The 64,687-nt window shown below is 37.5% G+C and overlaps 1 protein-coding gene, 1 long non-coding RNA gene and 3 other non-coding genes across 6 annotated transcripts; 2 read left to right on the top strand and 3 right to left on the bottom strand.

The window, feature by feature from the left end:
- The first annotated feature begins 53,069 nt into the window (after window positions 1-53,069).
- LOC113283739 lies at window positions 53,070-56,390 on the top strand. 2 transcript variants are annotated; one of them, XM_026533082.1, is made up of 4 exons: window positions 53,070-53,205; window positions 53,621-53,937; window positions 54,229-54,399; window positions 54,801-56,390. In XM_026533082.1, exons 2-4 carry the CDS (start codon window positions 53,908-53,910, stop codon window positions 55,035-55,037), a joined length of 438 nt encoding a protein of 145 aa, XP_026388867.1. In that variant the 5' UTR covers window positions 53,070-53,205; window positions 53,621-53,907; the 3' UTR covers window positions 55,038-56,390. The 2 variants fall into 2 exon arrangements, with proteins under 2 accessions (XP_026388867.1, XP_026388877.1); XM_026533092.1 differs by lacking the exon at window positions 53,070-53,205 and adding an exon at window positions 53,338-53,538.
- A 1,954-nt stretch (window positions 56,391-58,344) lies between these two features.
- LOC113340947 lies at window positions 58,345-58,542 on the bottom strand. Its single transcript, XR_003355695.1, has one exon. It is a non-coding gene; the product is annotated as a U2 spliceosomal RNA (small nuclear RNA).
- Window positions 58,543-60,587: 2,045 nt separating this feature from the next.
- LOC113341109 lies at window positions 60,588-60,743 on the bottom strand. Its single transcript, XR_003355785.1, has one exon. It is a non-coding gene; the product is annotated as a U4 spliceosomal RNA (small nuclear RNA).
- Window positions 60,731-62,537, top strand: LOC113327927. Its single transcript, XR_003349254.1, has 4 exons — window positions 60,731-60,884; window positions 61,096-61,304; window positions 61,467-61,733; window positions 62,035-62,537. It is a non-coding gene; the product is annotated as an uncharacterized LOC113327927 (long non-coding RNA).
- A 1,527-nt stretch (window positions 62,538-64,064) lies between these two features.
- On the bottom strand, window positions 64,065-64,262 carry LOC113340942. Its single transcript, XR_003355694.1, has one exon. It is a non-coding gene; the product is annotated as a U2 spliceosomal RNA (small nuclear RNA).
- Window positions 64,263-64,687: the final 425 nt, after the last annotated feature.

The raw sequence follows: 64,687 nt of genomic DNA, 5'->3' as shown, positions 1-64,687 counted from the left end.
CAAACCTGAACTAAAGACGAGCTTAATTCCGATCTGACCAAGATCTATTTCAGATCGTATGGAAATGTATGTTACATGATAATTGTAGTAAATATCCAAAGAAACACGCTGATAATACAACCCTGGACGAGTGTACCCAATCTATCACCGAAGCAGTGAAGGAATGGGGGATTATCTTCAAGGGATACAAATCAAGCAATATAGATGTGTTTATCCCATACATGTCTAGGATGATTAATTTCCACATTAATGTTGAGATTTGTGGAGGTGTAAGGATTGTTAAATACATATATATATCTATATAAAGGTCATGATCAGTGTCACATTAGATCCAATCTCATATTTTTGAAATCATTACAACACTAACAACTGAAAACGAATATATAATCAACTCACATATGATATCACTTATTCTACCAGAAGAACACATACATTTAAGTATGAATTCAAACAATAACTAACTTACACTAAAATACATCTAACATAAAAATTTCGTAGCTCTCAACAAATTCTAAAACATTTAGAATAACCAAATTCTTAATCCATGGAATCCAGCTAAAAGTTGGCGCACAAATCACATAGTTGAGAAAGAAAGACTTGACGAAGCTACTAGGGTTTTGATCACAGATTTGGAGAAGACAAAATTTGAATATGGGATATTAACTGGGAAAACACATAAAAGATTGATAAGCATAAAAAAGACCTTTCTATATGTCGATGACATTCTCCAGTAGAAACTTATTAGAAAGGATAGTGTAAATACTACCACTTAGGCGTAATATTGGTAATCAAAAGACAACCTAATACACTAGGTTTAGTTCTGCATTTCGACATGTCCATAATAAGAAATAACAAATTTTCTTTTCTTTTCTTTTAAACTTTAGACATTTGACTCAGTGGTTTAGATTCAAAGAACAAAATATGCAACACATAAAATTGACCAAGATTCATACTCTGAAAAAGAGAAGAGAGAGATATAGAAAATGAGTAATATGGACATGATAGGCAATAGATGAAAGTTGAGTTAGAAAAGGATAAAAAAGACCAATAAAGTTGGAGGAGGCCAAAATGTCGGCATATGACTTGAAGGACCTGGAAAACATGCTTAATTATGTATCGCAATACAAGAGGTATGTAAGTGTCATTGAAATACAATGGTAAGTTATTGGGTGATGATTGTAATGCAATAGTAAAGTTGTTGGGGTGTTGAAACCAACGACATCCATTCGAAACTCGCTAGCATCGGGGGAGGGGGTGATAAAAAATGAAAATAAAAAAAATAAAGGAAGCATATCAACAAATAGGTGCATTACAAGAGAGGTATATTTTTTTTGTATGAGATCTGTTTGTGAACTGGAGAAAAAAAGACAATACAAGAGGTACATATTCTTTGTATAATCTTTTTGTGAACCGGAGAACTTTTTGCAAGATCTAGAGCAACAAAATAACATCGACAATCGAGGAAACTTTAGACCCTTTGAGTCAGTTAAATCTAAAATTAATTGTTTATACATGAACTCGAAAATTAAAAGTTGATGGAAGATTATAAAAAAAAAACTAGAGTACTGAGCTATTGCTGTTAAATTAATTTAGACCTATTGCTGTTAAATTTATAAAAACTTTGTTCTTTAGAATAATTTCTTAAAGCAAATACCGGAATCGTTCATTTGCTCATTTCTTCGCATGTTCTGCATAGTTAGATAAAAATGCCCAGTATCATCCTCATAACTCACCTTATACTTTTATCGCCATTAACTTTTGATGGTGATGCTCACGTTTAATCAATGGTCATGGTCAAAATTATATTACAATAGAATTAACAAATAAAAAACACGGAAAGGAATAAATTTAGGTAATCGTCAATAGTGATACCTAAATAACATAAACCATATTATATTAGTAGGGATACATGGATAACAAAACATCGCAGTGATATTTTAGGATATTTTGATGAAACATACCAAGCTGAAAATCTTAAGTTAAATACCGAAATCTACATGATGTAGGACACTAATCAAAGGTTGAGCCGGGGCCGTAGGCCCCGGTGATACCTAGTATTAAATAGATAAACAATATAGTGTGGAAAAGGAAAAACACAAGACACCAAAAGTTTTGTTAATGAGGAAACCGCAATAGCAGAAAAACCCTGGGGCCCCATCCATTTGAACACCAAACTGCGTTAAGCCACTACAGACACTAGCCTACTATAAGACGTCGCATTGTAATGTAGTTGAGACTGAATCCACCGTCAAAGCGATTCAGTGACAGCCACGCTCCTTACGTCTCTTGAACCTCATAAGACTCTACACGATTGATTCCCTTAGATGACGTCCATTACATCCTAAAAGTTGCTTCAACCTAAGTGAAAGATTTTTTATACTAATATGCCTTGTTAGACCAAACATTGGTATGTCAAGGTTGGATGTCATATTTTAGTATCAAAACTCATAAGTCGCTTGATTAAATTACTAGAGTCAAGTTTTTTAGTTTAGAATAGGAAGTCTAGAAAATTTGAGACATATAAGTATTAGTCTGAAGACTTGAATAATCCTAAGAAGTATCGACATCAACGAAGACATCATTCTTCCTCTTGAGGTTAGTAATACATGACTTGACATGTTTTCATTTCTATATCGTAAAGCTTTCAAGTCGTTTCTGATTGAAAAGGTAACATACGAAGTTATATACATGAAACTATAGTATTAGATACTTGATCATCTTATTATAAGATCAAATCGTCAAGGAAGAATATATCAATAGTTGTGAATGCTTTATATTGATATATATTATATTACGAAGTATAATGCTTAATGTTTGTACCCTTAAATATTCTACACCAAAAATGGGCCAACTTAGGCCTACAAAACTCCTCCTATTAGCTAAGTATGATTTATTGGGCCTAATATACTCATCAAGTATGGTTAACTAGGCCTCACTAACACCTTACGTAGAAGCCCATGTGCATAGGTTCAAGTCAAGCAACTAAGGAGCCCTATCACCAGTGCCACGTCAGCGTGTCACGCTATCAATTCTGACCAACCGGCAACCGCCACGTCAGAAACATAATAACATGTCAGCAGGTTGCCACGTCAGCATGGCACCATGTCAGCACTTACACGTAGCCCAAAAAAATCCCAGTACGTGCCATGTCAGCAGGGTACCACGTCAACATGGCGCCACATCAGCACTGCCGTGTAACCCAAAAAATCCCAGTACATGCCACGTCAGCAGAATGCCACGTCATCCAAATATATTCCAATATGTGCCACATCAGCAGCTGGCTAGGCGTTGACGTCAGCATGACGTCACTGCCGCCGGCCACCTCAGTCCGTCCATGATCCCATGCAGCGACATCCGTCCGGCCACTTTTGTCCAGCAGCAGCTCTGATCTTGTGTGTCGCGTTGCAAATTAGCATCATAATCCCGATTCAGTGCAATGCGTAGTAACTCAGCTATGTAGCCCTGGATTTGTGCACCCCGCTCGTATAAGTTGGCGGATATTTACGCCCACCGAGTTGGTCCCAGTCGGCTCGCTGGTCTGGTCGAGTTGAGCCATTGGCTCACTGATGTTTCAGCCCATGCTGATTTGCCTTATGGATTTATGCACCCACCATGGGCTTGAGCATATCTTTCCTCTTGGGCTTGACATTTGAACACCTAATTGTTTGGGCCAATCCTTTACACCTTTTACTTTAGCTAACTTCATAACCCATGAAGAAGATTCAAGAAGTTTGCAGGACCAGTCAATGCTAGTTATGACAGGGAGGCATGCAGGGCCAGTTATTACAGGAGGTATGCAAGGGTCAGTTATGGCAGGAGGCATGCAGGGGCTAGTTATGGCTGGAGGCATGCAGGGTCCAGTTATGGCAATTGATGCCTACCACAAAATAAAACTGAAATTCGCACCATATAAATACAGGAGTTCAGAACCCCAAAAGGTATGCAATCTTCCCCTCTAAAACTCCTGTGAAAAATCTCTTGATAACTTAAGCATCATAGGGTTTTTTGCAGGTACCCCCCCCCCCTCTCCAATTACTCAATTCAATTGGAGGATAAACAACAGATCGATCTTCAGCAAAAATCACTATTAAATTCGTGTTTGGGGTAGGAGTAATTTTACCATACAAACACTTAACTTTTGAACTTCATAATTGCAACCATCAACATAATCTTTGTAACTCGTTACTAGATTATGTAGTGAACATGGATTTGATTTCATGCCTAAAAAAATTTGTTTAGTTATACGAGTCTAAGGAAGTAGACTTACGAACTTGTTTCTTTTTCTTATCCTATAAATAGAGAAGAGAAAGCAGAGAGAACTAATAAGAGAAAGAGGAACAAATCGAATTTGGGGAAAAGATAGAGAAAATATATATTTCTTATTTTGGGGTTTGGGATGAGACTGAAATAATCCCAACTTAACACAATTTTGTTAAACCTAGACATGATGATTGATATCAACCACTAACATGATTATTAGGTCAGGGAGAAGAACTGACCCAGAGGGGGGAACATGGTTTTAGATTTAGGAAGAAGAGGGGTTTTTGTTTCAGAAATATATTGGGACGATGAAGCGGGCTTGTGATTGGCTAGAAACTCTTTCTAGGGCCTGATTTACCTGGAACAAGTGATATTTGTGGCACATATCTTTATTCGGGAGGGACGGAATGATTGAAGTTGTTATTGACATACCCATCAAAAATAATTCTGACATAAATTTCTTATTTGATGACGACCAACTCATATTAGAGCTGCACATACCCACCCTTCTCACCATTTCTACCCTACCTGTCGTTGCTTTACCAGTAGCCTCATCCTACCCGTCATTTGATGGTTGTTACCTGCCGTTCAATGGGTATGGTGATGGTTGAAGCTCAAAATTAACTTATCATATCAGCTTACCCGCATAATACAATGAAAAGATTAAATAAACCTTTCATTGTTTTTTTCTTCTATCCATTTTTCGTTGTTTAAAAACATATCAGGGGTAAAATATAAACTTTCTTTTTCTCCACCTATCTATTTTCTCTTTTTTCTTATTCTCCCCAGATCGAACACACAAAAGCCAAACATATTTCTTATTCGTTATGAAATAAACCAGGAAGAAAATTCGACCCAGATGTAGCAGGAGAACCCGTTCAACTGGATTTTTTAACGAAACCATTTTATCCTGTTATGGCTCCATCTCTGTCTAAGGTTGAATTACAACATGTAAATTCAAGTTTAATTATGTTGTGAGGATTCTGTTTATTAGGGTTTTAAAAGTTGTATATGAAAATACAGGGGGTACCAAGTATAAACCCAACTTTTGTGTTCGGCAACATGTATGGACAAAACTTAATACAGTTGCAAATAGACCAACTAAATTATCCTTGACAGTATATATGCAGAGAGTTATATATCTAACATCTAATAAATCAGTATGTATACAGACACAAGGTCCGTGAACCTGATTGTCAAATAGAGTACTTAAACGATCTCAAAAATCAATATCCAAGATAAATCTAATTGTATCCAAATAATTCAATTTGAATTCTTCCAAATAATTAAACTTGTAATATATCTTTCAAGATACGAATTATACAAGAAACTAGTCTTGTAATTGATTGCAATTAGGATGACGTATGTACTTAGATTGAATATGTACAAACATGTGTAAATCCAATTATAAAGATAAACAATATAATGCGGAAATGGAAAAACACAAGACACTATAAGTTTTTTTAACGAGGAAATCGCAATATCAGAAAAACCCCGGGACCTCGTTCAGATTTGAACACCAAACTGTATTAAGTCGCTACAAACACCAACTTACTATCAGACTTTGGACTGAAATGTAGTTGGGACCGAATCCACCTTCCAAGAAATTCAGTTACATTCACATTCCTTACGTACCTTGAACCTTGTAAGGCTCTACGCAATTGATTCCCTTAGATGACGTCATTTACATCCTAAGAGTTGCTTCAACCTAAGTGAAGACTTTTGATACCAATTTTCCTCTACCAAATAAGCATATTTGATTTCCATTTAGATCAAAGATTAAGGTGAGGAAATATGTGTGCATTAGACAAAGCTAGCAAACCTCACAAATCCGGAACTTAAGACTTCAAAGAGCATCCTAGATTCTTAACCACCTCTCAAGAACAATCTTCAAAAGATCAAATAAGATCAGTTTTCAGATATCTATCTTGAGGAATCACAAAGTATGAAACGAACAAAACTTTGTGATTACTATATATCTTGCCTGGAAAGGATTACAAACACCTCGATAACAGAAAAACAAGATCGGGAGACACAAACTATCAAGGGGTGAAGATAGTCATACCTGGCTTCACGAATCTCCAAAGCGAAGTTTTTTAGTTGTAGACCTAATTATGTTTCTCATAGGAAACCTAGTCTATATAGGACGACTCTATAATCAACTAGGACACGAAGTGTCAAGGATTAAATTTCCCAGTTGAAGAGCATCTCTATTTATAGCTTTCAAGGACCAATGTTTGCTTAGAATTCAAGCTAAGATAACTTGAGAATCAAGCAAACACTTTAGGTCTTGAAAATACAATAAAATAATATACACTAGGAACCGGTTATGGAACCGTATATAATGATTTTTCGGTTTGGCAAGTATGCTAAATAACTAAAGAAATTTGATGTTCACTTAAACACCTAAGAATTTAATCATAATGCATACACATAAGTGTTTGAGTGATCAATGAAGTATTAGAAGTGTTTAAGAGAGTTCTAGTAATGTTAAACATATTAATAGATAAGTCGTTAAGCATATACTAAAACTTAAACTGAGACAGTTGATCTTAGGAGATGTCACAATTCAATATCCACAATCAATCGAGTGGTATCCAAATCAAGAGGATCCGAATTCTGACAAGTATGAAACTTGTAATTTATCTTTCAAGATACAAATTCAACAAGAGAAAGTCTCATTATTGATGATAGTTGATAAGGACTTAAACTACCTAGATTGAATAGTATTACTTGTGTTATCCTATTTCTAGTGGATAATCCGAGTCGTAATGGCATGAACATATTTTTTCTTCTGGCAAAAGACACAGACATGTTATCTCTTACCAAGAAGCCTGCCTATTATGGATTGCAAAGTGTGTTAGGCCAGAGTCGCCAGACATTTTAGATTATTTTATATCTAATAAACCCAATGAAGATTGGATCTACTAAGTTTTTGATCGTTTTTGCATATAATAAAACCTCTGATGTTGTCTTGCACACAATGATGCTATGATCCAAAATTCCAAAATCGGCACCAATACAAATGAAGAAGCACATTAACAAAATAAAATTGCCAAAATTGATTTATGCAATAACATAATTTACAATTATCCTGGTGAGGCACTCATTCAACCTATCGGTTGACATTGAGTATGCACAATTCAGGCCACAAAAAGGAATAAGTCGCTTCTCCGTATATATTAACATCAACTATTCCATACTCAAGTGATTCAAACATATGCCTAAAACGCTGGGTATTTGTTATGAAAACATCAGCAACAAGTCCTGAATAAACACAAAAAGTGCAGGCTTAGCATTACCGTCTATTGAATAAGTCTTGCAAGTGAAATACCTTTATGGATGCTGAAATATTTACGTGCACTTTCATGAATTACGTAGAAACCATGCATATTTATTTATTATTTTTAATACGACAACCAGCTTAATTAAATAACTACATCTAAATTATATAAGAGAACTACTTGCATCTTCACCGAAATTTGTGTTTGTTTCAGCTTTCAACACTACAAACATTCTTGTAAAAGGAACTAAAGGCACATCATTAAGTTATCATTGTTGGGTTCACCGACCAACATCTGTTTGCACCACGATAAATTCGGCCGCGATATTCATACATAAAATTTACGGTAGGTGTATAAAACACCTTGATATTTATCTAGTATTTATGCTTTCTTTGCTAAGTTTTCTTGTAAAATATGTATCTTGTGTTCGCTTTTGAGTGTTTAGGTACTTTGGAGTCATTAGGAACTGGAGGTGAAATCAGGGTTTTGAAATGGAAGAATGGTTTTACTGAGTTAGTGGTGTTGGTGAATGTTTGCAGTTGGAGCTACTGTTGCTGCAATGGCTTGATACTGAGAATGAAGGAAATGTGGTTTGATGGCAATTGCTATGAGATAATGGATGTGTAGATGAAATGGGTTTAAATGAATCTTGGTTGCTGTTGGATTAGAAGCTGGGTTATCTTGAATCTGGTTTTTATCTCAATTCAGGGAAGACAAGGAATTGTTATTCATGATGATGCAGAACTGAAGATGTTGGTGGTGCTGATGATTGTGATAGTTAAGTTGCAGTTCAAGCATAGATGTATGTATAGGTTTACATGGAAGCTGATATGGAATTATTATTATGGTTGATTCTGCTGGTGGTTCGAATTGGAGGAGAATGGGTCAAGTTATGAGCTCAATTGCATCTGAAATATGAGGCTGCTTTGGTCGAATTTGTGTTGGTGGATTTTTTTGCAGTCGAGTTTAGAGCTGAACTGGGTTCGATTTGAGCTGATATTTCAGCTGTAAAATGTTGCTGCTATACAACTGAATGATGGTGTAGATGGGGCAAAACGATTTGCTGGTTTTCACGGGATTGAGGAGACGACCGTACGTAGGAGACTCCTTGAACCGAGCGAAATGTTCAACCTCACACAGATGCACTGTAAGAAGGGAGTGCTTTGAATTCGAGAGATCAATCTGTAGTACTCCGGACTAAACCAAGACAATGGCCGTTCCAGAGTAAATTCGGTCACAAGAGAGGATGGGTTGATCTGTAAGAGGGAAGCTGAGAAATGTGTGGAATCAATGGTAATCAAAGATTGTGGGTGTGTTGTGTATTCTGAATAAGATAAGTTCTGAATGATTGAAGTTGCTCAGTTGAAAGTAATTGCTCAATTGATGAGGTGTTGATCTCGTGTTGTTTGTGAGACGTGAGATTCTTGTTTTGTCTTCAATCATGATTCAGAGACTTATTTATATTGCTGGAATTGTAGACAGATACCATGAAGTGTGACAGTTGATGGAATCAAAGAGTGGGGAAATGGAAATCGTGTTTGAAACCAGTTGCTCATCGTGCATAGACTGGGTTGATTTTCCATCCACTACTTTGTTAACTCCTTCAACTGATTGCACGACTTGCTCAAATTCCATCGTGTGTATGAACACACGTGTCGTAGACCGCCAGACCAAAACCCTAGTTAATATCCCCCATGTGTATTGACGTCTCGTGGTTAATTAGTCAGTTGTTGACTTTATGACTTTATGGGACGATGAGTCCATGTATTTGCTGAGTTTAACATGATTTTGCAAAATGTTCTGAAACTCATGAATTGAACGTGTCTGTTGAGATAGAGGTATAATTCTCACGTTGATAGTTGAGGCGAGCAAGTATTGCTCATTCGATGAATTGTTGAATATTGATAGTTGAACCAATATTCCTTGATTTGAGCAAATATTGCTTATCTGAGCAAGTGTTGCTCGTTTGATGAATTATTGGTAGCGTGACCAAAATAAAACATTAATTAGAATATTGGTAGTTGAACAGAGCATAATTAATAAGAATACTGATCATGAGATCGTCGTAAAGTTATTAGTGTTCGAATCTGGAATTATGATCTTTGGACTCAGAAACCCTAATTTGATCAATTGACGACCAATTGATGGTTTATTTCAAAATCAACCATGGAATGAAAGAGGGATCGGATACATGAGACCATGGATCGACCATGTAGCGCACATATGCTGATGTGAGTAAACACCAAGGTATCTTGAAGAGTTGGTGATTTGTTGATGAAAGAATGATTAAATGCTGATTTAATCATTTATTCGAAAAATTCTCGTCTGAGCCTTATGTGATAAAACCTAATTAATTATGAAAGGGTGAGGGCTCGATCAAGGGGTCATGAAAGCGTCCCTGGATGGTCACGGGATCGACTGACGATCATTCTGTGAAATTCCAAAATTATTTGGAAGAGTTTTGGACCTAATACGTGCAATTGCGCAAATTAGGTCAAATCATGAAAATACGTGGGCCCGGCTCATTGAGAGCCACAGAGCTAACCCTAGTCGGTCAAGGTAACATGCTCACGTTGTCAACACGTCCGTATATCAGTCTTGAGAATCTTGATATTTTCTGGCGGGCGTTTGAGAAACCATTTGAGAAAATATGACAAAATCAGGGTTTTGCTGAAACTGAGGAAACTTCATGAGATGAAGGAAAATAATTATAAAATGAAGGAATATGAGGCGTGGGACCGCTGAAGCCAAGGCATGGCCGGCCGGCCAGTGACCACGGTCCCATGGTCCCTTTTCCTAATTTTATAATATTTTTCATGATTTTATGAAAATATCATGAAATCAAGGAGTTTGTTGAAATTAAGGAGTTTCCTTAAAGTGAAAGAATTTCCATGGGATTAAGGAAGCAAATAATATTAAAAATAATAAAATAAGGGCGTGTGGGACCGGCTGAGGCATGGACGGCCGGCTGGGGCCCGGTCCCGTGCGTTTCCTTATTTTTATGTATTTTTTGTGTATTATTTCCATGATTTGAAGGAATTTTCATAATTTGCGAGAAATACCATAAAATCAAGGAATTTCATGGGATCAAGGAAACCTAAAATAATAATGATAAAATAAAGGGGCTTGTGGGACCGGCTGAGGCATGGCCGGCCGGTTGGGGCTCGATCCCACGAGTTTCCCTAATTTTATATTATATTTTCATGGTTTTGTGAAAATACCATGAGATTAAGGAGTTTTCGTGAGATTAGGGAAATAATAATAAAATAATGAGGAACCATGAGGTGTGGGGCGGGCCGGGATCAAGGCATGGCCGGTTGGCCAATAATCACGGCCTCACGATGTTTTTCCCAATTTTATATTATTTCCTTGGTGCGAAGGAAACACCATGAAACTGAGGAGTTTCCTCAAAACGAAGGATATTTGTTCAAATGAAAGGATTTTCATAAGATCAAGGAAAATAACAAAAAATATGATAAAATATGAAACTGGCGTGGGATTGGCCACGGCACGGCCGGCCGGCCGGTGAGCCCAATCTCTCAGCACCTTGATCAATATTTAATTATTTATTATTTTCCTTCGTATTTTGCATAGGTTCATTGTTCCGTCGTATTTTGAAATACTCGTTCATGCGGTGATTGTTAGTGCATCATCGTTGAGTACACTTACACCATTTGAGTCGGGGCTTACTCGGAGGTAGCTCAGACGCTCGTGCGTTGAATATTTATTACTAACCCATGGAATTCTGCTGGGAAGAACCATAGATTGAAGTAACGAAATATTGCGAAAATATTTTAATATTTTCGGAAATTCAGTAGATGAATCCAAGAATTTAGGAATAATTAACTTATGGCTCTATACTAGCAGAGAAAGCTGTCTAGGAGCATTCATTATTCTGACATGAGCTTGCTGGAGCTTCATATCCTTTATATCGTCAGGGAAACTTGTTGTTTGTATCCTGAAGAAGTTATCGCTCTATACTAGCAGAGCAAGCTGTCTAAGAGCCGTAATTCTCGTGATTCTATATAGAAATAATTACTGAGTGTTCAGTATTCATGAGATATGCCGTTGTCCAGCCGGGAAACTATATATCTGCATGTACTCTGAGAGACAGTATTCTCAGTCAGAGGATTCGATGAGAGACGTGTGTCTCAATACTCACATCTGATTGCTGGATCAGGAGTTCGTATAATTATATGTTTACGATTTTAGCCTTTGTCTAAAATCCACCATCTACATTAAGTCCCCTACTTAGTGAGGAAAACCGTGTTCCTCGGTCAGCATTGAATGGTGATTTTCCGGGTACAGACGAGAAATAAGTAATTGAACTTAGTCATAAGATAAGGCATTACCGGATTTCGACCGAATGAGTGAACCATGGTTTGAGCGAAAACCCCGGTGGCATAATAGAGCGTCATCCAGTGAGCATAAATTAGTGTAGAACCGCTGATTCGATGGTGGAACCTTGGTCGATTTAGGATTCACGGGTTCGGGCCCAAGAAAGGTAATCCGTGGACGTTCGTTCGTTAGTTTAAGAAACAAACAAAATAGACCTGAGTCTAATGATAAAATTTTGTCTATGAGCGCTTTCACGAAAAACAAAATTTTACTTTTTTAAATATGTGAGATTTCATAAAGTGGAATAAACTCTCATTTCAAAGGTGAATGCTCGTACGAGAGAAAAGTTTTTTTTTTTTAATAGACATGCGTCTGTTAGTAATAAAATTTTGTTTATGAGATTTCATGAAATTTTTTATCTTCGAGCTTTTAGAAATCTTTGAAAATATGCTCTCGCTTCAAAGATAGATGCTCGTGCGAGGGAGCAAAATATATAGACATCTTTTCAAACTTACGTGAGTTTCACGTTAAATATTTATATATTTTGTAAAATCAAGTTTTGATTTTGAACAACTGTTGAAAGTAGACAATTATATATGGTGAAATAATGTCTGTATGTGAGTTTTCACAATTGTAAAATGGGCGTCTGTCCAATTTTTGAAAAACCAGTGGATGTTAAAATTCACATGGGTTGTTCACGGTTTGATGAAAATCAAGTCATGGTTTTGAATAATGAATTTTCTCGTCTTTGCAGGTTTGAAGGAATGAGCAAGTTTTCGAAATTTTGACGTTATAATCACTACAACTAGTGAAATTGTAAATAGGAAAGAGTTGGATTGTTACCGTTTCATCGCGTGCTTGTTGTTGGTATATCCATGACTCCATGTATTTCGCCTCAGATAGTGGTAACTTCTGGTTACAACCAACCTTCTGGATCTTCCGGCGAACGCTCCAGAAATATCAAGTCAAACATGAAGACTTTTGCAGATGTTCATCCTGGGATGAATCAACCTTTCAGAGACGCTGGAAAGCTGGTACTTTGTATGTCTCTCGATCATCTGTGAGTCATCCCTTATCAGCAGAAGCAACACCGACTTCAGCAAATGAGACTATCGGCTGATGATGAAGTCAGGATTTGCGTTGATGGTGTAGATCCTGATTCAGATGTGGATGAACGAAGAACTTCGCCATACTTCGTCATCAGAAAATTCAGAAGTTGGTCTTTCAGTAAAAACGTTGTAGAATCTTCATCTGATGTTAGATTTTCGCGGTCTGCATATGTATCTTTGTGCCCAGAAAATTTCCCAGCTTTAACATAGAAGATCTTCGAGTTTTGAACATGTTTAGGGCCTGAAAAAGGCGAGACGGTAAACTTCCAGGAGAGTTTCAGAAAATTTTCAGATTGTATGTTGTCCAATGTTTCGGCCACGTCTCCTTGCTCGTTTATTCAATTTCTTTGAATTTTGGATATGTTGTAGAGGACATTCGTACGAAAAGAATAGTATATGACCCATCCCTAGATTCTTCACCAATTTCTCCCAGCTCGTAGGTTTGTACAGGACAGTGTAAAATCATCTCAGAGGAGCTTGCTGTAAAACACTCATGTTGTGTTTTTAGACCATTCACTTGTGTCTTGAACGGTTGGTGAAGGATTTTAATGTCATTGATTCGTTTTAAATCAGGACCCCTTGATTGATACATGAGCATGGTGCTTGCAGCGCCATCTTGCAAGCGCCATCTTGCTTCTGTCAGTCGTAGAAACATCACTTCTGAAACCATGGTCACGTGACCATAGCTGAGGTTCCTCTCGAGAGGGGATGATGTAATGACCATGGTTTCATGTCCCGGTGGTAGCATTACTTTTATTATGAATGATTAGCACATGAGATTCCGGTGCCACGAGTCTTGGATTATGAAACTGGTCGTCATGATCAGTGGTCCGTCTGTCCCCAGTATTTTGTTAGATCTCTCCTTTTCGTCTTCTCTTCTTCTGGCAAGACTTGGATAGAGGACCCAGGTAGAAAAATTGATATAAATACCTAGGTGGTCGAAGTTGGAGGTACTTTGATGAAGTACTTAGTGGAAAGACCTGGTGAACACCGATCGACTGTGGAAGTCATGAATCCCGTCTAAGAATTGCTACTTGCATGTCGTTCGCTCTGGAAGATGTAGGGACCTCATACAAGGTCGTAATTCGATGCTTGACCCCAACTTTAGAAGCTAAGAGTCTGAGTTATCACATGAGAAAATAATCACTCAATTTGGAGTTGTAGAGGTCATCCAACGAAGCGTGCACATTTGTAATTTGTAATCCCGTACAAATTTTTTCAGTTTCCGTAGACCTGACGGTAAAACCCATATCTTTCAGCTCGTATGTATGATTGATGCTCCCTTTTGGTATGTTTTAGAAGAAACATATACGAACATATTTTGTTGAGGAAGTATTGCCCAATTCCTCACCCATTGGTACTTTTTTGTAAACCCATGGCCTGGAGCATGTCGTATCTCATTTGTAGAGGCGATGAGAACATCTTGTAGAAGACTTTGACTTGTACCCGTCCGTCGTGCAAGCTTCGGGAAGATGTTCATGTTATCATGTATACATATATTGATATGAATCATTGGTTCTTAGAGAAGTCTGCTTCATGTGTAACGCTTCAGAGAATGATTAGTTGATAAACCCCTGGGGATGTTGCTTTTGAGACCGTTGTTGGTGCTGAGACCATGAATGATTACGCTCCAAAGATCCTTGTCGATGCTGAAATTAGGGATGGTGTTCCTTTAGAGATTATTGTTGATATTGATACCATGGTTTAAGTTTCTCCAAAGACCGAAAAGGCTAGAACCATGATTATATATATAATCTTTGCTCTTCCATCCAATGAGCCTTTTACGAACTAGTTGATGAGTTGAGCGTCCCTAAGATGAAGGTGTACTGAGAGTTCAACCTGAATGCTCCTGAAAGCATAACTTTACCATGAACTGGCTTTGTCAGTGAGTCGACGTTGTTGTGGTAGATAGCATTAGCAGTTTTCATACTGAATGTGATTGGTGAAGAGAGGAAGTTCCTCAATCATGCAGGGGCTTGTGATGTGGAAAAATCCAGTTGATGAAGTCTCGCGGAATCACCTCAGGTTGCCCAGTGTATGTTGAAGGAGTTAGTGTCATCCATGTATGAATGATGTTGCATCTGCTTCGGAAGTCTTATCATGGGATAATGAAGACTTATCGATTGTAGTTTAGTTACACTTTGATCGTGCTGGTGTTGAATCAATGTGTCATTGATAATGTTTTTGATTGTCGTTGTTGTAATAAGGATTCAAACTCTAAGATTTGTGAAGACTAAATTTAAAGGTTTAAATAAAATAATAAATAAAAGAGAGATTCTTTGGGACTAGGATTCCACCGAATTCATAACACATGGTTCAATTTATTTATTCTCAATAATTAAAGTTCAATAAATTAATAAAACATTGACTCTTGTTTTGCCAAAGTAGATCCTCAAAACATTAGTTATAAATCGTAAGCATGGAACATCAAACATCTAAGAAAGCATGACCCATCTAATAAAATGATAACTAATTAATTCGAATCATAAATCAATTTAAAATAAGTGCAAAAGTCATACAGAAAAAATAATACAAATTCACCCATGTGTGAAGTTCGGCTTCCTCCGTCGACCCAATGTTGGGGTTTAGCTTCTCATGATGAAAACACACTCAAAAAATATAATTAATAGCTCAAATGGTGTTTACAATGGTGAAAATGAAGAAAAATTAAACGCAACAATTTTGCTCTACCAAAACTCCCCTTCTTTTTCTCCTGTTTGGTCCTATTAGCACCCTATTTATACACAACAACCCATTACTCAAACATCTTTTCAAAATATTCTTCCATAACTCCACCAGATCTTCTCTTTGATGAAAGATATCTCATGAATAATTTCTTTCTCCATTATCACACATCTTCCTCTATTTGCTAGAATAAAATCCTTGGGATATTATTATTATTTTTATTTATAAATAAAACCACAAATTTTCTTTCTCCTTTTCAATAAAAAAAACTCATCAATATATTATCTCTTTTAACTTCAAGATATGAAAACTTCTTGTATAATAGGCAACAAGATATCTTTTCCTTAAATCTTTGAGATCTCCCGTAAATTATGTGAATCTGTTTCAAATGAAGAAGAAGAGGGTGCCTATATCTATTTGTTCATTTGTTGGGTGTCTTTAACAAGTTGGGTGACCGTATCTGAAATGATGGGTGACTTTATCAGTTCCTCTGGCTGCTTTTAACACTTTTTTCGATCTATTTTTCCAAAAGAGCTTATTTCCTTGAAAAGACTTAAAACAAGTTTATTAGTGATAAAATGAGTCCCAGCTAATGTATTTATGGGTGCGTCGCACTTACATTTTGCTAGTCCTCGAGCAAAACAGAAAAATTGACCCGCTACACAGCTGGTCATATAATAAGATAGAGAGAGAGACCCGCTACACAGCTGGTCATAATTTTTTTTTAAAGACCCGCTACACAGCTGGCCATAACATGTAAGAAAAAATGGAAAAACCCGCTACACGGCTGGTCATATAATAAGATAGAGAGAAAGAGACCCGCTATACAGCTAGTCATAATGTGCAAGAAAAAAGAAAAGAACCCGCTACACAGCTGGTCATAACCCTTACAACTACAATTTTTTTTATACCCGCTCAACAGCTGGTCATAAACTACCTACAAACCTTCAATAGACCTGCTCAACCGCTGAACATGATTTGCAATGAAACTCTTGAAACACTAAAGTAAAAAGTTAACCACTCCCCCACACTTAAATATTACATTGTCCTCAATGTAATTGAGTCATCCAACGCAAAACTTAAGATGGGAAATTCATAATGGAAAAAGTAAACAAAATATAAAAATAAATAAGATAAAAGTACACCTATTGGAATATACAAAAAGGATCCCCAAAAATTAACAGTCTGAAAATTTGGGGATCAACCCAAAATACAGTATTTACAAACAACAGCTTCACAATTATGCTATGAAAATATGGTGACATTGAAACTGTCAAAAACCAAGATTTACCCCTAAACCAAGTTTTTACTGCACAAGGAAGTGCGTAAAGAACAAAATATGGGGATTCTATTGAGACTGGGGAAATATCAATTGATTCATGCACGATATCAGGAATAGGCAAGTCCTTTGGGTACTTAGATGCAAAGTAATCCAACAATACTTTAGAAGCACACAATTCTAACCCTAAATTAGGCAACTTTTGGAAGTCTATGGGTCTAGAAACAACCTCTAAGTCGGGGGAATGATCTTGTGAGGTAGATTCATCTATGGAATTAGGCAAATCATCCACGTAATCATCCACATGGTCATCTGTATGTTCTGTTTGGAACAGAGAGTCACTACCAGATTCATCATCATCAGCAAATAATCTTTGACATTCAAGAACTCTCAATCTTTATTCGAAACTAGGCGGCGTGTGTTTGTAATACTTCTCATATATCTCTAGAGGAGATTCTTCACTTACCTCATGAAGAGTAGAAACTCCATACCATTGCCTACGCATATATTCAGCAAGCGTCATGTCAGATGAGGTTTCCTGATAATTTGAATTTCTACGCATATATTCCGCCAGCGTCATCGTAGGTGACGTCTCCTCATAAGAAGTCATCATTCTCAAAAAGTCCCTGAAAAGAAATACAAAAAGAAACGCATAAAAAGGAAAAAAAATCTAAAATGAAATGAAAATACTGTACCAAATAAAAATAAATAAACCTAAAAAATTAATCCAAAAACAAATCCCCGGCATCGGCGCCAAAATGATAATATTTTTGATTGTCGTTGTTGTAATAAGGATTCAAACTCTAAGACTTGTGAAGACTAAATTCAAAGGTTTAAATAAAACAATAAATAAAAGAGAGATTCATTGGGACTAGGATTCCACCGAATTCATAACACATGGTTCAATTTATTTATTCTCAACAATTAAAGTTCAATAAATTAATAAAACATCGACTCTTGTTTTTCCAAAGTAGATCCTCAAAACATTAGTTATAAATCGTAAGCATGGAATATCAAACATCTAAGCAAGCATGACCCATCTAATAAAATCATAACTAATTAATTCGAATCATAAATCAATTTAAAATAAGTGCAAAAGTCATACAGAAAATAATACAAATTCACCCATGTGTGAAGTTCGGCTTCCTCCGTCGACCCAATGTTGGGGTTTAGCTTCTCATGATGAAAACACACTCAAAAAATATAATTAATAGCTCAAATGGTGTTTACAATGGTGAAAATGAAGAAAAATTAAATGCAACAATTTTGCTCTACCAAAGCTCCCCCCTCTTTTTCTCCTGTTTGGTCATATTAGCACCCTATTTATACACAACAACCCATTACTCAAACATCTTTTCAAAATATTCTTCCATAACTCCACCAGATCTTCTCTTTGATGAAAGATATCTCATGAATAATTTCTTTCTCCATTATCACACATCTTCCTCTATTTGCTAGAATAAAATCATGGGGATATTATTATTTTTTTTATTTATAAATAAAACCACAGATTTTCTTTCTCCTTTTCAATAAAAACAAACTCATCAATATATTATCTCTTTTAACTTCAAGATATGAAAACTTCTTGTATAATAGGCAACAAGATATCTTTGCCTTAAATCTTTGAGATCTCTCATAAATTATGTGAATCTGTTTCAAATGAAGAAGAAGAGGGTGCCTCTATCCATTTTTTCATTTGTTGGGTGTCTTTAACAAGTTGGGTGACCGTATCTGAAATGATGGGTGCCTTTATCAGTTCCTCTGGCTGCTTTTAACACTTTTTTCGATCTATTTTTCCAAAAGAGCTTATTTCCTTGAAAAGACTTAAAACAAGTTTATTAGTGATAAAATGAGTCCCAGCTAATGTATTTATGGGTGAAAATGCGTCGCACTTTCGTGCTTATCAGTCATCGTCGAGATATTTATGTTGAAGTTGTACTCTTTGATTGGGAGTACAATTTGATGGCTTCTTAGATGCTTGAGCGTTGAAGCGTATATTCCTTAAGCATCGAATGTTTGATCATCTCGGCCCTGGAGTATCTTCCATTGATTCATCATACCTTTCGTTGCGGTAGTGGGATTCAACACTTGTGCATACATCAGAGCTTTCTGGTTTTGTGGAACACATGGACTTGCAGGAGAAACAACCAACGTGTTCTTTACCATGTTTGGACATCATCTCGGTAATGAATGTTTCAGTGCTTGATTCGGAGGAGCGTCAGATTCAACCACTTGGTAAAATACTAATGTGGTGAATCTACCATTCATAACGTCTTGCAGAGTTGGTAGCAGAATTGAGTCCCCATGCTAGGATAGTATGTGAGGAAATAAATGACAGACATGGGATGAGACTTGCCTGAGTGCGGAACCTCTTGATGGATGTATATGCATCTTTTGCAGGTTCTTTATTCAACCTCGTCAAAGTTTGAAATTCCTCCAAGTACTCTGATAATGGAATGTCCGTCAAATCTTCTGGATCAGAACTTTCTTCGTTGGAGAGACGTGTAACCAAAGGCGCTTTTTAAGTACCCATATTTTCAGGGTGGATCCACGCTCGTCTGAAGGACATGTCATATCCTGGATCTTCTTGATTGATTATGTGAAACTTGGTTTCTGTCCAGGTTGAACTTATGTTCACTTTGAGAATGATGTAGCCATAAGTATTTCCGAGCGCTCCTTCAAGGTCTCTGATTAAGATGGAGCATGAGTATTTTCTTGTCGAGTTATGCATGTGGATCCGATGGTTTTCAGTGGAATGTTGTTGATGGAGGTGTCAGCATCGATCAACGTTCTTCCAAATTCATTTCTTTTGAGATTAACTGTGGTAAGCAGTCCCCAGTCGTACAAATGTTGGTCTGTGGATGGAGGCTCAAGAAGTATTTTCAGAATGGACTTCTTGACACGATGTGGTTCAGTACTGTGAACATGTCTCTCCTTTGTTCCTTCGACAGATAACGCAATTCATGTTCGACCAAGGATTGAACTGCCTCTTTGATATGTTGTTCATAGAGTGTAAAGGTTCTGACTGGGAGAGGATTCTTGTGTACTCCGTCAGTCCCCAGTTGAAGCTATTGTGGATTAACCTTCTCTTTGAAAATGTGCTTCAAAATTCCGCAGTCGCTTGTGGGATGATTGACGAACTTGTGGAAGCATCAGTAACGAGGACTTTCCATGTCTTCTTCAGTTGGTTCTTTCTTGACATATGGAAACTTGATTGCACCATCTTGGACCCAGGCATCCAGGATTTCGATCAACTCTTAAATAGAAAAAGGAAAGTCAGGTGCTTCTTGATCAGGAACTCTTGTGCGTTGGTCAGAGGCTTGTGCATCTTGCTTATCCTTCCTTTGTGCTTTTGAAAGAGCTGAGGTATGCTTGCGCGGAGGTTTGGCTTTCCGTTTTCTTCCTTCTACAACAGTGTTTGTGGAAGGCTGGAGATTTTACTGCTTCTTGATCAGACGTCTGCTACCTCGAGTGTCTCGCGGTTCTTCAGCCTTTGTAGCTTTTGTTCTTTCTAGTAAAGAGGGCGCAATAGTTTCCGATCTCTTCGCCGCTTCATGAAGCTCTGAGAAAGTCTGGAAATGAAGATTTTCCAATAAATATATGTAGACCGGGATCATGCCGTTGATACACAAGTCTACCAGTTGCTGCTCCGTGACGTTTGAATCATAACAGTCCAGGGCCTGGACTCTGAATCTTTTCACGTAGTCATTGGGATGTTCATTGTTCCTCTGAAAAATTCTTCATCAGAGAGAGTAATTTGCTATGATACAAAGAAGTACTTTCTGTAGAAGGCATTAATCATTTCTCCCAAATTGTTGATAGTTCCTGGTGTGATGTTGTTGTACCAGGTGTATGCCCTGCCTTTTAAGGATTTTGAAAATTGTTTGAGGTGAACAACATGGTTATGTTCATGTTCACCCAAGGATTCCAGGAACCGAGAAACATGTTCCCGACAATTGCATGTTCCGTCATACAAAGTGAAGGTTGGAGAGGTATAACCTTTTGGAAGAGGAATCCTTTGCATAGCAGCAGGGTACAGAGGCTGGTGACGATGGACATGTGGGTTTTTGTCTTTTCCACGGTTCTCCAGAAGGCGTTCCAAATCCTCCCGAGTGATGAAGTTTGATGACTCCTTCGCCAATGGATGGTCTGCAGCTTTGCGGACTTCATCATCATCTACTGTATGAATCGGAATTACCTCAGGATCAGCGTCTGAGGATTTTTCCTTCTCTTTTCCTTTTCCTTGGGTCTTCCCTGACATTTTATCAGTGAGAGCCTTCAGTTGATTAAATAGATCCTTTTGTGCTGTAGCCATATCGGTTTGATTCTTTGCATGAGTCTCTTGCATTTTGATGAGATCAGCAATGGTAGGTGGTGGATTTCCTCTGACTTCCTCGGGGTGTCGGCCGAACAAAGGATGACCCTCCGCGTTGACGTGAGGAGGAGTAACATCACCACCGTCAGTTTTATAGGCCGGAATCGTTTCCGGTATATCCTCGTTGTCGTTGTTGTTGCTGCTGCTAGTGCTAGCGTTGTTTGCATTGGAACCTGTGATTAACCTAGACCTAATACCGGCCATCTTGTGAAATTGTGAGATTGCAACCGAGAGAATGATCTCCCACTGTGGTCGCCAATCTGTAGATGGGGCAAAACGATTTGCTGGTTTTCACGGGATTGAGGAGACGTACGGAGGAGACACCTTGAACCGAGCGAAATGTTCAACCTCACACAGATGCACTGCAAGAAGGGAGTGCTTTGAATTCGAGAGATCAATTTGTAGTATTCCGGCCTAAACCAAGACAATGGCCGTTCCAGAGTAAATTTGGTCACAAGAGAGGATGAGTTGATCTGTAGGACGGAAGCTGAGAAATGTGTGGAATCAATGGTAATCAAAGATTGTGGGTGTGTTGTGTATTCTGAATAAGATAAGTTTTGAATGATTGAAGTTGCTCAGTTGAGAGTAATTGCTCAATTGATGAGGTGTTGATCTAGTGTTGTCTGTGAGACATGAGATTCTTGTTCTGTCTTCAATCATGATTCATAGACTTATTTATATTGCTGGAATTGTAGACACTATGATCCCATGAAGTGTTACAATTGATGGAATCAAAGAGTGGGGAAATGGAAATCTTGTTTGAAACCAGTTGCTCATCGTGCGGAGACTTGGTCGATTTTCCATCCACTACTTTGTTAACTCCTTCAACTGATTGCACGACTTGCTCACATTCCATCGTGCGTATGAACACACGTGTCGTAGACCGCCAGACCAAAACCCTAGTTAATATCCCCCATGTGACACGATTGACGTCTCGTGGTTAATTAGTCAGTTGTTGACTTCATGACTTTATGGGACGATGAGTCCATGTATTTGCTGAGTTGAACATGATTTTGCAAAATGTTCTGAATCTCATGAATTGAACGTATCTGTTGAGACATAAGTATAATTCTCACGTTGATAGTTGAGGCGAGCAAGTATTACTCATTCGATGAATTGTTGAATATTGATAGTTGAACCAATATTCCTTGATTTGAGCAAATATTGCTTATCTGAGCAAGTGTTGCTCGTCTGATGAATTATTGGTAGCGTGACCAAAATAAAACATTAATTAGAACACTGGTAGTTGAACCAAGCATAATTAATTAGAATACTGATCATGAGATCGTCGTAAAGTTATTAGTGTTCGAATCTGGAATTATGATCCTTGGACTCAGAAACCCTAATTTGATCAATTGATAATCAATTGATGGTTTATTTCAAAATCAACCATGGAATGAAAGAGGGATCGGCTACATGAGACCATGGATCGACCATGTAGCGCCATATGCTCGTGAGCAAAACCAAGGTCTCTTGAAGAGTTGGTGATTTGTTGATGAAAGAATGATTAAATGCTGGTTTAATCATTTATTCGAAAAATGCTCGTCGAGCCTAATGAATTATGAAGGGTGAGGGCCGACCAAGGGGTCATGAAACCGTCCTGGGTGGTCACGGGATCGACTGACGATCATTCTATGAAATTCCAAAATTATTTGGAAGAGTTTTGGACCTAATACGTGCAATTGCGCAAATTAGGTCAAATCATGAAAATACGTGGGACCTCATTGAGAGCCAAAGAGCAACCGGTCGGTCAAGGTAACATGCTCACGTCGTCAACACGTCCGTTTCAGTCCTGAGAATTTTGATATTTTCTGGCGTGCGTTTGAGCAACCATTTGAGAAAATATGACAAAATCAGGGTTTTGCTGAAACTGAGGAAACTTCATGAGATGAAGGAAAATAATTATAAAATGAAGGAATATGAGGCGTGGGACCGCTGAGCCAAGGCATGGCCGGCCGGCCAGTGACCACGGTCCCATGGTGCCTTTTCCTAATTTTATAATTTTTCATGATTTTATGAAAATATCATGAAATCAAGGAATTTGTTGAAATTAAGGAGTTTCCTTAAAGTGAAAGTTTCCATGGGATCAAGGAAGCAAATAATATTAAAATAATAAAATAAGGGCGTGTGGGACCGGCTGAGGCATGGCGGCCGGCTGGGCCCGGTCCCGTGCGTTTCCTAATTTTATGTATTTTTGTGTATTTTTCCATGATTTGAAGGAATTTTCATAATTTGGAGAAATACCATGAAATCAAGGAATTTCATGGGATCAAGGAAACCTTAAAATAATAATATAAATAAAGGGGTGTGGGACCGGCTGAGGCATGGCCGGCCGGTGGGGCCGGTCCCACGAGTTTCCCTAATTTTATATTATATTTTCATGGTTTTGTGAAAATACCATGAGATTAAGGAGTTTTCATGAGATTAGGGAAATAATAATAAAATAATGAGGAACCATGAGGTGTGGGGCGGGGCGGGATCAAGGCATGGCCGGTTGGCCAATAATCACGGCCCCACGATGTTTTTCCCAATTTTATATTATTTCCTTGGTGCGAAGGAAACACCATGAAACTGAGGAGTTTCCTCAAAACGAAGGATATTTGTTCAAATGAAAGGATTTTCATAAGATCAAGGAAAATAACAAAAAATATGATAAAATATAAAACTGGCGTGGGATTGGCCACGTCATGGACGGCCGGCTGGTGAGCCCAATCCCTCAGCACCTTGGTCAATATTTAATTATTTATTATTTTCCTTCCTATTTTGCATAGGTTCATCGTTCCGTCGTATTTTGAAATACTCGTTCATGCGGTGATTGTTAGTGCATCATCGTTGAGTACACTTACACCATTTGAGTCGGGGCTTACTCGGAGGTAGCTCAGACGCCCGTACGTTGAATATTTATTACTAACCCATGGAATTCTGCTGGGAAGAACCATAGATTGAAGTAACGAAATATTGCGAAAATATTTGAATATTTCAGGAAATTCAGTGGATGAATCCAAGAATTTAGGAATAATTAACTTATGGCTCTATACTAGCAGAGCAAGCTGTCCAGGAGCATTAATTATTCTGACATGAGCTTGATGGAGCTTCATATCCTTTATATAGTCAGGGAAACTTGTTGTTTGTATCCTGAAGATATTATCGCTCTATACTAGCAAAGCAAGCTGTCTAGGAGCCGTCAATCTCGTGATTCTATATACAAATAATTACTGAAGTGTTCAGTATTCATGAGATATGTCGTTGTCCAGCCGAGAGACTACATATCTGCATGTACTCTGAGAGACAGTATTCTCAGTCAGAGGATTCGATGAGAGACCTGTGTCTCAGTACTCACATCGGATTGTTGGATCAGGAGTTTGTATAATTATGGGTTTATGATTTTAGCCTTTTTCGAAAATCCACCATCTACAGATGGACTGTTTACAGGGATTCAAATTGGATGAGCATTGACAGCGGTGTGACTCAAGTTTGTAAGGGTTTGGTCAAGTTTTTGTCAGGCGAAGGAGTTATGGTGTCTGTAGTGAGTAGATTGAGCTGAGTTTTAACAGTTGGTAAGACAAGGAAGAGCTAGGTACAGATCATGACTTGATGCTTGGTATTTTTGGCTCGAGCAAGGAGGTGATATGGCGGGTTATTGAGAAAATTGCAGCTGCAATATGTTGATGCTACAACCAGGTTTGTTCTACAGGGGTTCGTATAGACAGTAGGAGTGTGCAAGATTGCGGTGATTTGGTTGAATCCTGAAAGTAATGGGAGAATGGGTGACAACTGAATCTGTGTTGTCGTGATCCTATGGGTTATGTATGAAGGGTACTGACACTGGCTAGATTACGTTGTTAACACCGATAGGAGAAACATTGGAAGGAGGAACGGTGCAAGTTTGGACACTTTAATTGGAAAATCTTAAGTTGAACTGGATTTGTATGAAGACAAGGACCTGATGTTGTTATTTCCGTGGCTAACAGACTGTGTTGATGGGTTTAGTAAAGTTCAGGCAAGCAAGGAAGGTGACTTTGGAGCTGTGGTCAAAACTAGGAAGTTGGGTGCAATTTTGGCAGTGAGGTTTCAGTGGAGACACCAACAATGCTGCCTCGGTCTTTTGCTGCAGTAGCCATGACTCGATGGCTGTAAAGGAAGGGTATTTGGCAATGGTTCAGTGGACTATTGCGAGAGAAGTATGAAGCTGGTTTTCCATGGCTCGGAGGGTTGTATATGAGGCGTGTCTGGCATTGCTTGGACGTGATATATGGCATGGCTCTGATACCAATTAAAAATGTGGGGGTACCAACATATACCAAAAACTTTTTCTTAGGAAACTTGTATGGACTAAACTCAAATACAATTCCGAGAGTTACAACTTAATGAATCTCAATCAGGAATTATATGAAGAGATTATATCTCTTTCTCTCACAATAAATATGTATCCGGAGACAAGTCCGTGAACCTAATTATACCGTGAGATTTCTTGGACGATTCTAAAGATCAATACCCAAGATCAATCAAGTCGTGTCCAACAATTACGATGGACGTATCTACTTTGATTGAATTTCTTACAACCTGTGATATTTCAGTTATAGAGATAAATAATATAATGCGGAAAAAGAAATAACACAGACACCAGAAATTTTGTTAACGAGGAAACCGCAAATACAGAAAACCCCCAAGACCTAGTCCAGACTTGAAAAACAAATTGTATTAAGCCACTACAAATACTAGCCTACTACAAATAACTTCAGACTGGAATGTAGTTGAGACTGAATCTACTGTCACCGCGATTCAGTTATAGCCGCGCTCCTTAATCCTCTTGAATCTCGCAAGACTCTGCGCAATTGATTCCCTTAGTTGACGTCCTTTACAACCTAAGAGTTTCTTCAACTTAATTGAAGACTTTAAACCAATCGGCCTCCCACAGATAAGCCTACATGTGATTGTTGTTTGGATCAAAGATCAAGGTGAGATAGGAAATCGATTGCAATAGACAAAGTCTATCAAACCTCAAAATCTGGTACTTACGACTCCATATGAGCAGTCTAGACTATGATTCACATCACAAGTAATTCCTACTCCAATTTCAACAAAGAATTGGTATTGAGGAATATACCTGTGGAATCACAAAACCTGAGACGAAGAAATTTTGTGATTTTTATATATCTCTCCTAATCGGAGTGAGACTCAAAAATCAGTAGCAAGATCAGGATACTCTAAGTATCAAGATAACAATAGTTGGACCTAGCTTCACGGATCCCTAGGTGAAGCCTTTTTAGTCGCTAAACCGATAAAGGTTTAAATGAGAGGAAGACTCAAGTTTTCAATCAGGACACACAAGGATATTGTCAGAGATTAATCAAAGATCCGAGTTGTTTGAGGTTCTCCTTATATATACTTCCAAGATCAAAGTTGTTTTGGATTTAAGATAAGGTAACTTTGTAATCAAGCAATCAATAATCAATGTTAGATGAAAAAATTGACTTAAGATTAACATAATAGAATATACACTATGGTTAGGATGAACAGTGGCCGAACCATGTATAATGACTTGTTCATGAAAGATTAGCCGAAACTATCCAGACGAACGAGCGATAAGCTTAACCATTTTCATATAACACTTTAAAAATTTAATTTGACTCACAACCATAGGTTATAATGTGATCAAATATGTCTAGATAGTGTTTTTAGAGAGTTGTTCAATTGTCGATTATCTCATAGAAATAATTCTGATGCATCTAAAAATATTCGACAGGGTGAGCACGTGTACCTGGTATCTGTACTATATCCCTGTTCGTGAGCATTTTTGTCATAGGTAGTGTACCAAATTTGTATACCTTTAAGACAAAAAACGGGTACAAGAGTCAACATATCTTTTTCAGTTTGCATACTCGGTATGCGTACCATCCTGGTTCAGGAGTCAACAGATATTTTCCGGTTTGCATACTAGGTATGCATACCATCCTAGTTCACGAGTGAACTGACTTTTTAAGGCGTGCATACCAGGTATGTGTACCGAACTATAGCTACACCGGTACGTGTACTTCGGCTTCGGACTTATAACAGTTGTGCCAGGATGTGAACTGGTATGCATACTGTCTTGTATCCAGATTTACAGTAGTTCTACATCTCTCTAATAACCAATTTGAAATATTCCCAAATAGCATCAATGACACATATCACTGTTCCCGGATTTTTTTAAAATGATTAAATTTTTAATCATAATTTAGGTTATAAACAATAAATTGTTCTAAACCAAATTCATCAAGTATGAACAAATTTTCTTAAGCTTAGTCAACATATTTCGACAATGATTAACAAGATAAACTTGACTCAAAATTTCTATTATGCATATAATGTCTAATTTAGTCATGCGATATAGTGTCACAAATAGAAAGGTGAAAACTTGAGAAATAAGTGGTTCAATCTTCACTTACCTTTTGTTGATGAAGTTCTCCAAACGCTTCAGTTGATCTTCTCCTTCCAACTATAGAACGAAGTGATTTCTGGTAATCAACTACACACTTCTATCATAATCCGATACTTGACTAAATGTAGGCTAGAAATCAAGATATAGTTTTGATCAAATAAATTTGACAACAAGCTTGAGATAACAACACTTGTGAATTCGAACGAGCAATGCTTTAACACAAGTAAACTCCATTGCCGGGTAAGATCAATCCAAATCAGTAACTTAGATTCGGATTCAAAATTATCAGATTCGGATATTGAAGAATACCACTAAATGATAGTTGTCGACCTACTCGACACTGTGATCAAATCTATCAAAGACAAATCAGATCTAAGTCGGATCCCAGCCGATCAAGATGTGTGCACATATCATGAGATATGAAAACCAATTAGAAAAATCTTCTTGTTCTTCAAATCTTCAATTTCCTTCTTATGCACCTGCATAACACAAACTTGAATCTACTTATGATCGATCACGCACAGAACAGAGTCCGTGAGCAATGGATGACTACATGTCGTCTTTAAATCTAAAAATAGTTCTAAATATCTCGTCAATAGTTTGATCTAGTTTGAGTGACCCTTATGTCAGAAGAGAAGGCACTCAAGAATAATCAAACTAGGTGCAATCAAAGTTTCAACAACCGTTAGTCTATCAAATCACTAATCAAAAACTAAAATAACAATGCAATTATCTAGTTTCCCACCAACGGTACTCGTGGAGATTGTTGATCCCACAGAAGTCTTTTAACGAGCGGTCGTAAGAGATTTTGCCTAATTAGGGTACTTTCCTCTCCGGATAGACAGCTCCACGAGAAACAACACAAATGAAGTTTTCCTAGGTCCTAGGATAGTTTGCTATAAACGCAAATTCAAGTATTTATAGACCAAGGTTGTTTGGACAATAAGAAAATTCCAAAACCGAAAATATTCTCAAGATATGCAATTAGTACCTAATTTCGATTTTTCTATCCAGCTTGTAATTCTGCAAATCCATAAACAACTAATGCAAAAACAACTAAATGATGCAAATCTGTCACCGTCCACTTCACAAAGTATCCACGTGTCGCAATCTAACTGTATAGGACACAGTGATCATTTTCTGAGATTTGAATGTTAACTCAGTAAAATTATACATGGCACGTGCGTGTCATGTGAGACAAACTTTCTTTGATACCCGTTGGATCGAATACCACGTTCCTTCAATCTAATTATGAAGGATATGAATGTAACTTTTTCTCACGTGCGAGTAAAAATGTGTGTGAATGTGACCACTTAACTTTCTTTAACGGAAATACTAACATATTGAGGCTTTTTGACTAATATCAAAACGGCCGGGGCATTTTGGCAAGGTGACCCCTCATTCTGCGACATTTTGGCTATTTTCCCTAGGATATACACCAGATGTCCATCACAAATGTGTATAAAATCATATCAAATGGACTTCAAGTGGTTTCCATGTTTTCACACATAAATCTTGCCTGTCGTAATACGTCACCCGTCTCCTAGTCTCCTATAAAATAGGAAACGCCTTGAGAGTGGTAGGATGATCAATAAAGCAAATTATGATAAGGATATTTTTCTAAATTAATTTGTCTTCCTCATTAGATTTCTTCTTAATTATAACACTGAATTTATTAAGATTTCTTCTTAAATGAAATGTATATATAAGTTAAGAGTTTTAAGACAAATACCACCAGAGATTCATCATCATATTGATTAATCAACAAATGGCTACAGCAGCCCACAAGAGATTTATCCGCGAGTACATGTGCACAAAAAATCAATCCAATTCTACTACCATTACCAAACTCGACAACAACAACGAGAAGAAGAGGATCAAGATCTAGAACAATAGTGGCAAAGAAGATAGGGGACCTCGCCTATCACCAAGTTTTCCAAAGAAAGTGAAAACTATGTTCAAACATCTATTTGAATCAGATGAGAAGAAATCGAACAACAAACCGAAAGAGCAAAAGAAACAGAAATGGTTGGCAACGGTTTCGAAGATTTTGAGGATGAAAGGGATGACCCAAAGTTTAAACAACTTGAGGAAATTTACGAGAAGGCTAAACTTATATATAAGAACAAGTACGAACTTATATATGAATCCTCTGATCAAGAGTAATAATCCTTTGCAGCAAAAGATAGAAAAGAAAACCATATAATAAGGGGTGTCATTTCTCTCTCTATATATATCTTATATTCAACATTCATTTTACATAAAGCATTCCCAAATTCCTAAGGTTAGTTATATTCTTAAGTTCTTAATCATTAATTTGCCCCTTCGATAATTTGTTGATGAATCTTATTTAAATATCATCTTCAATTTGATCAATCTGTATTCTTCTTAAGATGATGATGATGAACTTCGATATATTTTTCCATTTTTTGGTTAACTTAATTAATTTGGCCATTGATTTTATAATTTGTATTTTCTGAGTTTACATGCGCGTAAAAAGGTTTTCCCCAACCGCTACAACTCGCTTATACATGTACAACAGATATTCATCACTTTCTAATGTGGATGATATGATGATATCATTGATATCTCTTCTTCTTGTTTCTAATAATTCCCGAAAAAGTCACTTCCGTTCAAGAATGGATCGATCATATTGGAATATTGGTTCACACTGCCTACCAATGAGTACAAAGGAAAATGACCATATTTCCATACGTACAGTTGTGGATCTTGATACGTTAGTTCTTGCTATACAGTATATAGTCTGAAGGGGGTGCACAGCCGTGGGGTAATCCAAGTAAACAAGCACCGACTAGAGCAGTGAGTGATATATGGAAGGTAGAACGTAACAATGTAGATTTTCGAGATGCTATGGTAGGCAGCTGATTAACAAAGCTATCTGGATTTTCCAATAATCTTGTTGCTTCTGCAACAACTTGAGAAATGCAAATCATAAAGAATATTTTTGGTAACCGTAAAGCTTGTCTTCTTTTAGCATGTTAAGTATAAAAAATGCAGGCAATTGAACGAATGTTATTAGTCGAAACTCCTAGGTGCAGCTCCCAACTGATGAATGCAATCGAACGAATCTTATTGTGTCAAGAATCCAATCTCATACATTCTCGAACCTTCAAATATTGTATTAACAGATATGGCGCAGAGTAATAACTTGAATACTCTTCATACTTATTATGTGAAAGAAATAAAAATAAGATAAACAAAACACAGTCCTACAGTTTTTAGGAGCTGAACCTGTTATGTAATGTTAGATCAATTCTGTTGACTCTAGCTAACTCATTTACCTCTTAGCAATAAAACAAAACAAAACAAAAATTAGCTTCTGGGCTATGCAAAGTCTTATTAGGGCCTTTCACATCAGTGTTTGGACGCTCGTGTTGCATGTTCATAATTCTTGTTTCTCTTTTGCGTGTTGTTCATGTGCATCACTATGATCCCGACTAAAAGGAGGCATAGGTATTAAGAATGGTTCCAAGGTATTGCGTTTATAATCCAAACCCTGCCCATTCCTTGTGTGCAAGGAGTTTCGACTGATAACATCATCAAATCCTTGTGAATGTTTAACAGTGCTATATTCAGAATAGTTCAGATGGGTTCACCTGAGCGCGAGACTGACTGAAAGCAGTAGGTAGTCCTTACGATACATATCTGCCCACCTGTCTCCACAACATTGGATTCAACCAAGCTCTCATGATTTGCGTTACCCTCATCTTTCCTGCTGGCAGCTACATTATGCATGGAAACACGCCTCCCAGAATTGGCATTTAAGATATGTACTTCCGTTCTAATGCTACCTATGACGATTTGCCGAGCAAAAATGTCAGGTGTAGAACTGAGTTTACTTAAAAGTTGTGCGGCTGAGTCAGACAGTTTCTGGAACACAAAAACATCGAATTAAAAAATCAGTAACAACGAAAAACTGCTTAGATTGTTCCTAAACTGTAATGAGCGAATGACGTACTTACATGTTTTACTTTGCCGTCCGAACCTTTCACGACGAAAGTTGTGTCATCTTCAACATCTATATAATCGTAATCTGAATGAGAATCTGAATTTGTGAAAGCTTGAGATGAGGACCAAAGGGGTTCTCCTGTTGAGAACACCCACTTGATATCTCCGGATTGCGGATCCACATTATATGATGAACCATCTCTATGTGTTATAAAGATTGTATCCTGTTCCATCCGCAAGAGACGGAAACAAAAGAAATATAATATGTCCACCACCATTTGAGAAACACTACTTTAACAATTTGTATAACAAAAAAATGAAGCCAAGATAGATTAAAGTAAACTCACGCGTTTTTCAAGTTTCTGTCTGGACTTGATGTAAAAGGTTGTGCATTCCGATCGGGGCCAGGGAGCTTCGAGGGATCAAATCTAGCTATAGATTTGGTAAAAAATAGGGGAAAACAAGAAAAAACAATTGAAACAAAAACACCAAATTCCATCACCAAGCTGCCCATCTTGTGAGCCAGGAGGCACCTAATTAATTTAACAAATCTAGCAGAACCCTAGCTAGTCCCTAATGTTTGTTGTTGGTGTTTATGTAGGAGTAGTATTTTTTTGAGTCTTGCAAAATATATATATATACTCGTAATAATTATTTGACTGATTTTGAATTAGTGTCATTTTAGTAAAAGCAGGATCCGACCGCTTTGCTAATTTATTGTCGGGGTTAGACCAGTTATGTGTTGTCCTTTCCATTCATAAGTTGACACGTGTTATTATCGGGAAAGTCCCTGTACCAACCAGTCACAAATAGACACGCGTTAACTAGCATTTCAATTTCCATTGAATTGTGCGACTCAAAAGGATCACCTAAATGCCACCCACATTTCTCCTAAAAACCACTCATGGTCTTAAAACATAACAGTTGTACCCCTAATCTAAAGTGGGTGATGGAAACTCATTCCTTTTACACTGGCATCTGGATGGAGTTACGGTACCCACTCACCACCACCACTTCCTTCTTAACATGTTCATGGAATTCTTTTTATATTCTTTTTGAAGCAATACTTATGTATCATAATTATTACTCTATCCGTTACTTTTTAATAAGCCAGTTTTTTTTTTGAGAAAATTAAGAAAATTAAGAGAACTAATTATTGAAAGTGGTCCTCTAGACACTTGTCAATAAAAGAAGTGAAGTGAAATGGTCCCCATGACACTTGTTAGCCAAAAAAATAAGTGAAATGGTCCACATAACACTTGTCATTAAAAGAAGTTAAAAGAAAAATGGTCCCAAAAAATTAAAGTAACATTTGACTTTCTCAATTAGGAAACTGGCCTATTATTTTTAAAATATTTATTTATAAAAACTGGCCTATTAAAAAATAACGGAGGAAGTAAGTTAATGTTACTTGGGAGTGCCTAATCGATCTGCCTGTTAACATCGTGAGCAAGCGTAGATTAAACTCAAATACTTTCTATCTTAAATTCAAATCTAATCAATCAAAATACAATAAAAACCTAATTTTTCCCTAAAGCTCAGATCATGATTGAGATTAAGACTAAAACGTAAGCTTAAATCCTATCTTAACAAAAATAAAAATCTTAATTGTGCACGTGAGTATATTACTGTGTGAATCGAAGGTGGTGGAAGGGGTGCGGCAGCCATAATTATAGGTGATAGTTGGAGAAGAAAGTGCATTTTTATTACCCAATCCAGATTGGGTATAATATTATTAAATTTTTTTGATATGAGTGATATTTAGGAAAAGTGTGGGTGGCATTTAGGTAGAACCACTCAAAATGTAATCGTGTAAGCGCTACGTGTTCTAAATATTTTTTGGAAGATCGGAAGCACATAAACATTGTATTGATTGAGCATTAAATATCTGGACCCTGCTAACAACAAAACTAGGTTGCGGCAACAAAGAAAAGAAGAACATCTGTTCGTCGACGTACTCTCATTATATTGCTAGGTACACTTTCTTAATTCTTATTGGAAAGGATGCGTATTCCACATAGAGACTATTGATGAGATCATTATTTATATACTTAAGGGTCTGGTCCGTCTGGAGGTGCCAGTTTGAGCATTAATGGCTAGCGAATGGCAAAGGCCCAATCTGGACCTTGCTGCGACACTTGAATGGCTGATACTCTGACACAATGCCAATATTTGATCATCTCTTCTTTGTGTCACTGCCCGCATATATAAAACGTGCTCTGCGGCTTAACATGATGCAATATTTCGTATCAATTATTCTTTGCAAAGAATATACTGCAATTGTTTGTGCCTAAGTGATTTATAAAGATGAAGAAAAACTAGAATATATTAGAGATAATAATGAAGAAAACTATCTTATGAAATTACTTTTCAATCCTTTTATTCGTCACAGTACACCAGAGAAAAAGCAATAGGCATGCGCGCGATCTGTTTATACTGTATAGTGCACTAATTGGGTATAATCTTTACGTTTGTGATGCGGACACAGTTGTCCCAAGCATTATCTGCCCATGGATAAAGGTGAGCCAAAGCAGGAAGCGATAGGATCTTCAAGGATTTCCATTGTCTTATCCCAGCAATATTTAGTCTTTTGGATGATTTCTATGCAGCATGTATAATCTTTTACGGTTGGCAACATCTTTGATACTATGAGCTTAGCCAAACTATCTACACACATTTCAGAAATCCTGCAATGTTCTGGAATCATAGGTGCTTGTGCAGGGGAATTGTCCGATAAGGCTGGTGCTTGGGCAGGAGACTCTGAAAGAGCGACACATTTGTTCCATGCATTTTCCGCCCATGGATGAAGGTTAACAAAAGGAGGAACGTTAGACTCTCCAAGAATGTTCATTATCGTATCCCAGCAATACTTTGTAGTCTGCACAAGTTCTTGGCAGCATACAAGATCTTTTTCGCTTGGCATGGCTTTTGTCACTATAAGTTGTGCCAAAGATTCTCCACAAGGTCCTGTAATTCTACAAGTTTCTAGCCTTGGATCTACATATGGTGCTTCCCCAGGGGAATTCCCATTGTTGTTGACATCCCTGGCACCTTTTACTTGGATAATTTCCGATGCACAAACAACAAACAAAATAAGAACCAATGAAACATTAACCAACTTCGCCATTCTAATTGTTGTACTTCTGGTTTGATTTGAGATGTATTTCAATCGTTTGATGTGAAACGAGGAACCAAAATACTTCAATATATACATGTTCAGTGTGATAAAAGAGACACATCGGTTTCATCTATTTCTATAAATTGTCATTAATTTTGTTCTTAACCTGTTGGATGTGCATGAATTTCAATTTCTCTCTTTTAATTTCCCTCATTTATTAGCAGCAACTTAAATTAATTCTTTTCAATTAATTGCACACGAAAATCTATCTCAACTTAACATAGGGTTGGAGCCAAAAATAAACTGGGCCAACTTGTCTATGGGCTTTGGAAATTGATTTTCTTTAAATTTGAATATATACTAGATTACTGGTGTAGCAGTGTAGGTGGTCGACCAGAAAAACCAACATAAAATCTATGATAATCGAAAAATTAAGATTTCATGAAAACATTTTTTTTAAGATGAGAGAACAATAATTAATTTGGGTAATCAAACTCTTAGGAAAAGAGAAGAACGGGTATGAAGATAGACATGAGTTTTGTTTACTCATGTAAATAAGATTTATGAAATTTTAGACTTGTATTTTGTTGGATATCTTTTCCTTTAATATGCGACTGATGTTGATGCCAGATACGAAAACCAAAGAATAAGAAAAGAAACCAGAGAGATTAGAAGACTAGAACCTGTGCATAGATCGAGTCGAGTATTGGATACTCTGTCCTTAAGAAGAAATTCGCCCCACTATGGTGCTAATGGATTTTTACTTGCGAAACGTCTCCCAGGATACAACGATCTTTCTTCCTCGAGTAGAAGCACTCCAAACTCAAGGAAATGGCGAACCAAACTTAGTGTTTATCTCTCAATACTAGACAACAAATAATGCAAGTGAAAATCAGATTTTTGGTGTGTGCTTTTTTTCTATATAGAATGGAACATGAGTGGGGTTTATATACTTGATTGGTGTCTCTTAGGAAAGGACATAGTGTCTCTTCACAAAGAGTAGCATCTCTTGTAAGAGTCCTTTCATGGAGGGTCATATCTCTTGGAAACAACCTTTAATTATAACTAACATAATTTTATTCAAAATTTCCAACAATCCCCCACATTTGGATAGAATTTCCAAGAATTAATGCAAATGCTATGCAGACTCTAAAGGGAGATAAAATGAAAATTCATTGCATGGGGATAGGTAGTTTTTGGCTTTGAACCTTCCTTAGTGAATAACTATCGGATTTACTCACTAACCAGTGAACGCGATGTCTTGAACTGTTCAGTTTTTAATGTAAACCAAGACAATAGTTATCACACAATGCCTTTTCTCACTAATTTGGTTCTACGGTTGTGTTCATTTCGGTCCTGAAAAAATCCCGGATTCATGAGTGCTCTAGGAAATTAAAGCCTTATAAAATTTCCATAGAATCGGCCACATTTCGACGCTCACATAGGTGATCTCCCATTAAGAATACCCCGTAGTATCCCACTTGTAAATACAATATATAAGCACCATTAAAAGCATAGCTTATCCTAACACCTTTCAGGAAACACACTGTCTCATCATAGAAATAGGATGGAGTTTTATCTCCACAGTGTTTACTCCGAGTTATACATAACTTAGTTGTCCCTTTGAACCTAAATCTTGGGATCTCCAATCAACTAGGTAGGGTTATCATTATCTTCACTCATAATTAGTAGGCTTTAAATTAACCTATTCCCCTCGATGAACACATTATCTCTAGTCATCAAAACATTTTCACGCGCGGTCCTCTAAGAGTATTTACTAGAGACTTGTCACCATTTGTAGCACTATTACAAATTTTTGTAATTTCTCTTCCAGTTTTACTTACTACAAATTATTTCCAAAATCATGTCCATACAAATTTAAGTCCATCTGTGCTACTAACCAATGTGATTTTGTAAGTCTCCAATTCTGGATAGGTCGGCCGCCCTTTCATCCAATTACTCACATAGTTCGATCACCATTTACGTAGCTAAATTTGACGACATGAATTATTTGGATTAAAAAAACACCCTTGTTTTTCTTAGACACTATATAGCATTATGGTATACCCCCACATTTCAAGGCTATACTCAATTGTCCCATAACATAAAACCAATGCTAAATCCAAGGATTAGCATGTTAGCAATTTTCATCAAACTTCATTTGATTATTGAACCAAAACGTGCAGCGTTTTTCAAAATGCTATTTCTGTCCAAGATGACAGGCGCCAAAACAAAGTCCAGTTTAACTTTGTCTTGTACCTGGCCAATACCAAATTGCTTCGAATTTTTCGTACATCAAATTCAAATCATCTTGAGTCTTAACCAACTTGAATGGTAGATTTTTTATCACTGTAAATAAAACCATTCACTGTTAAATATTATGCCATTTTTGTGTCTCTAAAACACAATGGTTATTTGCGCAGTCACATATGAACCAAAATTTCCAAGACAGATGCTGGTTCATGTCTTTTCCAGAAATTTGCGATCATTTACTTCTCCAAAATGATCTACCTTGTGAACTTTATTATTCAGAGATGCAATGCAACTCGTTTTCTTGACGATATCGTTATCTACAGAAAAAAATATAGGAAATGACGACAAGCCAAGAAATGAAAGAAAATATAAAACAAATAAAGTAGAAAAACAAGGCGGTAACTATCAGCAGATGTACAATTATGTACACATGAATAATCAAAAGGTGTACAACTATGTATATATTGAAAAACAGGTGTACAATTATGTATCACATTAAAAATCAACATGTGTACAGCTATGTACACATAAAAAATATGACTATATGGAATTCATTTCAGAACTTAAAGTGCCTAAAAATGAAGCAACGATCTAAAAAAGCTTAAACTTTGTAGACGAATTCGTGGTTACTAAAGGCGGAAGAGGCATGAGTACTACAGCTGTAGTGACAAAGTGCTACAGCTGTAGTGACAAAGTGCACCACTCACTTTAAATATAAGCTATATATTGAAGTTGCAGGTGTCCAACTATGTATTTATTAACAATAACCAGGTGTACAACTATGTACACATTGACAATAAACATGTGTATAATTATGTACACATTAATATACAACATGGATACAACTATATACACATACACAACACACTCGACAACTTATAGTTTGAGTAAAATAGAAAAGTGATAATCCTAATGCTGCACAAACCGGATTTGTTTCATATAATTATGTAATGTTTATAAAATAAACAAACTAAAAATGTTATTTTCTTTTCATCGCTACCTATAAAACAATGGTCATCTCATTTTCATTAAATGACGATTGTAAAAATGATTTACCTGTCATCATGAAATATTACTAAAATTCTAAAAATAATTTTCAAACATATATAAATACAAAGGGGATGCAAGTATAACAAGTGTCTATTTTATGTAAACGAATCGAAATCACCATAATCCTAAACAGGAAAAAGTTGTAGTGAATCTATGCTATTAACGGAACTCACAACCATCGGGAATTTATGTACCAAAATACGGTCCAAAGAGAATGAGCTTCTAACAGAAAAAAAGAGAAAAAATATAAACTCACGAAGTCCATAGCTTAACAGAGAATGGAGAATCCATACCATGATAATACCAATCAGAGTTTTCATTATTGACAACTAAAGAATAAAAAAGCTTGCATTAATTAACAATAAACAAAAGTTTTGTAATCAGCAAAGTCAACTAAAGCTCTTGTTAGTTAATAACATACAGGGAATTTAATTGGAACTACTAAAACATTCAAACAAATTAACGAATAAGTGAAAGAAATTTTCATTTTTTATCAAGCATGTGTTGTTCCTATTGCAAGAAAAGAATTTCAAGCCGCTACCGTCATTCCCCTTAGTTCTATTTTTCATTCTAGGATGGAATAGTAAGAAATAAATCAATGTCAATAGATTTTAAAACACTTGGCCAATTAAGAGATAGTTCTGCATCAAAATATCCACTAATGTACGACATCTACAAATTTAACGCGATACATGTGGAGGCATATCAAAAATATCAATATGGAAACTCATACATGAAATGCATATGAAGAACATTAAATTAAGCCCATATGCTTGTTTTCAAGTCCTCGGGGAAAACTTCTAAATTATCCCGTGTTTGAAAGTATTTCATTTTCAAAATTAGTTAATGGGTAATAAAGATTCAGATTCGCTGATTATGAATATGAAATCATATTTTAAGAACGGAAAAAAAGATTGAGAGATCAATCAAAACTTATACATGAACCCTAAAAAAATTAATAAATTGTTTCCCGTAAATTATAGGTCAAAATGAAATAACGATGAGATAATCTTAGGTCGGAAGGAAATAAAAATTTAAGAAGAAAGAAATACCTCTCTCTCTCACCAATTTTCAGTGAGTCATTGGATTTCATCTGGAATAGGGAAGATGATTACAAATATCATCTTAAACTATAAGTAATTTCTTCACCGGGACCAAAGATCAGACCGATTGGTGTTTACGATCATAATAAGCGAAAAACAGTAAGCAAAATCAAATTTAAACCTGAAAACTTTCTCCATCAAAAATCGCCTCTCTCTAACGCTCTCTCCTACAGACGAAAAATCTCAGATCTAGAGTAAAAGTATTGAAATGTAGATTGAAATACTAAAGGATATTTTGGGTAATAAAATAATGTAAGAAAAATAGGATCGGTGAGAATTTGGACTGACTCGTCCATATTTGGACTAAACTGTTGGAGGCGGGGTTTTTTGGACTAGAGAGTACCAGGCCTGAGATGAGTGGACTAAAACGTCCCAAGCCCAGTAACTTTGGGACTAAACGTCAATTTCTACTTTCAAGTATCCTAGTGTTGTATTCGTCCTCCAAAATAACTCGTAATTCAATTTGTAATTGTAACTGCCCGTAACCCAACCAACCGTCGTCTTATACAAACAGGCAGACAATGTGCAGAAGAAAAGAAGAAGATAAAATATTTTCGTCTTAAGATTGTTGGATATCTTTTCCTTTAATATGCGACTGATGTTGATGCCAGATACGAAAACCAAAGAATAAGAAAAGAAACCAGAGAGATTAGAAGACTAGAACCTGTGCATAGATCGAGTCGAGTATTGGATACTCTGTCCTTAAGAAGAAATTTGCCCCACTACGGTGCTAATGGGTTTTTACTTGCGAAACGTCTACCATGATACAACGATCTTTCTTCCTCGAGTAGAAGCACTCCAAACTCAAGGAAACGGCGAACCAAACTTAGTGTTTATCTCTCAATACTAGACAACAATGAATGCAAGTGAAAATCAAATTTTTGGTGTGTGCTTTTCTTATTAGATTTATGATAAGAGACAAAACCGAGATCAAATAGAGAAGACAAGATTAAAGTGGTTCGGCCACTCGACCTACGTCCACTGATAAAACCCCGGAGGGTGACATAATATTATTGATGATTATCAGAAATTCTGAGATACCTTTACAATTACATTATGATTCCTATTTATAGGAATAATATTAGTAAACCCCAGAGGATTATAAAAACTAATTATCTTGACTAGTTAGGTTAAACTTATCCAACTAGATTAGTCATATCTTGTTACTGACTTAGTCTTCAAATCCAGTTACTAACTTGGTCTTCTGACTTGAACACACGATATATTCCAACATTTCTTCTGTATAGAATGGACAGAATTATGTTAGTTATAATTAAAGGGCTGTTTCCAAGATATTTAACCTGAATGTAGGTTGTATTTAGTCACTGCTAAAAAAAAAAGAGCTCGTATTTTTAGCTGGTTTCCATCCATATATGTGCATCTGTATAATAGTACTACATGGTTGACTATTTGATTGTCCGAAGGTCCGTGTCCTTTTATTGTGCACTTGCGTGTGGATCATATGGGATTTAATTAGCCCAACACACTGATATGGAACCCCTTGGTATAGAACGATTTTTTAGGGACCATGGTTTTTTTGGGGGACCATGGTCCTATTAGGACACTTATCCTACAATTTTAAGGGATGTCCTAAAATCATGAGATTACTAATTTTTCCCTTACCCTAATTAAAATTAACCCTAACTTAATAACTGCCTCTAATTTAATCTAAAACAAAACCTAAACAAAACCTAATTCAAAACCTAAACTAAACCTAGCCGCACCCAAAAAAAGGAAAAAAAAAATAGTTTTGAGGAGAAAACTATTATCCCTCTTGTTCTTCTCTTCTTCCCCATTTCAACGTCATCTTCATCGATTAATCGTCGATTCATAAAATTTTCATCGTCGATTAATCAATCGACTATAAGAATGGTTCTTCGAAAGAAAACCAAAAGACTCCCAGGAACAGGTCCCCCATTAGGACATCTAGCAAATCAGCCAAGTGATTTTGAGATTCATAAAGAAGTGGAAGACCCAAGTGAATCCATAATCCAGTATAATAGATGCAGTAAGAAGCCTGATTCTTCCATGGGACCGATTCGCAGGTATTTCCCGAGAAACCCATTTCTTTTAATTTGATTTTCATCGATTCAATTGATTAGAAATCATCAAAATAGGGTTCGAATTGAAGTTACAGTGTTTACTTCGGTTAGAGCGTCTTTTATTGTTGCCCTAGTTTCTTAACCGAACTCCATGAAACGAAGAACACGAAGAACAGTTCGGTTTTATAGGATTGAAAACTAGGTTACCGAACTCGTGAGTTTGGTTGTTTCGCAAAAAAATTGTTGAACTGCCATGTAACCGAACTATAGCCATATTACCAAAAATAGGAAAAAAATCCATGTAACCGAACTGTTTGATTTTTCCCAAAATTTCTAGTACCCACACTACCGAACTCTAGCACCTTTGTTCCGTTGTTTCGCATAAATGTTTAAAACTGCCATGTAACCGAACTGTACCCTTATTACAAAAAAAAAAAAAATTGGCCATGTAACCGAACTGTTCTTTTTTTCCCTATATGTTTAGTACCCATATAACCGAACTTGTTCCAATATGTTCGATTTGTTCGCAAAAAACTTTGACAAACCGAACTCTTGGATATTTACATATATATGTGGAGTTCGGTTTTCTCGAAAAAATAATTGAGTAACCGAACTCTACCCTGGAACACGATTTTTTGTTCTTGAGTTGGTTTTTTTTTCGTGAATTATTCCTTATTTCTTTTGTTTTTTTGTTTAATGGCAAAGGTAAGAAATCTAACCAACCATTACCGGGAGATTTGAGAACTCCCACGCCTAGAGGCCCAAAACACTTAGGTGCCGATAAGCGTGGAACCAAAAATGCTAAGTATGGAGGTGGGTCATTACCGGGTATTGTCATCCAAGATGGTGTCAATAGAGATAATGTTAACAACGTAATCCAACAAATTAATGAAGAGATCATGGAAGAGATGAGCAGTCAAGAACATAATCAAGGTGGAGAAGATGAACTAGCTCAAGGAGGAGGAAATGAGGGTGGCGATGATGAGGGTGAAAAAGATGAGGAAGGCGGAGACAAGGATGGAGATAAGGATGATGATGAATCAGAGGAGGGCTCGGATGAAGAGGAAGAAGAAGAGGAACAAGCAGACATAGTGGTAAAGACACCTAGAAAGACGCCTAAAAAGCCATAAGGATTTGTGTTTGCCGCCAAAGAATCCAACATATGGTACTCCAAGAGATGGCGGGGAGGTATTGATGGGCTACAAAAACTCATGGGCTGCCAAGATCTTTGCAACAAAGGTATGGTTCAATATTAACCATCAAGATTTAGATTTCTCAGTCATTTTATTATATTTTGACATATATTGTTCTTTTCTATATATATTAGTATATAAGATATGATGTTTTTTTTAGGATCATAAAAATGTTGTTCGTGTTTTGAAACGTCAAAAGAACAAGGTATGGAATATAGAAAATGAGTGTGATGAGGTCCTCCTGGCGGTATTTGATTGTGTACTATGGAACGGGATACAACATGCGCACCAAAAATTTGATGTTGTCACTGTTACTGCATTTGCCGAGAGGGCTTATCCAGAAACGGATACCATTCATCTACCTTTTGTTGAGATGGAAATAACTCCGGATGACTGTTTTAGAATCACAGCCCTACAAATTACAGGAACAAGTGTTCGAGATGGCTACGATCACTCGATGTTATGAAGTTCTTGAAAAACTAGTCGAAAGGTGTCTAGGATGGAGCGATAAAAAGGCACAATGTGAGTTTAGGCGAGCTAACAAAGAGTCTAAGGAAGGTGATGAGTATAATGAGTTTGAGGAAGACCGCACGTACAAGAAGAAATTGAAAAATATCAAGCTCAAAACCTTGTTTGATGAGTTTTCAGGGAAGAAAGATTTGGTTGCTCAAGGAAAGTTGGTGATGACAGAGGAGAAGACTAAGCACCATGTGACTGCTTATTTGTTATATCAACTTGGAACCATCTTCTTCCCTGAAACTTCAGGCCACGTGGTAAATGCTCATTACCTCCAACTATTGGACCCCTTAGATGAGGTAAACAACTACTCTTGGGGCATTGCGGTTCTTTCATTCGTTCAAGTGGAACTCAGAAAAGCTTCGAGGCTTAGAAGTCTATATTTTGGAGGCTTATACACCCTTGTTCAGGTACCCTGTTAAATTATCGTTTGCGTGTTTGAATATATAAGTGAATGAATGTGTATTGTTACTAATCATATTGCGAATGTATTATTTTTTGCCTCTTCTCATAGGTTTGGGTGTACGACCACTTCCCTAAACTGCAATTGTCTAATACTCACACTCCTTGGCCTTATGGGAAGCCTACATCTGGTAAATATGAATTTTTGAACTCACAGGAAAAGAAAAAGGGAAAAAAAGGTGTTGGAGTTGAAGGAGACATTGGATAAGTTAACAGTGGAAGATGTGGTTTTCCATCCTTACAGCATTGCATCAGATGAAGACGGGGTGTTATTGATTTCTCACGTGTTACGGGTTATAATGGACCGTTGTTTCATCCTGGGGGTTGTACAATGTATAATCCTCTAATAGTACTTAGACAACTTTGTTGTGTCCAAAGTGTCCCACAAGTGGAAAACTTCAAGGTAAAGAAGGCCAGAACTAAGAACAGCGAGAAGAATTTCATCCCCAAATACGATCTTGCTCCATCAGTGGACCACTGGAAGAACTTTGGGGATTATATTGTTCCAGTCGAAGAGTTACAAGATTCGTTTGATGAGCCAAATGCCGCTGACGATGGATATATGGAATGGTATGAACATTTTTCTCATCCTCGTGTAATAAACAGTGTCCAACAAGCCCGTGCTGATAAAGCAAAAGCGACGGCAATGGAGAAAGAGGCTCAGAAGATTATGAAGCCTACCCATATGTGTGGTGATGAGGCCTTGATCTTTTGGAATTCGGCGGTAAGATATTTTATCTTATTTTTGTTTTTTAAAATGTTATAAAGTATTGAAAAATAATAGTGACTTATGTTTTTGATGAGAAAAGGTGAAGGCAAGTGCTAAATTGTTGAAGAAATTGATGGAAAAAATCCGGAGTGGAGAGCCGATGGACACTCGAGAACAAACAGACCTCTACAACCAAATAACTAATGTTTTTAATCCCGACCTTGTCGATACAAGCCAGGTTGATCCAAACCAGACCATGCCGTTGAAAAGGAGTCGCCAACAAGGGGAAGGTTCAAGTCGGATGGTTCAACAACAAAGCAGTGGAGATGACACTCCTAGTGACAAAGGACGACCTAAAGCTCCTAAACGCAAGAGTAGAAAAGTTTCTCGTAGTAGTCGTGGTAAATGAGTGATTGCAACAATTAATAGTTTGTTTTCTTATGTTTGGAAGACTTTTTTATTTCGGATTTGGTAGTTTGTTTCCTTATGTTTGGAAGACTTTTGTTTTGCGGATTTGGTAGTTTGTTTTCTTATGTTTGCTTCCAACATTTAGTTATATGGATTATTAAATGAATTTCATAATTTGGTCTTATGTTGTTGTTGTTACAGTCATGCTTAAATTAAAATTTTGGATTCAACACAAGTAGTTCGGTTTGATCGCAAATTTACAGTGTAACCGAAATCAGCGTTCGGTTATATCGCAAATGTCCAGTGTAACCGAACTCAAGGGTTGAACAAAAACGAAAACATGCCAAAACATCCAGAGTCAGGTTCGTTTAACAAAGAAAAAACGGCATGTCACCGAACTGAACAGTTCAGTGACCTACAAAAAAATACGGTGTAACCGAACTCAGCGTTCGGTTTTATCGCAAATGTGCAGTGTAACCGAACTCAGGGGTTGAACAAAAACGAAAACAAGCCAAAATATCCAGATGCAGGTTCGGTTAACTAGGAAAAAACGTCAACTCACCGAACTGAGCAGTTCGGTGACCTGCAAAAAATACGTTGTAACCGAACTTTAATGTTCCAAAAAAATGACATTGTTCGGTTACCTGTAGAATTCTACCAGGTAACCGAACTCAAGCTTTGAGACAACATTGTACTTGATGTGACTCAAAAAACGGCTATTTTTATATCCGTTACCATGTTCAAAATCATACATATATTCTAGCCAAAGGTACATCTAATCATCCCCAAGGGAAACTGCAAGTCCATGTATAATTTTGTTTGATTCCTCCAAAGCTTTCCACATCTCCATGTTATGTTCATACATAATGCACCAACCCAACATCGTGTCGGGGTTAAATCCATTCCAATAAGAGTATGCGCATATCGGTGGCAATGGACAATTGTCTTCTAACCGGAGGCCTACAAAATGGTTGTTGTTAACCAACGCAATCACCACTCTCCTGCGTCTAAGTTTCTCGATACATATGGTTGTTTTGGGAGTGTAAGTGAAACTAGCACCTTTTGAGAAATAGTGAACCACACAACTGAATGCGTAGACGATTAAGTGCCCACATATCGGCATGCCCATCCAATGATCCCTTGTGATTGGATTGCCCTCGTGGAGACGGATTTGATACCTAAGGAATTGCATGTTGAGGCTATCATCCCCATCGGACAACATTCTCTTGTAAAATTCCGGTTTTTCATTTAGCTTCATCTTCATCCTTTGACGAATATAAGTGATTTCATTATCATCATATAGTTTGGCACCTTGAGTGAAAGGCCCTAGTTGTTCCTTGACAACGTGGAAACCGCAATTACCATCCGGAGGGACATCATTGATGGATATGACATAATCTCTAATGTAAGGAGGTATCTCTTCCAAGTACCTTTTATCAACATGAGTTGGTGTATCATCAATTTCCATTTGCTTCACTTGACTTGGTTCCGACGGAGTGGGTTGAGAGTGTGACATCGGTCCTTTTTTCTTCATATTTCTTTCACTTGACTCGCCCTTTTCAATAATATTCCTTCCCCTTTTCTTCGAATCTTCTTGGTACTTCGCCGCGGTATGTTCATGCCCACAAGGATCTCTAGTAAAAGGGGTCATTTCACTTGACACCTTTGCATATTCTCTAACTTGTTTTTTTGTTTCTTTGGTTTTTGGCCTACCTTTGCCCTTGCCTTTATCCGGTTCTTGCACATTCTCCGTAGTATGCGGAAAAACGATTGGCCGCATGTCATCCCAAAAGATTTGCCTTTCGAGTTTGTTCATGTTCCGGTACATTTCGATAACCGCTCTTCCCATTTCATTGTCACCAAACTCTTCACCGACATCGCCCTTTGGGGGAGGGACAAAACTTAATTGTTGCCAGTGTGGATCAATATCGCTTAAAGGGATTATGTCATATTCCTACTTAGCTATCATGTGGCGACAAGGGAGTCCCATAGACTTCATCATGTTGCAAACACACACCTCATCCGGCTTGGTTCCCCATATGTCAATCAAATTCACCTCAACCATTAACCTCTTGATGCAAGCATGTGAAACATTATAGTGGAGTCCCTTAAACAACCGAAGGTCCGCCATTTTCTTGATGTTACCATCTTTGTCTACAATCTTTGTGTACTTCATGATGCGGCTTTTTTGGAACTTCTCTTTAATTCTCTCAATATCACGTTTGAAGTAACTCTCCATTGCGTTAAACACAACCACAAAATTATCGACACATCCAAAGAGATTTTTCTTCAACCGATGGTGAGCCGATTCTACCAAACTTGTCGCTTGATTCCCAAAGTGTTTATAGTTGTTGGTAAAAGCATAAACGAAGCGCTCTTTGCGCGGTTCCAACCATTTCTCCACGACATACGTTAATATATCCTCCGGATATTCGGGGATAGACCAATGTTCTCTAAATTCGGAAAGATTTAGATAATACTCTTCTTCGGTGAGAGACCAAGTCAATGCCTCCCATTCCCCGGAGAAGGCAACCCATTTAGCGTGATTTATGGCGTATTGTTTATCGAATTCCTCTTTTGCATCCGCTTGTTCATCTTCCGGTAGCTTACTAATCTCTTCCAATCCTTTCCTCTTAGGTGGAAAAAGTTGAGGCTTGCACCTATTCATCACATTGCACCATATATGAAATGTACAAAGCATATTATGTGCTAATGGGAAGATTTTCTCTATTGCGTTCATCAATGCTACGTCATTGTCCGTCACGATAACCCCGGGGATCTCATCATCTCGGTAGATCGCCTTCACTTGTTGTAGCTCCCAAGTGTAACTTGGTTCTTGCTCGTCCTTTAGAAAACAAAAAGCAACGGTAAACGGTGACTTCGTCGATGTACGACCAACAATGTTCAACAATGGCATCTCGTATTTGTTTGTCTTGTAAGTGCAATCCATTATAAGAACTTCATGGAATGATTGAGACAATTGAACACTCTTCGTATGGGCAATGAAGAGATGAGTTATTTCTTCTTCCGGACCTATCTTCTTTTGAACCGCGTAGCCTTTCTCTTGAGCCAAAAAAAATAATTGTTGCATTAGTTTTCTATCCTTCCATTCATTCCTTTTAATGGTCTCAATTGCATTGTAAATGGTGTACAAAGATGATACATTACCCGGGTTATCTTGCTTTAATAAGCGAAGCATTGTGGAAGGTGGAATACACAATTTCCTATACTCGGCTATTTTTTTCATTTCTCGAGGAGTGAGCCTTGCGGCCATTGCATGCCCTTCAAGATCATCCGGACGAGGGTGGTTATGACGACCTACCACCTTATCCATAGCTAGAAACCATTTCATCGTTAATTTGCTCTTGCTAAATACTAGCTTGAACGGACATTTGATTTTCTTTGAGCACGTTGTGTTCTTCCTCGTCGTATTTCCTTTATACTCATAACCCTTCCTCTTGTGACTAACATCGGGATCTCCACTTCTCTCACAAACCATTTCAAACCGAGTGTTGCTTTCTTTTCCATTCAAAACCAAGATGCAATTGACTCTCTTGGCATGTTCTCTAGCCCAATTCTTCGCATCAATAGGTAAGTCAAATACCAACTCATTCGCATAGTGAGTAGATGTACCTTCGAACAACATGCCAATCAGAGAAGGTTGATCATGCATTGGTATAGGTTGTGATTCCATCTACAAGAAATTTAACAACATCAATGCAATCACAAATAAGTTCGGTCACATAATAATTTTATCGGGGAAACCGAACTCATTGTTCGGTTGGTTAAGCAAGTTTCAAAGCAACCGAACAATTAAAAGGAACTGAGTTCGGTAACATGTGAATTTTATCGCAACAACCGAACTAATAAAAGGAACAGAGTTCGGTTACTTTGTATTTTATGTAGATAACCGAACTAGACACTGGAACTTCAGATTTTTTTTGTTTGTTAAGTTCGATTGGTTATGCTGTTAGGTTCAAGTTTGCGAAACAACCGAACTTATTAAACATAGTTCGGTTAGATAGTTGGTACATGCCGTTTGCGAACCAACCGAACTGTATACACTTAGTTAAACTTTATTTTTACGTAAAGTTCGGTTAGTTGCGAACCAACCGAATATAACACTGCATCTCAGAACTTCCATTAATGTGGAGTTCGGTAACCTGCGTGTTTGGATAAAGTAACCGAACTACATCTTCAAATGAGTTCGTTTACTTATTCATCTCACAAGGCAACCGAATTACACCTTCAGAACAGTTCGGTTACATGTTCTTCATATAATGTAACCGAATTGTGCAAAATCCAGTTCAAAAATTTACATTTTTGGGGAAGTTTTTACCAATTCAACATACATTATCTAGGTTTGAAGCATACATGTTCACCCAAATACTCTTCCTCCGGTTGTGGTTGATAAAATCCATCATTTCATCTTGAGTTTCATTTTGGGGAAGAATACAATCACCATCTAAGAAATAAGCCAAATCCGGATCATTTTGAAGATTAACAAATATTCTAGGAGAGGATGGAGATGAAGAATCAGATGAGTTTTCATCACTTGAATACTCAAAGGGGGTGAATTGGAATTTTTTTTTTATTTTCCATGTTTTTCTCCTTCATCTTCTCTAACTCTACTCTCACAATAATTCTACTCAACTAATAATAAACCCATCTTTTAATTTAATCCCACTAATTGTTTTTAACTAAATCATTTCACTAATCATAACATAAATTAATTAAGAGAGTAGATTAGGTATTAAATAAATAACTAGATATGGGGTGACCTAGAATTACTTTTAATGTCTTTACCCAAAATAAAACCATGGTCCCAAAAAAAACCATGGTCCCAAAAAAAAATCGTTCTTGGTATAAACCAAGGCACCAACTAACAATAACCTCGAGTAATGAATTATATGGGCTTTAATTAGCCCAACTAAATAGTCTCTTTTTTCGATTATTTCACAATTTCATTTCAAGGAGGGTGTTAGTCTTCAAGGGAGTTGGGGGAGTTGGGTGTAGTTGTGTTTTTTCCGTTAGTCGTGAGGGAGTTCGAGGGAGTCTCTTAAAATCCCCGTTAGTCGTGGGAGAGTTTAGAAGAGTCTCCCCAACTCCCTAAAAAACCCCGTTAATCGTGGGGGAGTTTGAAAGAAACACTTAAACTCCCTGTTAGTGGTAAAAATTAGAATGATAGGGAGTTTGTTTTTTTTGGGGAGTTCTAGGGAGTTTATAGTGTATTTTTGGCTCACTCCAAATCTCTCAAAAAAGTAGAGATTTTGGGAGAGTCTCTCAAACTCCCAACACTCAACACACCAAACTCTCTCAAACTCCCAATACTCTCTTACACTCCCTCAAAATCCCCAAAATTTAAAATACATTAAACTCCCTCCAACTCACTCGTGTACTAACCCCTCTAAAATTATAATTTATCCCTCCAAAAAAAAACATCAGCAGGAATCCCGAAGAGATCAGTTTGTTCAATCACTGTATTCAAATATGTTGTTACTGACAGACTTCTTCATACACCTGTAAATGTTTCATCTTTGTTCTTTGTTTTTTTTCCGTTTTTGTCATTTGAATCCATAAATGTCACCCAAGTTTAGCTTAATTTTGTAAATTATTCAAAACCCATTTTAATATTTAGATGATTAATCATGGGTTGTTTGTTTTATTTCTTTTTTTTGGATGAAGAAAGATCAACACCTCTTTTGGAAGCTCTACTGAAAATCAAAAAGGGTAACCCCTCATCATCCATCTCTTTAACCCTCTCACATTAGTTGATTTTAGCAAAGATTAATGGAGGCTAGGTAATGAAGTCACAAAGATTTTCCCATGTGCATTAAAGAGAGCTACATTTACACATCAATAATCCTCTAGCACCACGGTATTGAGGAAACTGGGTGGCGGGGGTTCTAGACTGTAGTCTGTATATATAGTATACAAATCTCCAGAAAGAATACGAAGAAAAGGAGAAGACAAAAGAGCTGGGATTATCATACATTGTAGATCAAATAAAGTTTTCCCATTAATTTAGGATGAATTTTTAATAAAGAAAGTATATGATTAAGAATAACAAAATTTTGAGCCAAATCGGAAGAATTAAGGAGAATCTAAAAATAATAAATGTAAAAAATATATTTTATTTTCCAAATTGTGCTTCTAGATATGTGGATATCTATAAAATATATTTGTTTCTGACCCTGAACTACTTATTCCCTTTATCAATTTGTTAACTATTTTTTTTTCCTGAAGCATCAATTTGTTAACTAAAATATATAGAATGACAATTAATTTAGAATATACGTATATATATATAATTAATTTAGAAAAAAATTAATATATATATATATATGCAAATAATTCGATGAGGCCTTGCATGTGCGTATATATAAATGTGTGGTAAAATACTCCCTCATTAATTTGTTAACGTTAAAATGTATTGAAATGACAACATTTTCAAAAAAATAAGATATATGCAATTAATTCGAAAAAGCCATGCATGTGTATATATATATATATAGTACGTAGTAGGATCTTCACATACTCGATCCAAATGAAAAAATGGGTAGGAGGAGCCATGGCAACATAAGTTTGTTGTTGCTGCTATTGTTTTCAGCTCTGATTTCGAAGGGTTCATCATCGTATTATCATGTGACAGTGCATGTAAAAAATGATATTGGAGATGGTATTATTTTAGATACCCTCTGTAGTCTGTATGTCCGATGGCTATGGTATGATCTTAGATAAGTATGTCGATATACTGGGTCATCGTATGCTCCATGAAGGTGAAGAGTGGAATTGGGAATTTCGTGCAATTACAGGTTATTCATACTTTTGGTGTTATCTTCGTTGGTACGATGACAAGGAACGTATTTGGTATAGTGGCGATTTCGACGTATACCATGCAAACGGACTAAGAAACAAATACATATATAGATGCCGTCATAATTGCACGTGGTCTGCTAATCGACAGGGTTTCTTCTTGTATAGGGTCGATAAACAAGAGTGGCAGCAAAGAGATAAATGGACTATTGAGTCACGTTGGTGATAAAACCATCTAAATGTTTTTTTTCTAACTTGCTAGCTTGTTGTATCTAGTAAGTGTTAATGATGAAATAGACAAAACAAATTACTTTATTATTTAGCTAATGTTATTTAATTTTTGAATGAATTAAGTGTCAATGGTGGTGAATCTAGCCTATTATTCATGCATGTCAATCGCTCACTAGGCAGCTTTAGCAACACAAACAACCTAACTTAACTTGGTCAAAGACACACAAACCACACCATAGATTCATTATTTGTTATGTTGATTTTTCGATTTGAGTGTATTCTGTCCAATATGGAATGCCTTTCATGTGAACTTGATACCCCGAGCTTCAGAAGTTGCATGCTTCCTCAATTTGGATCCATATCTTGGAATTGGAGCGTTTTCTTATTTATTGCAGAAGCAGTGATGCTAGAGCTGAAAACCACTCTGAGAATGAAAGGTAAAAAATTTAGCAACTGTACCCTTTGAGGTTCCGTAAAAAGCTTGATGTTTATCTAGACAAACTGTTTTGATTCGTTCAAAGGGGGACTTTAATGGAAGTTTTCTGAACAAAATATTGGTGCACCCCCTAGTTATGAAGAAGCAGTAAGTGATGCTCGAGTCATATCCATGATGAACGGTACCACTTACTTTCAACATGTACGATGCTTTTTCCTTTGTGATCGTTTTCTGGTTATTGACATTCTCCTGACTGAAAGGGATGGAGATACTCCCGTAGGGGAAACTTCTGCGAAAGCATCGTCTTCAACTGGAAGCACAACTCACACTCCTGGGACCAGCGGATCTGGTACAACTGTTGCTCCTGCAAACCAATGTTTTTGATGAATTTGACCCTCGCAGTTTCGCTCCAGGTACGAAATGCATGTGTAGTGCCTTTCAGTTCAGAATCAATTCAGATGTTGATGCTGTACGGCCCATTCCACTGCTTCCATTACTACAATGGCTTCTGCACAATTGGAGCTTGTAGAGAAAATCTTAATATTCAGTGAGCTTGTGAACGCATACAGGTGTTATACATAAAGACATAAACAGAACCTATATATATATGCATGCTCATGAAAAATGACATACTGAAGGTGCAAAGTCTTTCAGGAGAAAGAATACCCATGACAACACTGCATTGCGTCAAGCAAACGAGGTATTTTTAATCTAATTGACTGTCTTTTTGTTCTAAGATGAAATAAAATAAAAATAAAACGACAGCACGAGAGAAGATAGAGAAGTTGTGTTAGAAGTATCATCGGCCAATTAGGAAAGCCGGAATGTGCACCCGGATTTCAAGCGGGAATGTGACTCAAGGATTACACTAGATACATTTAGTCCGGTCTTCTTTGGACATTTTTTTGGGGGACAAATTTAGGGACGGGCTATAGCCCCTTGCTAAGCCCGTCTAAGTAGGACTAAAATAAAACCCCAACGCCTATCAAAATGCAGTCTTTCTCTCTTTCCTCCAAGCCAAGATGAGAAATTTGTGGGAAGAAACCCTAATTTTCTAGATTACCAAATCGAAGAATCAACAGAAATAATGTGAAGCATGCATTTCGGAAGAGATGTACCGTGAATCCTTAATCTGTTTGCAAAAATTGGTATGCCCCTAATCACTTCCTCCTCTCATTTTGTTTCTTAATTTGCACCTCAATTTACCACCCAGAAAAACTACCCTTTTATCATGCTTGAACACAACTTTACTCCGTGTGTGAATTTGGTTAATACTGAAATGGATGATTACCCATTCGATAGATCACCTTGGAAATTGATTATCAAGGCAGTGGGTATGCCTGGACACGGGTCCAGGATGTTTGATAACAGTGCTATGGAGCATTTGATGAGACATGAGAGGGGAAAGTTTGATTTGTTTTAAAGCTCGATTGGCCATGAATTAGGAAGTTGTATTGATGATCTTGTGTATTTGAAAGCTGGTATTTTTGGTGTATGTTTTAGTGTAATGAAATTTTGAATTCTTTTGAATTTTGGTTTATGATGAGTGATTTTTTTGTACAGGGTTATCTAATGAATATGCAACCTTCAGAAACTGAAGCAGGTTTTGATATTTGGATTCCACATATGGTAGACCCAGAGCTGTTGATAAAGAGAATCGTTGATGAATGGGAGCCACACTATAGGAGCATATGAGGTGAGATTCTCCTGACTAAAAGGGATGGAGATACTCTCATAGTGGAAGCTACTTCCAAAGCATCGTCTTCCACTGGATGCACAATCTCACAGTCCTGGGACCAGCGGATATGGTGCAACTGTTGCTCCTGTAAACCAACAACCTAGTGCTTTTGATGAATTTGACCCTCGCAGTTTCGCTCCAGGTATGAAATGCAAGTGCCATTTAGTTAGGAATCAATTCAGATATTGATGTTCTTAGGTTTCATGTGTATGCATGCAGTACACATAACATGAGTTTTTTTTGTTGCTTAATTTAAGCTACCAGTTAAGCCGGTAGGTAGCTTGGGTCTATTACCACTTACCAGTGTTATGTTTGATCAAATATTTTTATTCTTGAAATTATTTATATTTGGCGGGATCTGCGACTTCCCTGAAGCTAAAGAACTCCTCTTTCTAGAGGCTGGAGCTAAACCATTGTTATTTCTTCTTGTTAGCTACCGCTCCTCCCGCAAGTAACGGAGAAATGGATCTACTTGGGTCCTTCTCGGATGCTCTGGCTATCCTCAACTTCTATGACCACAACATCTGAAGCTAGAATTCCCTTTGATTCTGCTCCAGGGTCTACATTCACAGCACTATCATCAGCATCTATTGTGCTGAGCCAGGTATGATTGATAGTTTTGAAACATCAAAAAGTGTCAACTTCTCGTTTTAGTGGGGACAAATAATAAGTGGACAAGAGTCAGGGAAACATCTTAATTGTGAGGCATAAAGACATGAAATTAGAACTCCAATTATTCCAAAGAGCTCTAGTTTACCAATATGAAAAATAAGCTGTGATGTTTCAACGGACAAATATGTTGTTGCTACCGCAATAAACACTCAAGAATTCACCACACGGAACTTGGGTCGTAATCTTACTGGTTTCCCAGACCAAGGCTGATTTTTCCTGGCATCAAATTCCCGCCAACACTGAATATCAGGCTGCTTAAAAGTACTTATACTTATGTTCCTCTTGCTCGTATGTGATAAACTTGAAAATCGATTTGTTATATTTCATTTACAGCATATTGAAGACCCATTCGGTGAGACTCCCTTCAAGGCTATACCTTCCGCAGAAAATAACCAACCACCGCAAGATTTTTCTTCCACCACCAATGCAGTGGCCCAAAGTTCTGAAACCTTCCAACCAGCCTCACCACAGATCCAACTAACCCTGTCTGGCTTTGACTTCGGAGACACGTTTGAAAGCCTCAGTTTTGGTCCTTCTGAATGTTTCCAAATTTACTCTTACAAAAGCTGAGTTGCAAAATGATAATGATTTAGCAGACATCCTCCCACCTTTAGCTTTACCTGCTCCAACAGGACCACTTTCACAGGCAAGTGGTCCTGAGAACAACTTCCCTGCACATTCAGGATATGAAGCTGTGAGGTCACAGGAATCCTTTAATACTGCACAAAACCCATGTGGAGGGCGACAGGGATCTTTTGGTGCTCTAGGTGGCCCTTCACAACCAAATGTTGCTGGACACTTCCCTCCGCAGTCAGTATGGAGAGCTCCAGTTGCCTCACTCGGAGGTTTTAATGCTCCAAGTGGACCACATATCCAGCCAGGTGTTTCTGGGAACAATTTTCCTGCACGATCCGTATGGTGCACCAGTATCCTCACAGACTGGTTTTAATGGTCCAAGTAGATCAGTCCCCCAACAAAACAATAATGCGATAGGGAATTATTACTAGCAGACAGGACCTACAGTACCAGCAACTTCACTACCTGCCAAACCTCAACAAAAGGATAGCAAATTTGAGACTAAATCAACAGTTTGGGCAGATACACTTGGCCGAGGGCTTGTAAAATTGAACATATCTGGACGTAAGTACTTCAACTGCATATTTTGGTTTGTGATCGAAAAACAAGATTTACCAAACCAAGGGCACGAACTGAAAGTCTGGCCTGTCACTGGCTTCTTTGCTTTTCTTTGTTTCATTGTTTGGGTTCTGCGCTTATGTGTTTGTGCCCTGCAGCTAAAATCAATCCTCTGTATAATAGATATGTGGTGCATTCTTATTACATCATTCACCACAAGCTAGCTACTAGCTATAGCTACAATATCAGCTGATGTTACCTCTAGAAGAGATTTCTCCATAAGGAAGTTGAGAGCAGTTTACCTCCAAAATTTTGAAGAGTTCACCATGCCCTTGACTGAAAATTATTGTCAATAACTCTGATGAGATGACTCCAAAACCAAATCTCAAACAGAAACCTCATCCAGTGGATCATTTCACTTTCTTCCAAACATATGAGTGAAAGAGAGAAATCATAAGAATCTCGTTCCTAATTTGAGAATCATTTTAGGATTCCAAAATTTCACTTATCCTTGTAGTGTGCTCGCGAAGAAAATCAAAAGTTAAAACAGACAGATGAGCGTAATAGTTTAGTCCAAAATTTCACTTATCCATAATAGTTTAGTCCCACATCATGTAGATTTTTAATTTCTCTTGGTTTATATGTTGTAGACATGCACTTCTATCATCGAGTGCAACCGTACAGGATCTGTAGTTTGCACTTGTAGTCCCCAGCCTTGCGGGGATGCCGTGCGCCAGTGTCATTGTCGGGTTGCAAAAAAAAGTTGCGCTTGCCTTTTTTAATTTTTTGCATTCATTGCCTTCCCCGAACTTCTCCCTTTAGTTTTTTGCATTCAACCAGTATGTAGAGTTGATAACTGGCAAAGAGATTTAATTGCTTCTTCTATGTCTGTTTAGTTTCTCTGATTGCCAGTCTGTTTATGGAATACACTCATTCATTCAGCTCTATATGTTTTGCAAAGAGGAAGTGGAAAAGCTTCAACTGAAAATCAAAGAGAAGGAAGGAAAAGCTTCAAAAGAAAGAAGATTGTTAAATCTCCAACCTGAAAGAGAATTTGAGAAAGATCAAATCAGTATCTGAAGAAGGAAAGGATAAACGGATATTTGCAGCAGAATCTGATGTTGCCGCCCTTCAGAAGCAATCCAACAAACCTGCTGTTTTAAAGGAATTGAAAGAATGTGGATATAACTTTCATGTTTCTACTAGATCACAATGAAAAATTAGGTACTTCGACTGAGATTTAAAGTTACTAAATAATCCAGCTTTCTGAGCTTACTAACCAAAGGAGGAATAGTGGGATTTCAAAGCTTCCATACTGCATTCATTTTGTTTCCAAGGAGAACGGAAAGGACAGGTTACCTTCCTCATATTGTTTGAAGGATCCAGTCTACACACTTCAATCACAAGGATTACGCCCAACACCTCAAGCATATGAAAGCTGGTGAGCTTTCTGTCAATGATTATGAGCTTTTGAGTAGAATGATTATGCAGTATCAAGATACTGCTTGGAAAAAGAATCTTATCTTCAGGGTGATGAATAGATTAAGAAAGCGGCATATTAACGAAATGATGTTTTTGTGCAAGTAACATCTTCCTGACTCAATTCGGTGCCAAAAAGCAAAAGTTAGCTGAAATGTTTGATGAAGAGAACGCCACGATGCAAGATTCACTCCGGTGACCTGAAGGTTCAATATAAATCTGTCAATGGAACAGTTGGATAGTATATCGCAGCTGCTGCACCACCAGCTCAACCAATAAGAGACAAGTTTAGTTGAATGAACTGGGCAGGGGATGCGGGAACGTGTACCCCCCTTAGGAACAAACAATGATGTAGACTCTTCCCTACTGGATATATCTTAGACGAGCACCCCTCAGCGTGCAACGGAAGTCACTAACCTAGGAACTTTTATGGCTTTCATCTGTCCAATCAGCACCAGTGGTCTACCACTAGACCACTGGTGGTGCATCCTTTTAATCATTTTGATTTATCTGCAATGTGGTCTCACTTTGCTGGTGCAATATTTTTATCATTTTGGCTTATATGCAAAGTGTGGTCTAACTCTAGTAAATTTTGTAACAAGGAGAAGACAAGACCAATTGTTAGTGCGTGAACTGGTCAATTAGGCGTATGGGCTACAAATTTTATTTTGATGGATATGGTTTTTTCTTCGAGAAGCAGGTTTTAAATTGATATCACCTCACTGTTGTGGTTTAAAGGATCAAGAGAAGCAATTATCTGCAGTCTACTGAAGCTCCTTAAAAGCTCTAGGGCCATTGGATCATGAGGGTTATATCAGATGACCCAGAAGAAAAAACAATAGCAAGCCATTTGGGAAGCATCCATGGACTCGGTCTTTTAAGTTAACCACTAGGTAAAGCTAAAAATCCAATCACATGTCTTCAGTTTCCAGGTAGGTTTTATATTTGGTAGGGGCGTGCCAGGCCTTTGCAGTAATGCAACGCATGTGAACCCCAGAAGCAAGCTACTGTGATGGGAACTCCACCATCAATTTGAGAAAACAACCTAGCTACTCTAAAGCTTTAGACTAGGCCCTCTAAAAAATTTAGAAACGGCAACTTGAGCGGAACTAGCTACAATAGGTCATAAGGTGTGTCACTTTGAGTAAGCCACTATCAAGGTCAAGTCTAGGCCTTCTAGAGGGTAGCTAAAAATCCACATGCCTTTGGCAGCTCAGCTTCCAGGTTGGTTTAGCATACGCAAAATTTTGGCTTTTAGATTTGGTGGGGGTGCGCCAGGCCATTGCAATAGTGCAAAGCAAAGGCGACGCTTGAGAACCCCAGCAACAAGCTGCTGTGGTGGGAACTCCCCCATGAAAAAAATTAATTTAATATTGTGTGAGCCGATGGCTCACATATCAGATATTAAACTGATAAGAACAGATACTACACTTGATCTTAGCCAAAAGGCCGAGAAAGGTATGCTTCTTCTCAGCTTAGGCTGCTGCTTTTATACTGTCTTGTTTCCATTCCTCTTCTCTGGACTAGTCTATGTGGGACTAAATGTTTAGTTTGCTGCCGCTAGGTGCCGATGTTGGCTTCATTGGAACATACTAAAATAAGAGTTGGCAACGAATACTGTGTGCACAAAGCTTGAGACAGCTTCTATGTAGTAAGCTCATAAAACTTGAGACAGCTTGAGTAGTCAAGATACAGTTTTCTGCTTCCTTACTTATGCTCATTTGACAAAAACTAATACAGGTACTGCTACATTTTGATTTGTTTTCCTTTACAGTATTCTTAAAAATTTAGCATTCACTGAGGGTAACCGTCCCAAAATTTGAATGGTTTTTCATGACATTTTGAATGGGTTTAGATGTAATGGTTCTCATGAATAAAGCTTTGATAAAACTTTGGATGTATGTTGAACTTCAACGATGTAAAATACAACATCTGTTACATGAACTGCAACTATTTGACAAAATACCCCAATGAAGAAATTGATTTGGGTGTCTCATTTGTTACCTTAATTTGTGTTGTGTTTGTGTGAAATCGAAGAAAATAGCAGTTGAATATCTCAATAAACAAATAAGAAAGAGTAGTGGTACTCATTGAACTTTAGCAAACAGTTCAAGAAAGTATTGAATTTGTGGTGTTTCTTTTAAGTTTAGCTGAGTACTCTGCTTCATAATCAATTTTGGTTATTGTTAGATGTCTCATTAGGTACATTAATTACCTTAATGGTGGTGTTCTTATGGAAACTACTACTTGACATTTGGTTTCTGTGCTGCAAAATGTTTCTTAATTTCTTAAACTTACTATAAAGGTCACCACAGTAAGAGAATTTGTCTGAAAAAGAAACAAGAGAAAATGTTAAACCAACCATTTGTGTACATGGGTATTTTATGTTTGAAGAAATGTTAATTGAAATATTAATTGGAATGGAATGGCAAGCGCATCGCGGCTGCATCTAGCCTAGTTGTGATATAAGTATTTTTATTTTGTTAACTTTTTTTCCAATGAAATGAAATTTTGGTTCTTCTTCTGTCATCAGTAGAAAGGTAGATAGAGACAGAAGGGAGGAGCTTAAAGATATCTTTGGTGGTGGTGGTGGATCTCTATTGATGAGTATACCATTCATTTTCTAATCCTCGTAGTTTGTTTTTGAGTAGTTTGGGGTTTTCTAAAAATTGGGTCTCATTGAATCTTCATGTCTTTGAAAATACTGCCATCATTGGAATTATACACACTTCCTTCCATATGCTTTCAGTTGATGAATGAGATATATCAAACCAAGATCTTGTTGTCGATTTTTTAAAAGTTATGTAATTGAAACAAATTTGTCACCAGGGTGAATGCAGTTTTAGGTAGCTGACTTTCATCATGTACTAGTTGAGTGTGAGTTGCTTGAGTGATTTTGTGTACCTTGTTAGTCGGCAACTTAACTGTTTGCCTTTGCCATGTTAATTGCTTGCTTGTCTTTGACAATGATACATCCATTGTCAAAGCCTTAGTCACAGCTGGAGTTGTGTTTCTCTATTCTCTCATTTTGGATCTAGTTTTTGCAGAAGTTGTATGAGCCGTTTCTCTTTTATTTCTAATTCGCAGGCGAGAGATGGAAGAACAAGGATCACATCTTACTTAATTAGTAGTGAATAAACCAATGCAGAACTATTCAACTTAATAATCAAGCTTAATTCGTGTGCATTTGATTCTGCTCTATGATCATTGTTATTTCCTTGGAGCTTTTGCTTTTGATGTGTCAGCTGACTCAGCTCTACAATCCAACTGTAGATTAGGCCAAACTCTGGAAATCTGGAAATATGTGAACTTTAGATATAAATTAAACATAAGATGCAGACTGTCGAGTGTTTGATTTGCATACAGGGGTGGAAGACGTCAAACTACTTGATTTGATTATGGTTAAGGGTTTGATATGGGCAACAGCTGCAGACTTGGCAAGGAATAGAGGACGAGTCCTTTCCATATAATGGGAAGGGAGATAAAATTTAGTTTCAAGTTTTGTAGGGCTTTACCCTTGATTAGAGGGAGCCCTTCCAGAAATTCTCAACGGCCCTAGGAGACCTAAGACAGAAGAAGGGGTTTGGAAATAGTTTTCAACCAGCAATTGACGCGCCTCAGTTATTACCTCATTAGCTGCATCATTGCCCCAAGCGCAAAGATGAGTTTTGAGGAATGCATCAACTGCATTTTATAGCTTCATTTTCACATCTGTAACTTTGTTATCGACAATGTGGGACTAAACTATAATACTCTCACTTCCAAAGACAGCTTAGCAAGTCTTTAAGCTGTTTGAAACAATTGGTATGCCTTAATCACTTCTTCCTTTCATTTTGTTTGTTAATTTGCACCTTAATTTTACCACCCAGAAAAACAACAACCCTTTTCTTATGCCAACTTTACTTCATAAGTTACTATGATTCACTGGGTGAATTTGAAGACGATGCTGTTAATATTGAGTAGAATGATTACCCATTTATCAATACTTAGTCTTATTCTGTTTTTATGCTCATAGATCACCTTGGAAGTTGATTATTAAGGCATTGGGTATACCTGGACATGGGTCAAGGATGTTTGATAACAATGCTATGGAGAATTCGATGAAGAATCTAGAAGTTATGACTAGATATAGAGATGGGCATTCTGATTTGGTTAAAGCTGGATTGGCCATGAGTTAGGAAGTTGTGTCAGTGAATGCTGGTACTCCTTTGCCTACGAAAGCTGGTGAGTTCTGCGATATCCGTATGGTGAGTTTTGAAATATGTTTTAGTGTAATGAAGATTGATGAGGAGTGATTCTCTTTACATGGTTATCACATGTTTTGATGTTCTTTACAGGAGTGATTGATTTTGAATTATGGTTGATGAGTAGTGATTTTCTTTTCAGGGTTGTCAACAGTAGACCCAGAACTGTTGATAAAGAGAATCGTTGATGAATGGGCGCCACATTATAGGATCATGGCATATGAGGTGAGATTCTCCTGACTAAAAGGGATGGAGATACTCCTGTGGTGGAAGCTATTGCCAAAGCATTGTCTTCCTCTGAAACCAAAACCTCACAGTCCTTGGACCAGCGGATATGGTGCAACTGTTGCTCCTGTAAACCAATAACCTAGTGCTTTTGATGAATTTGACCCTCGCAGTTTCGCTCCAGGTATGAAATGCAAGTGCCTTTTGGTTAGGAATCAATTCCGATACTGGTGTTCTTAGGTTTCATGTGTATGCTTGCGGTACACATAACATGATTTTTTGTTGTTGCTTAATTTAAGCTGTGCCATCACCAGTTAAGTCGGGGTAGGTAGCTTGGGTCTATTACCACTTACCAGTGTTATGTTTGATCGAATATTTTTATTCTTGAAATTATTTATATTTGGTGGGATTTGTGACTTCCCTGAAGCTAAAGAACTCCTCTTTCTAGAGGGTGGACCTAAACCATTGTTATTTCTTCTTGTTAGCTACCGCTCCTCCCGCAAGTAATGGAGAAATGGATCTACTTGGGTCCCTCTCGGATGCTCTGGATTTCCTCAACTTCTATGAACACAACATCTGAAGCTGGAATTCCCTTTGATTCTGCTCCAGGGTCCACATTCGCAACACTATTATCAGCATCTATTGTGCTGAGCCAGGTCCAATTGATAGTTTTGAAACTTCAAATAGTGTCAACTTCTCATTTTAGTGGGGACAAATAATAAGTGAACAAGAGTCAGGGAAACATCTTAATTGTTAGGCATAAAGACATGAAATTAGAACTCCAATTTATTCCAAAGGGAGTGCCACAGGGAGCTGTTGGTGCTCTAGGTAGCCCTTCACAACCCAATATTCCTGGACACTTCCTTCTCCAGTCAGTATGGAGAGCTCCAGTTGCCTCACTCTGAAGTTTAATGCTCTAAGTGGACCACATATCCAGCCAGGTGTTTCTAGGGACAATTTCCCTGCACGATCTGGGTATGGTGCACCAGTAGCCTCACAGACTGGTTTTAAACCTCCAAGTAGATCATCCCCCCGCAAAACAATAATGTGGCGGGGAATTATCACCAGCAGACGGGATCTACAGCACCAGCAACTTCACAGGTCACTCTTTCCATTCCAGCAGGACTACCTGCCAAACCTCAACAGAAGGACAACAAATTTGGGCAGTTTTGGCTGATACACTTAGCCGAGGGCTTGTAAATTTGAACTTTTCTCTGGATGTAAGTGCTTCAACTGCATCGTTTGGTTTGATTTGAAAAACCAAGGACACAAACTGAAAGTCTGAGCTGTCACTGGCTTCTTCGCTTTTCTTTGTTCCATTCCCTCTTACAAATGTTTCAATTACTTCAGGATGATATCTGGAAATAGGTTTACTTTGTTTTTTTTCATTTTTTGGGTTCTGTGCTTATTTGTTTGTGCCCTGCAGCTAAAACCAATCCTCTGGCGGATATCGGAGTTGAAATCTATCAATCACAGGGAGAAGAGAGACAAAGTTGTTCCACATACGGCTGTAATTAACGTGTACAATCAACATGGGTAAAGCTATGGGATCTTGCTCTGGAATGGGTCTTGCAGGTGCAAGTGCCTTGCTGCTCCTCCTAACCCCGACCGCAGGTATTGGTATGGGTATGGGTGGTGAGGGAGGAATACAAGGCTTGAGTATGAGAGGTTATGGTGGCATGAACAACAGTTATGCAGATGGCATGATTAATACGGTGGTTATAGATGAGCTTCAATAGTGTATATAGTACAGGTACGCGATTATGTTTATTGCCTTCAGGGGGGACAGAAGCCGGTGCTAGTAGCAGCAGGTTACAACTACTATATATACACACACAATATGTTCAAATTTACATATTAAAAGTGAATATTCAAATTTTCAGTGATTGATCACTTGTATTGGTTTTGTCAGAAGATTACTGATTGTACCCTGTATCTCCAAATCATGCTCATAGCTTTTGGTTTTCTTCCTCCCCCTTTTTTGAGTTTCATAGTTTAAACTGTCTCTGTGTATCTTCTTTTGTATGGGAAATCAAATAATTATGCTTTTAAATATCTCATGGAGTTTTTTTCACATTTGTTGGTGTTCTTTTATGAGATCATTCCATTTTGGCTACTTCTTTTGGCATGTTTTACTGATCAATTTGCTGAAGCTGGTTTTGACAAGGTACAATAAATGGGTACCATTGGTCTGAATAAAATTGGATTTACTTTTGTTCAAACTTAAGTCTTTATTTTTCGGTAAACTTGGTCTTTATGTTAATTCCAAATTTACAGAATGGAGAAGATGTGCTTATGAGTTGTGAATTTTGGTATCAGAAGAGTGGTGAGGATGTCTTTATGAGTTGCAGAGTGTTCTTGTGCTGCTAAGTACTTGGCAAAATTAAGAGTCTGGTGGATATTTCTTATCAAGCTGGGAATTGCAGCTAATTCACTAAACCTCGGCTCCTTGCTCGGAAGCAGATTTTGGGCTTCTTGCTTACTTAACGGACAAAAGATTGAATTTAGTACTTGGTAGGGGTGCGCCAGGCCATTGCAGCAGTGCAACACAAGGGCGACGCGTGAGAACCCCAGCAGCAAGCTGCTGTGATGGGAACTCCCCCGTGAAAAAAATTAATTTAATATCGTGTGAGCCGATGGCTCACATATCAGATATTAAACTGATAAGAACAGATACTACACTTGATCTTAGCCAAAAGGCCGAGAAAGGTATACTTCTTCACAGCTTAGGCTCCTGCTTTTATACTGTCTTGTTTCCATACCTGTGCTGTGGACCAGTCCATGCGGGACTAAAACTTAAGTTCACTGCCTTGGCTGAGTTGAGTTTTCTAGGGACATATTTGAACGGAAATAAGTTTATGGGATGAGTTAAGTTTATACAGAAGAAGAAGAAGAATTGGCTTCATACCATAAGTGATGACATTCGCTAAGTGCCGATGTTTGAGTATTGAATTGGCTTGATGGTAGGATCAACCACTTTTCTATTGACTTCTTAGTTCAGTTAGTTTTGAAGTTTGTTGTCAAAATTGAGTATGTAACGCTGATGCTTTAGCTAAGTTGCTTGTGTCAACGTTAGTAGTCATTACTGGCTAGATCTCATTTCTGATTACTGCGCTCACTTCCTTGTGTGTCTTCCCA

Source organism: Papaver somniferum, chromosome 1 (genome assembly GCF_003573695.1).
Source record: "Papaver somniferum cultivar HN1 chromosome 1, ASM357369v1, whole genome shotgun sequence".
Taxonomy (NCBI): Eukaryota; Viridiplantae; Streptophyta; class Magnoliopsida; order Ranunculales; family Papaveraceae; genus Papaver; species Papaver somniferum.
This window is presented reverse-complemented; position numbering and strand designations above follow the sequence as displayed.

Bases quoted from the DNA above. Each gene is read 5' to 3' on its own strand.
- LOC113283739 (XM_026533082.1), top strand. From the start codon at position 53,908: ATGAATTTGACCCTCGCAGTTTCGCTCCAG. The intron at 53,938-54,228 runs GTATGAAATGCA...TCTTCTTGTTAG, and splicing joins CCCTCGCAGTTTCGCTCCAG to CTACCGCTCCTCCCGCAAGT. The intron at 54,400-54,800 runs GTATGATTGATA...TTTCATTTACAG, and splicing joins CATCTATTGTGCTGAGCCAG to CATATTGAAGACCCATTCGG.